This window comes from Phalacrocorax carbo, chromosome 6 (genome assembly GCF_963921805.1).
Source record: "Phalacrocorax carbo chromosome 6, bPhaCar2.1, whole genome shotgun sequence".
Classification (NCBI taxonomy): domain Eukaryota; kingdom Metazoa; phylum Chordata; class Aves; order Suliformes; family Phalacrocoracidae; genus Phalacrocorax; species Phalacrocorax carbo.
Window position 1 is genome coordinate 7,439,224 of NC_087518.1, and position 72,089 is coordinate 7,511,312.

Sequence of the window (72,089 nt, forward strand, 5' to 3'; positions counted from 1 at the left end):
CTCTTCCGACAGATTTAGCCTGATGTGAAAAATGACAAATTCATGGGCTGGGGTGTTGGTAGTGAAAAATGGCCCATTCAGAGATGACCACGGTGTGATGATGGGCAGTACCAGCATTTTGAAGTAGATCCAAACTTTGGCTCCTACAGGCAAAGTGCAAGACTCCGTCCTGTGTGTGTTTTGAGGGACAACCCCATCTTTCCCAGCATAAGATACTTCTTAGCTGCCTTTGTAGCAATAGACATATTTCCTTCTTACCCCTCCTAAAATCTTCTGGGCACCTATGCCTTAGTAGCTATGATAAAAAACAGAGCTGCATTCATCTGGCTTAAACTATATTCTGGCCCGCTGGGACTGCCTCTAACCTTTCCCACAGCACTGGCTGGGAAAAAATAATTCAGCTCAGTGCAAGTTTCTGGTGTGATTTTAATAAGCCTTTGCAGAGAAACAGATTTTGCAGTGCTTGACATGCAGTCTCTGAGGAGAGGGTCCTTTGCAGTGTTCAGTTTACAAAAAAATAGCTGACCAGAACAGCCTGGGACACTTATGGCCAAATATCTGTCACTGAGTTACCTGTGATTTCAGAGAAATCAAAATGTAAATGCATCTTTTGAACACCGGGAGGGACTGTTATATTTAGAGCGTACAGTCCTCAGTGTCTGTGCTAGATTCTCCATGAACCGCCCAGTCCAGGCTGCAAGAGGCACGGTGCTGCTCCTGTGAAGCTTTCCCTGACTGACTCGCACTGTAACAGGTTTCTTAGGCTGTCCAGAAAAAATTGCATCTTGAATTTCTGACTAAAATATTATCTACAGCTCTTAAATGACTTGATAATGTTTCAGAAACGTTGGAATAGGGGAAAACATGCTTTTTAAAAGTACAGAAACAGCACGCTATGACAGCCAAGTTCAGTGTAAAGTTAGTGTGTCTGAACAAAGTAGTTTAAAAAGATAAAAGAAAAGGAAGTCATTAGAGGAAGTATTTTCAGTCCAAATTCATCAGTAATACTAAAGTTAAAAAGACATAGAGTATGTTTCAGATAGTAGTGACATACAAACAAACAAATAAATACTAAAAAAAAGAAAAATTATTTTAAAATATTGTCCAAATTTATGCCTTTTCAGAGGGAAGGGACATGTAATTTTTCCCTTGCATAAATATCCTCTCTGTTTGCTTGATGGGCTAAGGGCTTTGGTAGCTCAAGCCATGTGGGGTTGTTTGTCTAAGCCTCTAAACACCTGCACTATTGAACATGTGGAGATTCACCCTCTGCAGACACACTGAAGATGCAGGCACAAATGTCCCAGCAGGGTCACACCTTGACAGGTGCTTGGCTCTGCAGGACAACAAGTTATAACTATTTAAAAGCAGCTTATATGATGATGTGTAACCGGTGATAGCAGGGTCTTGACCGTGCTGACACAGAAGATCCCATTTACCTATATTTGTTCATTTTTTGGGGTGTCAGAATGTAAATGAGCCTCACTCCAAACACAAACAAAAGCATAGCGATACGTTAGCGAGTGCCAAAGCAGACGGCAAATCAAGCCTTTGTTTCTGAGCTGCACTGCCATTATGGGAAGATTTGTTGACAGTTATGAATGTCACTCATCAAAACACCCTCACACGGTTGTGATAAGTCTAAACAGTACTATTTTATAGTCAATGTCACTGTCACCGCAGAGGGCACGGAAGTCATCTTTTAAATTCATTCCTCAATGTAATCTGAATGCACCTGTATTGTCTACTAGGCATTTTCTGAACGCAGCCAAATAAATTTGGTGTCAGCTGCCACAGGAACTGTCCTTCTGAATAATCTCTTGTGTTGTCTAAAATGATTGCATATTTCAAACATATAGGTTGGCACTTCATTTTTTTTGTTTGTTTGCTTGTTTGTAACACAGTTACTACCAAGTTACCTCTACTCATTTGTGGTTCCAGACTTCTCTGGTCTCCTCATCTGTTTTGCACTTTCTGGACATGGTTCATCCTTTTTATTAACAGGAGGCCAATTATATTTTGCTCAGTTGCTGCCCATATTGCCAGTGAACACCCTTCCCCTTTGCAGCCATGAGCTACTCCGTGTGCCGAATGTGGAGGACTGCCCAGAGCAGCATAAATACACACCAGTGATGGTTACAAGACTGAAAACTGCAGCCTCCTGTGCTCACTTAACAAGACAGCCCGGTTTTACACTCTGTTCCGTAAGTGCTGGGTGCTGACAACCTCTTGGCTACCACCCCACTGAAGAAGGTTTTCATTAACAGTATAAAATAGAAAGCACTAAAGCTCTTCTTTTCGATGAGCTCGAATCTCCAGATGACCTTGCAGAGCTGTGTCCCCCAGCCTTGCTCGTCAGCCCTACTCTCAGGCAGTCTGTATCTCCCCTTTCCCAGGCCAAGACAATGCTATGGGCGGCAAAGGAGCATCTGGCACAATGTGTGATGGCAGAAAATGTCTGCTTCTAGTGGTGTGGCACTCCACAGTCACTGCTTTATCATTCTGTTAAAGGAGATAGGAATTGGTATAAATTTTGCCACTTCAGAGTAAGCATTGAAATATTTTAATTCCTCCTCCATGCCTTTAAATTTGTAAAGCTAAATATAGGGAGGGGAAAAGTGAGAGGAACTATAAATAAGAAACTAAATAAGTAAGGAAAGAAATAAGAAATCTGTGGCACTTGTCACACCACCCCATCAAACTCCACTCGTGCCTCACCAGCAGGATGTGGCTGCAGGGAGTGTTGTGTTGCTGCCCAGACTGTTGGCTTCTTTTGTTGTTGTTAGGCATGATGGTTCAGCATCAAAATCAGGCTCTTGTAGAAGTTCAAGCAACCCTGGAAACAATGGGCAGTTACTTCTAATAAGATCACAAGCTAATGAAATATAAACGATGTCTAATAATTGCACTCCAGTGAGAGTGTTAGCAATCATCCTTTCATGTCTGATATCCCAAATGTGCCCCATGTGCCTGGTACATACATTTATAGTACAACACTCACACCTCTTCACTTTCCTACACAGGTGCTTTCTAGACTTAAGCATTTGTGTAAATATGAATATTGCGTTCAATTTGCCACATAAATCGCTACATTAGACACACAGGCAATTCTACTCCTTCATAAGAGCCCTTTTAATGGATATTTCATATTGCAGCAGTCATATTTAATAACTTGAAATGTTCTTAGGAAAGTTTTAGAGTTTTCCAAGCCTGGATTACAGCTTGAGCCTGCAAAGCGTTGAATTCACAGCATTTGATTCAGTGAAGCGTTTCTACGGCTATTCATGCTTAAAAGTACAGAATTATTCCGCATTGCTTTGCTGCATTCACTAGTGAGATGTTGTGGTTTGAACCCACCGTGGGGACAGGAGGCCAGGTAAGAGGAAGAGGCAGGCCACCCACTACGGACAACCAGCCATAGTCACCAAAATTGTGTTAAAATAGTCTGACTTCCTGCGTGATAGAAATAGTGCTGTAATCCATAACGTATCTGTTTCTAAGGCAGGAGGATTGAGTAGGTTAAATGAAGTAGCTGCTTAATGTTAGAAGACTTCTGAAGCCATAGAGAACTACTTATCTAATGTAGCATTTTTGGCCCTTGGGGACAGGTTAACAAAGGTGTAGCTTTTCCAGAAGGTTGTCATAGATAGCTGGAAAAAAAAGCATTTTTATTGAAAATGTTGCCTGTATTAACGAAGTTTTATGTCCTAAGAAGCTTGCTTTGGTTTTCTGCTAGACAAAAAGCCTTAGCATCAGCTCCTGCAGTAAGGACAGCTAAGGCACTGGGTCGTTCTAGAATTAATTGATAGTAACTGGTGGGAAGGTATGAAAATCATCTTGTCGGATCCTGGCCAGGGCATTCTCAGCTGCTTTCAGATGCATTATGGGCCCACGAAACTGAAAATGTCAAAGAAACCATGTGGCAAGGAGTAAAAGGCTAAGCCCAAGAGTTATACTACCATGTACATGGAGCCAGGAGTAGAAGCCCTATGAGGATAAATTCCTTACTGAGTAGAAAGGCAGCATTACCCTACAGATCATAAGAGACAAATGTAAATCTTTTCATTTTTTAAAAGAGTTTTATTAAGTATATTAAAGCTTTCCAGAAGGCAAATTGGAAAATGTTCAGGACTTTCTATCAATGCCTTTTTAACTGAAATACTGTAGATATATTTGACAGAAATAAAGAATATTAAAAATACAGCAACAAAAGCCTAAGTATATAGTATAGATTTTGTTTTTCAAAGAAAATGCAAGGTACCTCATAAGGACAAAATTTAAGTCCTACTGAAGTCAATGGCCAAAGACCATTATTTAGTGGAACAGAAGATTTCACAGAAAAGGTTTTGTACAAAAAGATATGAGTTACTTAAATTTAAGCGTATAGTGTACTTGTGGAAGTATTTTTACAAGCCATTCTTCATAGTATGTATACAACTGATAATTAAAAACAGTTCTTCATGATAAATTTATGAAAAAAACTTTATCTGATCACATAAGGGTGCCACTGAAGCAAAGAAAGAGGAGACCTAGCCTACAGACTGTTGTTAGTTTTGGATTTAGGTGATCTGCCTCAAAAGTCCTTGTTTTTATCCAGACACCTGGAGCTAAATCTACAAAAAGCTGATGATTCAACTACATAATGCCCTGCTCAGCATCCATGGCTCTTGGGGAACAGCTGCTGATTATAAAATACATCAGTGCTTGCTGCCAAGAGTCCAGATCTTCCCAACTCAGAATTATCACCACTGGATAAGAGGTTCCTATGTGGCCTCAGCTCCAGCTTTGCATCACTGACCTGGGAAAAATTTATTTCATGCAACAGGATGGCGTAAGGCCACCAGGTATTGCAGCGCTAGCAACAGGGAGGTGCCTAACCCAGCCCAGACAAGGGGGGACAGCTGTGTTTGGATTCCCTCCAGGATGGATGCAACTTCAGCAGGTTAAAAAAAATATGGCACAAGGTCGCAGCTCTAAGACAGTGTTTAAAATTGTTATCCTGAGTAGTATGAAGCACAGAGTAAGCAGGCTGCACTGCAGAGAGGGCTGTGGTTTAATGCATGACTATCATGGTATTTTATATTTTCCAGCAGGGTGATACCTGTGCTCCGCAGGGCTTTCAAGCACCTAACTCACGGCAGTGGAGCCCCTTTCAGCTATGGCATGCCTAAGCTTTGTTCACTGAAGCGATGATGTCCATAGCTCCTCTGTGCTTCAGTTTTTCATTTATACAATTAATTAACAGTAACAACACTTACTGCCTCACCAGGGTGTTGTAAAGAAAAGCATGCTAAAAATGGTATGGCACTCAGATATTGGATAATAAGGACTGTGTAACCTCCTCAGAAAAAATTTAAAGAATTTGTACTGTTCAAATCTAGATCAAAGTTTAAGCCTTTTAAGACTAAGTTTCTGCCCCCCACAAAGAACCTGGAAGAAGGACCCCTGTAGCATGTCAGCCTTGTGCTGACCCCCTTCATAATGCCACCTTTCTCACCTTCTCACCTTTCAAGGCATTTTGCTAAATGCAGAGGTCCCCAGAGAAGTCCCTGCTCAAGCCATGAGGAGCCACCCCAAGTTAGTTACTTCCTAGCATGCTCCAGCCACAAGAACAGGCTGCCTTGCTGCCACTTCACACGCAGGCATGTACTGCCCTCATTCTGTTCAAGCAGCTTGCTCATGTTCCATTTAAGACGTGTGTAAGGTCTATATTACATTTCCATCAAACAGAGGTCCAAGTCACAGCGCAGCTGCCAGTGGAAGGCAGCACCAAATCCCTGGGATGATTCTGACACTGCAGTCAAAGACAGTCAGAGTTTTGATTGCATGGTGAGAAAAGCCAGCCACCACAGTACTCAAAGCAAAGCCCGCTGAGGCTGCTGGAAGGGCTCTGCATTGACTCTCATGGCCATTGGCCTTTTCACTGAGTAGAGCTGTAGTACACAAAATAGAAGTGGGGTGGCACAGCACAGGGCAAAATTTTAAAACCTAGTGTGATTTCACAGCCAGTGTCAACTTAAGCAACCCAGAAGTAATTTCCCATTCAGCCCATGAGAACAGGTTTAAACTTCATTTGTGCCATTCACTTCCTTCTTTATTCCTTCTAGTTCCTCCTTCAAAGGTTCCAGCTCAGGCCCATCCTGTATGGTTTCTTTGTCCCAGTTATTTCTGCCTTTATTTTCTGTCCTTACAGATTTAGAGTCCTCTTCTTTTGCCTTTCTTTCCTTCTCCTCCTTGGCAAGCATACGATAATTATAATAATTCATTATGAACAGGAAGGTTCCTGCCAGGACCATCACAGCTCCACATTTAATGAACATATATTTATAGTCCCCAAAGGTATCGATAAGAGTTCCTGTAAAACATATTTTAAAAAAAAAAAAAAAAAAAGAAAGAAAATTAGAGATGAAGACAAGAATATTGTGTTTTCAGATCCTAAATATAAAGGGACACCCTTGTGTCTTTAGAATAAAATAAGACATTCTGTGGACTTACTGGTCTTTTCCACAAATACTATGATCCTGCACATACTTCACACATGTTCCACAATATAGCCTGTGGGTAGTTAATGTTGATATAGGTAATACTACCAATAATTTGTACAGTGAAGTAGAAGGGGACAGAGAACCTGCAATGCAAAGTCTGGACTTTTCAGGCACACCTATTTTTTCCATGTAGAAACCAACTCTTCTGATCACAGAGTCTGTAGAGAGTCTTTCCATTGACTCCAGTGATCACCTACAAGGATGTCCATTTGACTTGGCAGTCCTCAGGCTGCCAACAAAAGTGACAGCTTTCAGGAAGACCTTTGTGAGATGGCACGTGGACACTGGGTCTTTTCTCAGACTCCTGACAAAGACCCTCCAATTTATTCCACCATGGGTCATTCACCAGCATTAGAGGCGACTAGGCTTTTGGTCACAGCTGCCCTTTCTGCATTTATACTCATGATCTAAAGATGAAAGGGCACTGCATGGGACCGGAAAACATCAGTTCCAGGGAAAGCAAAGATGATGCTGTCAATGTCAGATAATTTCAATGCCAAGACAAATGTGACAGGTTCCTCTCAAAGGTTAATGCCTCTGCTATGGAGTTACAGAGTAATTGAAGGGAGACAGCTTAATTGAAATGTCAGTGTTCTCCATTATGTCAAAATGTAATGCAAATCTTATTGGGATTATGATCCTGAGCATTAATTCCCATTTACTGGCGCAACACAGACCATTCTTAACATCCCAAATCCTAATTAAAGACCCACTCCTAACCTGGCCTTCACTGTACAGATAGTCCTCCGTGAAACTGGCTCGTCATCCATTAGCTCTCTGACTTTTTGGAATATGTTCTCCTCCTTAAAAAAGGGGACCTTTAATTACTTCCTGACTGACCCCTAATGTTGAAAAGCTGGTGATTAATTATCCCACTGCATTACACTAACAAAGGATTTTATGGCCACCAAATAGATTTCTTGATCACAAAAGTAATAATTTTTAACTGGTTTTGGTCAATGGTTCTTCCAGAATCATTCCTAGATGTCTTGGTACACCATTTTCAATGCACTGTTTTTCACATTACTGGTGAAACATCAACCAAATGCTAATTGCAACAATTTTTCCTTTTCTGCTAATCAGGATGACCTAGAGGTCTCCTAAATAGGTTTCAATGAGAGTTTTAATGAGTAGAGTATTGGAAAATTCAACAGTAGGATAGTCTTGCCTCTTTTCCTTTGAGAATAAGATAAAGTCATAAAACACACTGGGAACAATTTACTTAGTTCATTAAAGCAGAACCCTGCAGTAGGTTATTAAAATGCCAAAGAACCAATAAATTTGCTGCTTATTAAAATGGTGGGGAAAACCCTACAAAACTAATATTACTGATTATTACAGAGAACTGTTTTAGCCTCATTAGCAGTCTCTGGTCATTAACTTAATCTTCCACACAGAAAATTATATAATTTAGAAAACGGCCATTTAAAAATTGTATTTTCTTTTGTTTGTCATTAATTAAATAATGAATCTCTAAGACAGCAAGAGGATACAGCTGTTTCTGTCACACTGTATGAGCTACATGGTAATATGAAGAATTAAACAGCTCTGCAAGATGTGTCATATGGAGTATTAGCCAGATCTCAGTTTTGAATCCAGGAAATGAGTTTAAACTACATTCTTTCTGTGCATTCTTTAAGTTTAGTATGATACTGTCACATCAAAAGAATTAGCAGAGTTTAGCTTTCACACATCCAAATACAGACAGCACACATAACCTAATCAAACTTTTTAGCATACTTAAATGTGGCCAGTTTCCAAACCAGTTACTCAAGCTTGCATACAGGTGAAAAGCACAGGACAGGGCACATAGATAGGATGGTATCTATAGGCTGGGAGGATGTCATCTATGAAGTAATTTAATTAGTAGCCAATTCAGATTTGATAAGGACTGTACTTGTCCCAGATGCCAAATTCAAATATGGTGTCTTCCAGACATGGTGTGTTCCTTGTAGGAAAAGAAGTGAGCACATGCTATAGAGGGAAAGAAGCGGAGGCTGTTAAAATCACAGCAGATCACTGCTCCCACTTATCTTCAGATGACTGTAAGCCCTGCTGGGGGTTTAATATTGTCAGCATGAGGGTCTCTGTCTTTTGATATTTCAAACCATGCCATCCAAAATAAACCTTTTTTTTATTTTTGGAACAGATCTATCAGACGCTCTAAGATGACTGAAATCCATAAGTGGAAGTACTCAGAGCCTTAGAGACAAATAGCAAATACTAGGTTTGAATCAACAGAAGGATGTCATAGAACTGTTGTGTTTTACTGTGCTTAAATTGTGGTGGACTCCAGCCTTTTGCAACAGGGAGTCTCCAGGAGGAGTCATCTGAAATGCAAGGTTCTTGACGTTGCAGGAAGTCCTGCTCTGCAAGTTCAGTTCAAGTGTTTGAAGGGGTCAGGGTCTACAAACTCTTGACTTCAACCAGAGGACTACACAGAAAGGAGTAAAGAAGAAATGCTGGAGGAGACACCTAGGACCTGCCTTCCCTGTCCAATTACTAGTGGAAAAACAGTGAGTGGGAAGCAAAGAAAACACATTTAGAATCATTTCCTACCAACTGCTTGCAAGAGGCTAAATATAAATGACAACCCAGTGGAAGCAGAGGAAAAAAATGCACTCACCTCCAATAGGTGGTCCCAGCAATATCGTGCAGCACTCTGCAATGGTGACCAGGCCAACAGCGCTTGTGAACCGGGCAGCTCCCACGAGGTCCATGAGCGTTTCAAAGAGCATGGCACAAACCATGCCGAAGGCCAAGCCAAAAAAGATGGAGTAAACGACGAGTCCCATGTAGTTGGAAGCCAGTGGGCACAGAAGGTGACAGGTGCCATTGAAAGCAATGGAGAAGCTGAAAAAGTATTGAATCCGTGGCCTCACCCACTTGCTGTTTGCAACGATGCCAGTGGTAGGTCGGGCAATCATATCCACGATAGCAAGGATCGAAAGAAGGAAAGCAGATGAATATTCATCAATGCCGATGTGCTTTGCATAGGGTGCCAGGAAAACAATGGGGGCAAAAAATCCCAGGAACATGAGCACGTTTCCGATCAGGTAGATCAAGAACCCTCTGTGCTTAAAAAGGGAAAAATCAAGGTACTGATTGATTTTTTCACAGCAGTCCTTTCCTCCTTCCTCTTCCGTTTTGATCTCCACGGGGACGTTCGTGGGACTATTCATTTCCATGGCATCCTTAGTGACCTCTTCTTTTGGTGTTTTGACCGATGCTGTGGCTGCCTTGATGGGTCTGAAGAGGGCTCCTGCCACACAGCAGTTTAATAAAATTGCCCCAAGAATTAAAAAGCTGCCCCTCCAGCCAAAATTGTCAAAAAGGAACTGGTTGAGAGGTGCCAGGGTGCAAAGCATCACGGGGCTCCCTGCCATAGCAAGGCCATTTGCAATGGGTCTTCTTTTTAAAAAGTATTTCCCTATGATTATCACTGATGGCTGGAGATTGAGAGCAAGGCCGAATCCTGGGACAGAGAAAAATCGTTGAGATACGAAAAGGAAGATTTGAGACCCATTTATTGTCGGCTCATTGTTTTAGGCAAATTCATGGACAATTGGTCCACTGGTGGCTCCTCCAATATGATAGTCTGGTTGCAAACTTTGCTCAAGATATCCCTAAGCTTCTGGCTGCTGCGTTTGGGTAATGAGACCCCAGAAACACCCTTTGGGTCAGAGAACGCCCCTTCCGTTTGCACTGTAAATCTCTTGGGTGGCAAACTTAGCGCAAAGAGTTTGCTTCAGAATAAACTGAAACTATACCCTCAGTGAATGCTGGCTGGATTTGTCCAGACACAGCAGCCTTGTTGGAGGAGAGGATGGATCTATTAAAAAAAAAAAAGACAACTCCCAGTTTGAGGAAAGTAGTTCTGTCTTGAACAGGGCTAACCACCAAATCACATCCTTCTCATGGGCAGCTGGGGCTGGCACCCCCTTTCCATGAGTGGAGGGCACCCAACAGCGCTGCCAGGCAGACAGACCTGCCCAGAAAATAACATCACCCATCTCAGCCGCTACTAATTTGGCGGTGTGAGCAATTCAGGTCTGATGCAAAAGATTAAGAGGTCTGCAAGTACACAGCAAAACAGCTACTGAGGATGCTAATTAAACAGGACCCTAGAGTGTTTCTTTTAATTAAAATTTATTTTTATTGCATTTAGAGATATAAATGGTATTATAAATCTGCATTGCTAATTCAGTTAGCCAGCTTTTCTTGCACAGGTGAAATCTGAAGGCAGAGATACCAAATGCTGTGATGGTCTCAACTTTCTGCGGTTCTGTTTGAGAGCACTAGCATATAATAATCTCTTTTTTCCAAACATTTCTATGATGTGCAGTATTTCCTTCAAAAGTTAGATTTTCAGAACGCCATCAAAATGACATTTAAAAATCATGCCACATATTGTCCATCCTATCATCCAAGAAAGAATGAGCCACATTAGAACAAAGCAGAAATATAATCCTTGAAGTGATTATACCAGAGAACATGAATCCTGAAAATAGGGTCATGCAGATTTTTTCTTGTTCATTAGTCTATATAATTAGTTTGTTTAACTGTGCAGTACATAATTAGGCATATTGCTTTACAGAAGAGAATTTAGAAAGGTCAAGGTCCTCAAAATTAATTAAGGAACACTATTATTGCTGATAGAGTAGAATCCAACTGATGCAGCAGAATTCAGCTGACATTGGATAGCTTCAGTTTGAACAGTAATACAAAATTATGATTTTTGCCAAGTATAAGATTCATTTGTTTTTAGTTACTTGGACGTTTACAACATTAAAAATAAAGTGAAATGGCAACATATTAAAATTAGACTTGATTTGAAACACATTCTCAGCATGAACTTTTCTAGATAGTCCATATATTTGGTAGGGCATGTCTTTGGGAAGTGCAGCCTGCACATAATGCATAAGGGGCCAAATTCATCCCCGTGAGAGGCCTGACCTGAGAACTATGGAGGCAAAACACAGCCTTGGTTAGAGAACACCCTTGACAGTGCTCAGATATAGGAATACACCTTCTTTCATCTGAGAATGTGCAACACAGAGGATTAGACTTTACTTTAACTCCATGTTTCCCAGGCTGGCAGGTAAGGGCAGAAATTGAACCATCATTTCCACAAGACCATTTTTGGTAGGGGCCTACCACATGCTGTGTGGAGAAGGAAAATCAGACTGGATGCCAGCTACCCACTTAACCAATAATCAACTCAAATTTTTTATTATGTGAACATTAATTTGCCAGTCAGACAAATCTAATTTAATATTACCTCATGCTCTTCCCATTAATTAAATTTGGAGAGTTTCAAATTGACTGACTGGAATTTCAATTTACTTTAAGCTTTTGGCTGACTTTAGTTGGAAATATTTATATCTATTTTATTCCAGTTTTCAGAAACTACGGCAGCTTTTCCACAGCTGAAATTGTTACTCAAACAACCGTATTTTCTCCCCAAGGATATGACAGAGAGGTCTGTTGGTGGTGCTGCATGAACAGAAGCAAGCCCATGCCAAAGGGAGCATCCTTCCCTAGATTAAATAATTCTCCCTCATATTAGAAAGGAATAAGTGGTGCTTCAGGAGTGAACTGTGTAACTATTGATCTTGTTCTTACTTTATTAGCAAGGGAAGATCCTACCAGGTATTTCAATGCTCAACACTAACAGCTGAGGGAAAGACTCCAGTCTCATTAGTTAACATGCTTCACCCTAGATCCCATTTTATTTCATGGCGGTCTAATTGGTACAGATTGAACTAAACTCTGGTCAGTCGTTATTGCCTTGTATTTAGCTTTGAAATTTGCTGCTAATACCTCAGACTTGAAGAAGAGGTTGCATGCCTAAACACCTATTTAATGCTTCCAGGCTGGCATCTGTCCAGGTCAACAGCTTGCAAACCCAATTTCATTTTCTACACGCTATAAGGAAACAAGTGAGGAAGGCAACATGGGTTTTACAGCGTATGCAAAGTGCCTCGTGCAGCCCACAGCTCAGTGCCATCAAGGACAGAGCTGCCTCCGACAGTGGAGCCCGGCCCCTGCTCTGTATGCAAATGGAAAAAGACATAATCAAGAAAGCAATTGAGATTGCCGTGTCTAATCCCTGCACCGTAAACAGATACTTTCTGCTCTGCTCCTCTGAAGAGATTTCTATTAATATGCCAAAGGCACAGGACTGTAGCAGGGACCTCCTAGTACCAACTATCTTGTTTCTATCTCCATCCCTGCAAATTACATGAACACTATCTTTTACGTCAGTCTGTTTCCTTTTCAGGCTTTTAGGAAGGAGGCTAGAAAGAGTGTGATGTTTACAGGTCTCTTTACAGTCATTGCAAATTGCCTTTACAGAAATCTCTCTCCTTGTACAGTAACGCTGTCCCAGCCACGTGATGAGCAGGCAGCTTCATAATTGCCCTTGAACGCTTCCATGTTAAGCCTGACCAGCGAAAGCACTGCAAGCATAATTAGAGGCATCAGGCATGTTAGCAGGATAACAAGCACCTTCCCTTCTCTGTCAAATTAATATTCCTTCCCCAGCACACACCTCCTGTGCCTGGAAATGATGGGTTATTAGCTAGGACCTCGTCCATACAGCTGCCCTTATTCAGCAAGCAGGACAGAAAGATGTACACAACAAAAATTTTGCTTTGCTGTGAGGCAACATCACGGCGTTAAAGATGAGGGAGACACAGGGGCAGCTTTGGCACTGGCACGAGGGTTACATGTGTGCATTGAGCGCACCTCATGCTATCAGCTCTCTGGGATGGGCAACGGACCTGATCTGAATCAAAAAAGAGCAGGGTCTTCATAAGTCCTAGGCCCGCTGGGGTTAGGCACAAAATTGCCTCCTGGCATTTTTTTAGATAAATACCTTTGAAAATAGGAGTTGGTGCCTTCCTACAGCACTGTTCCTTGTCTGACCCCTTCTGCTCACCAAAACACATATATTTTTAGCAAAGGATTTGTGGTTTTCTTGTGCTAATCCAGAATTATTCAACTTGCTAGAGGACATTTGTTTAGCAGGGAATGATGCAAGTTTGTGCATCGATAAATACTGATTTTATCCATGGGAGATGTTGGTTATTTTTGTTCCTCATCACTTTGTTTCTAGAATCCCTTTCAAGGAATCTGCAAGATTTATGCACTCAGTAATAACACAGTTCCATCTAACTACTGTAACTCTCCTTAGAAAGAGTAAGGTTTAAGAGAGGGAATCCTACATGGGGATTTATTCACTACTGTACAGATCTAATAAAGCAATATTGGTGTAGAACAGGGCAACAAACTTTCTGTTCCAATTTACTTTGCTGGTGGCTGGTTTTATTGATTTTAAATGTTGAGCTCGCACTTTTCACGTTCAGAAAGCAGCAACGCTTAATGCAGCTGCAGAGAGATACCGAACATTCATTAAAAGATACACCTTGCAACCTCAGAAGCCAATTCTGAACTCATTGTGTCATGTATTCAGGTGGATGTCCTAGCTGCACTGCAAGAAACATTGGCTGTACCTTAGCCAAAATAATCAAACAAAAATGCTTACAATTAAGCATCTCTGCTCACACAGGTGGAGAACTCAAATCCATCTACTTTTAAAAGCAATAACCCAGCACCTGCAGGCTTTAAAGACGCTCAACTAAGCCTGTGCCTTCTCCCATTTGAGGTTCCAATGTGGAAATTAATATTTCAATACAGACAATTCAAATTGTAACTTCAATAAGGAAATGTGGTTGTTTTATGGGTTTTTTTTCAATAAGGAGAATATTGCATATTTTCAATCAACTCCAGCAGTTATTATTTTCAGATAAAGGACCTCCTAACCTCACAAGCAGGCAGCAGGCAAGCAAACTAAAGCAAACCCATGAAATCTCATTTCATATATCTCACAGAGGGAAGATAATGCACAGTAATATAGGAACACAGGTGCTTTCTTCATAGTCACACTTATATCTCGAAGGGCTTGCCTTGCCCAGGGCAGAACGCAGTCAACCTGCATTTGCTTCAATGGGAGCTGAGGGCACTGATGGCAATCCTCATCGTGCACTCATCTGCAAAGCACACATCCCCTGCTAAGATCCCGCACGCGATGTTCAGCCAGGAATACAGCGCTTAGCGGGGGATATGCTTTTTGCTAAAGTTCATCTCGAGCAGTTGATAACCGAGGGCCCTTGTCCCACCAGCTTTTTATTTCACCAGCTTCCCACTGAGTTTGACTGAGGTGCCCAAGTGTGGACACCCCGAGCCATCAGAAGTGAATCTCAAGTGCAGATGGAAAGGAGATGCTTTCTTCTTACCTGTAATGAAGCCCACACAGATGTAGAGCTGCAGGATGCTGGTGCAAAAGGCGGCTGACACCATCCCAATGCCACACAGCAGGCCTCCAAATATAACCACGGGCCGGCTGCCATAGCGGTTTACTAAAATACTGCTAATGGGACCTGGGGAAAGAGTGCAAAATGGTCCTTGAGGTAGGTACCTTCTGACAGAACGGCATATTTGACACCAAGCAGGTAAAACTCTGCAATAGCAGTGCCCCTGAGGTGCTACAGACAGCTTCCAGGGTGACTTCAGGAAGAAAATGGAAAAAGAGAGAAAGATGAGCCACACCACGTGGAGATGGCATCATGTCCCATGCCACACAGTGGCTGTGTAGTTGGTGACTGCTCCCACCTCGGGTCTTTAAAGCATCATCAAAGAAGGCAAAGAGCAATAACAAATCAGACGAACACATGATCCCAACATAGGAGCTTCTTGATTTATTACAATGCTAAACCACACACACAAAGCAGCGGTTCATATTACGAGGCTGATATCATGAATACTGTTGCATTTTTAATGCCTCTATTTAATGCAATTCCAATATCGCTGACCAGGACTGAAGCTTCAGCAGAACAGTTGTTAATTAAATCTTAATAGCAGTCTATGTAGGTAGAAACAGTTTGGGATGATGGATTAGCCAGAGCTCAAAAGAACCAGTTTGAACTTGCATTTATGTAAAGAGGTGGTTGCGAAGAGTGCAAAATTATGAAAGAGAAATGGCTTAACAAAGACTGTGCACACCAAAAGGAAGCATTTAAATCTGAGGAAGTGGAACATGCCAGTAGCTTTGGGCAGAGGAGGAAAGAAGGGAGGTCTTGTGTACCGTAGTCTCAGCCAGCTGGGGGACCAGTAAAAATCAGAATCACAGACTAATACATGTCAGAGGGACTTCGAAGGTCTCAGGACCAACTCTTTGCTCAAAGTAGAAGCAACTCTGAAATTAGGTCAAGCTGAGAAGTCAGAATGACAGAAAGCAGACTGAGCGGGAAAGAGCAGTCCAGAAGACAATCTATGAGATGTGAGAAAAATTCTGTATTACTCAAAAATTGTGAATCAAAATGCTGCAGAAATGATGCTGGAAATGAGGCAGGCGGATACAGGAGGCATTTAGTATCTTACCTTACCTGACTATTTCTGGTGCTACTCAGCACACAGCAATGGTGTTTCGGAGACCAGCATGCCTGTTTGCCTTCGTTCCTGCCATTACGAACTGCCCACACTGTCCACATACATATTACTGGAAACGGGTATTTCAAGTTTACAGGCATCTCTGAAGAGTTTGACTGTGGGATCTACCTCACCGTGGAGCCCTTTGGTAGGATATTTACATTTTCTTAAATAATCTCAGCCAGAAATAGTGCCAGAGCTCTTTCCAGACCCTGCAAACCACAACACACTCGAGCACAGAAGCCGGACCCAAAAACCCCAGTATCGCCTCAGCATGGCTGACAGCATCTGAACAAGTTGTCAGCTGTTACAATGTGCAAGAATAAAAAACAGTAGGTATGACTGCTTTAAACTAGGGAATGAGGCCCATTGTTACATCTGTAGCATGTAAAATACTTCCCACTAGATGTCTAAGGTCAAAACACTCATAAATGAAACATACACAAGCACAGTCTTAACAGCAACCCTGTAACTATGTGATCTCTGAGCTGGTCCCATCGATTGCACCATTCAATTAAAATTTCAGTGAGTGTATAATTATGTGAAGAGTTTTTTCTCCTAATCCTTTAACTGGATTCACATGCACGCCTCCTTTTGCTGCACAGAGCACTACAGAATTCAATGAGAAGTTCTGGGAAAAGAGATACGTATGTCAGATCAGCACAGCAGGAAAGGGACCCCTTTCTCACTGAGCTTCCCCTGGCCAGGGCCTGTACTTGCATCATGCTTGAGCGGGTCTCAGCTTGTCCTGTAATTCAATAGATCGAGCCAGTGTTCCTCGGAAAGGTACCAACACATTCCTCTGCAGCCTAAGGGCACACTACTCTTCCATTTTTCAATTTTCCACATGTCCGCTTTTCTCCAGAATCAATCTAATTACTCGACTACGAAAATGTGGTTTCAATTATCTCTCCCACTGGAAGGGGGCTTTCACATTAGCCCTAAAACTACAGGACACTGTACCACGGAGCAGAGCATTTAAAGCCCACAAGATTTCTGCTAAGGCCCCTCTCCTGCTCTGAGTCAGGGCAGTTCCTAGGGAGAGAAGCCCCTGCCATGGGAAGTAAAACATGCTCACATATGTCCCACTCTTGCAGCATCCACCTGAGGAGAAGGGGAACATGGATCCACGTCCCTCTCACTCCCGTCCATAAGCTGTCATATTGGCTTCACCCATCAGTAAGGATGGGTTTGGACCATGACAGCAGGTGTTAAACTGGAAGGGGCTGAGGCTGGAACACATTCTGCTCTGCGTCCCAGCTATGGGGACAACCCAGGCTAGAGGCTGGAGCAGATGAAAGCAAAAGTTCATATCCCAACCACTGGCTTTACAAATGACAGCACCTTTCCTGTGTCCCTAGAGTACCCTCCATGAATGTGCAGTGTCCTCAACCACATCCCAACTTCCCAGCGATCCCTTAGGAAGCTGCAAGACCAAAATTGCTCCCTGTTCTTGTCTTGTGTGATCTCTGATCAATGCTTTACAGCAGGTGTGCATGACCTCGAGCAAACAGCTTTCATCTGCTATAATCATCATTATCAGTTTTACAGATGATCAGTCCCACTTGTTGGCCAGTCTGGGTGGGAGAGCTGTGGTCTCAAAGATGCTTTCTTCCTGGGCTGGGCCAAGCTCAGAGGGAACTGTGACGAACTTCAGAAGCAACATAAGCCTTTTTCCTTTGCAGCCTGGATCCTTAAGTCCTGGCCTTGTGACCCTTCTTTGCTAAAGAAGCACAGCATACAGGATCACAGCACACACTTGTGAGTGACAGCATTTGATCTCCCTACTCAGCCTCACCCACAATGGACTGAGGGTCAGAGACCTCTAACATACCAAGCACTGCCATTTAGAGGAAAAAACAGCGGCAGAGCACCTGGACTAAACCTTTCCAGCCACTGGAGAATCCACAGGGAAGGCCATGATGAGCACTCAACCTTCAGGGAAAGCATCAGCTAGTCCTACACCTTACAAGACACCAGAGAATCTAACCCAAGGTGCCAAACAGTTGGAAAACCAAACTTCCCTGAACTGCCGCTCATAGGCCGAAGGTTTTGTAATAGTCCTGAGCAGACCTTTCAAATGCACTGAAGCAAATGCAAAATCACATCCCCAAAATTACTTCCACTTAAGTCATTTGGACCTACGGAAACATCCATAGGCTTTAATGGAGCAGCCTTTCAAAAGCTGTCCCATCTCTTGGCAGAAACTGGTGCACGCAATGTCACATAGCTTTGCACACTTCAGCACGCAGACCCTGCAATTTGGGCAGGCGTACGAAGCACAGACACGTACACCTTCACCCTGCCCACATGTCTTCGGTGATCAGCATCACACGCAACAGATCTAAATGCGCCTCTCCTGCCCTGCTCTGCCACATGCCACCCATAGTGTATTTCTACAGCCATGTATGGCTGATTAGCCATCAAACATTAGATAACTTTAACAGCAGTGTTCTGGGGAGCTTCGGAAAACATCAAATAGCTCCAGTCAGGGCAGAGGAGTTAAGATGAGGGAACAACAAAGCCAGCACCACAGTTGTGGGAAATAGGAAACACGATTACTGCTTTGCTTGCAGCTATTGCAAAAATTAAAAGTGTGACAGCCCCTGGAAACGTGGTGGAACTGAAAAGTGGGACCTGTCATTTACCAGTTATTCAGCCTGCATGAAAAGAATAAAGATACTGTATATTACCACACAGAAACCAATTACGGTAACGTGTGCAGCTCAGGTCCCAAGGCACCTTTACTTCCTAATACCTGCCTGGTCAAACATGCAGGAACCACAGGCTCCCTGTCCTGGCATCCAAACTAAATCATCCTTCCTTCCCATAAGCTGACGGTGGGAGAAGCTAGCAGGAGTCAGGGTGACCGTTGCCTCTTAATTTACAGAGTCAGGTGAGGAGGACAGGGCAAGAGAAACAGCTGGCAAAGCTCTACGAAAGTTGCCATTTACCTGGCTTGACCTCGCAGAAGCAGCCACCCAAATGCTGTCTGAGTCCCTGAAAAGTCATGGCGAGGAGCAAAAGCCATCTCAGCTGCTGAGCGTGTCCCTGATGCATGGCTTCTCAGGGTCCAGAGCAGCCAGGGCTAGTTTCACCCAGCCAGGGCTGTCCCCACAACCCCACCACCATGGCAGCATCGCAACTTCTAATGTGGAAAGTGGAAGTAAGATTTAATCCCCGCCTTGTACCCCAATTCATTACAAGGATGAGGCTGACAACACGGGAGGGCTGGTGGTTTGCTGCGGGAAGGGATGGCATTTCCACCCACCCAGCCTTAGGAATCAAGGCAGCCCCTTCCACAACCCAGCAAGTGGCTTCCTCCCTACCGATGAACTTCCAGCCGCAATGGTCATTCATCCTCCATTGCAAGGAGATGACATAGACAGCAGAGGGCACAGGGGGATGCTGAGCCTCATCCTGCTGCTGGCTTTGCTCAGAGCTGTGCCTGTGGCTCTGCACCTCCCCTGGCTCACAGGGCACTGCTGGGGGACATGCTTTCCAGTGGAGCTACCATCACCCGCTGGGTAAGAGCAAGGAAAGCCTGCTCAGAAATGCCTCCTTTTATACCCCACGCCCTTGCAGAGCAGGGTGCATATAAAGGGGGTTCTGCCTGCAGTAAAACTCTGCAGCCTAGAGAGCAACAGTTCGTACCAAATATCCCCAAAAGATGCTGCTGGGATCATGGCACTCCTGGAAGTCTGATGTGATGTAAAGCACTATCCTCAGCCCATATAAATCATGCTGGTTTAGTGCCTGTCCTGTATAAAGCCTCTCTTTTCTCATACATGTGGCAGATTTCCATTCATTCTTAGCTGGTACATGAACGGCCATGTCAAAGAAGCTGATCTTGGTGGCAAGCAAAACACAGGAACTTGCCGGTGGGAAAAAAAGCAAGCCCTAACTCATTTGTTAGCTTGTCCAATTACTTTTCACCTTGAGGTTTCTGTTTGCAGAAGTGAAAAGGACCCTGAAGTGGAGATTGTAAAACCATAAAGAAAATGCAAAATACCCTGGTTTCTCCTCTCTTCTCCTCCACAAAGCCAGGCCACCTTGTCATTTATTCTTTTTGAGCCGCTGAACTATGATCCAGACAGGATTATAACGCAGAGTTGGCATTTAACAAGAAATATCAATCCAGACTGGCTTAAACTCCTGCAAGTATGACAGTGCTCAAAAAATAGACACCTGAATTGCCTTTCTGTTTTCCTCAACAAGCCTTATGAATTTTTCATGAGCTGCAAAACTTCCAGTGTTGGTGCAAAACACCAATGTATTTTTAACAAAGCTTAAAACATTCTTCTCTCCCATACCTCTGACCATATATATGTATCACTTATTTGTAAAGTCTGCTTTGTCACTTTTTAAACTTAACCTAATACTAACAGAAACAGTTTTCCCCCTTTTCAGTGGAACCTGGCTTGGATGATTTTGTGCTGAAGTATTTCTGTGCAGGGCTCTCAGAGAAGCAGCTAAGAGCTGAGACCCTGAAAGACAGACCCCGTGACCCAGAGGCCTCAATGCAACATGGGGTTTTTTCCAGGTTTCACAAGACTGGCCTTCTGACAGTGTAAAGTGGCACAGAGCCATTGCAAACATCAGATGTCTGCTGGTAAGACCATCTGATGACCATGCAGATGACAAAATAGCAACACTTTAAAATAGTCCACTGCATGGACCCCAGTGCTGGCAGATTTGGGACCGCCGGTGCCCCCATTGCTGGGACTGCAACATGCAACTCAGCTTTTCCCACTTCCCTGCAGTGACAAGTGGCTCTAAAGAGCTGATACTGTACAGGGACATTGGTCAGCACCAAAAGAACTGCCCAGGTAGTTAATATTTTCCAAACTGCTTTGAAATCACGGATAACACTAAGGAACTCAGCATGACATGACCGGCATTGACTATGTGGAGTCACTGGGGATGTAAGAAGGAGCAGAGCATACTCAGCCAGGAGGAAAGGGGGGGAAATCATTTATACTAATAAAACAAAATCTATTATTACACTAGTAGTAAAACAATGACAGGAGCAGGCCTGTAATTTCCTCAGTAATAATCTCATTCCCTCAGTGGAATAACACTGCCTTTGGCCTCATAATTTATCCACCAGAGTACCAGCCCGTTGTAACAGAGCAACCTCCTCATTACCCCGCAAATGAAAGCAAGTGCCCCCACATTATTAACACGCTGCCAGAATCCACCAACCTCCCGAGGAGGAGGGGATCAGCATCAGCAATCAGCACCCGGTAACAATGCATGGCCCAGAAGGGAGGTGGCCTGAGAAAACACAGGGCACGTTGCAAAGGCAGGGGGAAAGGGGTGAGAGGGTTAAAAGCTGCAGCCTTTCAGTCTTTTGCCTTGCTAGAAGTCCAAGGTCCAGGACCTGCGTGGCTCATGCTTTTAAGTGCTTGTCAGCAGGGTTTGGAGAACTGCTGCTCACCAGCTGCAATGGTTGAGGAGCCCACAAACAACTGGTTCTTCCTCTGGCAGTGCTGCTGGAGAGAGAACGGCCATGCATGCTGGTGCTGGCAGACAGGCAGCAGCGACCAGTCACCCCAGGTGACAGCCATGGTATCAAATAGCCCTCTGCCGGACCCCAGAGGGCATCTTCCAAAGACCTGTCCACCCCTAAACTGCCCTGACACCTTCTGTTAGTGTTACTTTGCACTGCACATAATCATTGTCAAACAAGGAGGCTGAAGTCCAGCATACCAACAGCCGCTCCAACAGCTAACCAGTCCCAGAAGCTGCCTCTTTCTCTGTCGTAGGTGAGGAAAATGGTCTGTACATTAAAGGGGGCAACGGCTGCAGTTTCAGCACAATCCCTGTGAGATGCATAAGCCAACAGTGGAAGAGACTGCCTGGACACGTTACTTGGTCAACAAACTGGTTGGTCCAGGCTTTGTGGTGTGGGGTCTCCTGGGCAGGGTTGGCACCGTACCCAGCTGAGAAGGCAGTGGGTGTGATGATCTGGTGCAGAAACCAAGCCAAGGCATCCCTTCCTCCCCTGTATCCACCAGGTATGTCCTTGGGAAGCCAGGGACCCTGACCTCCCATCAGAAACACATGCATTTTTCATAGCAGCATCCTGACGTTAAAAAAGAAGAAAAACAGAGCAGACGAGGCCCAAATTTCAGAAAGACAAAGCGTCCTCTTCCTTATCCAGCAATCTTATCTGATCAGTGCTTCGGCATTTCAATTTCCAGATTACACAGCTGACACACGCTGCTCCTGCGGCGCACGGAGAAGCCACAGGCCAACAGCTCCAAAACTGGGGCTGGAGCCAAGGTCCTTTGTGTCACTTCGTATTTAGGCAATTAAGTAACCACTCTGCAAGGGGACGGCGTCGCAGGTGCCAAGCATGCAGCTGCCTGCACTCAGTGGTTTCCCCGGGCTGCTGGTTTGGATCTCACCCATACAGCAGATCACAGCCGCTGACCTTCAGAAGGTCACGACTTCACATTTTTTGAATTTCTTTCCCATGATTTTTTTAGCTAACCTTTTGCTTTGGCAGGACTGCAGACTTTTATCCTTTCCGTCATTTGGAGCCCAGCTGCAGAACACGAGTTCCCTATGCAGCTGAAACACCTACTCCCTGAGATCAGCGGCCCTTCGTTACCAGTCTTAACACACTGCTCTACGAGCAAATTGGCCCCTACCTGGCCATGCTCCCCAATGGGCTTTGTCCACCTCCTGGAGACCAGTTGCACTGGAGAGCCATCCAGGGGCAGAAAAGCAGCAAGGCTGTGTGACAGGCTGGCATCAAAGCTCTCACGTTTCTTCCTACAGCAGCACACAAAATCCAGGCTGTATTGACCGGGAGAAGAAACTTTCACATGCCTGAACTTCACTTGGGAGAGTGGATTCTAACTTACGCTTGGGCTTAACACCTGAGAAGCATTAACAACCCCCCAACCAAAACTCTTCGCTTTCTTCTTCCTAGTTCTTATTAATCTCAGTTTTTCTTAAGTCTATCACATCTCTATTACTGCTGCTTGGTGACCTTGCTAGCTCCAATGAAGGGCAAAATGATAAAGCTTTGTGACCAAGACCACGAACACAGAAATATTTCACCTAAACCTATAGTGCTATTATCGCTCTTAAGTAGAACAGGGCTATTTAAAAAAATAAAAAATATAAGCACGTACGTGGTGACCTTGCAGGGCTTGAGTGCTCTCCGAGAGTCAGGAGAGGTATATGAATCTGCAGCGCCATCCATTACAGAAATCAAATCATTCCTCACTTGGCTTTCTTAACAAAATCCATGATCGTAATGGTGCTGTTACCTCGGGGATTGCCCCAGCGTGGGAAGACATCTTGTTGCAATGACACGGGGAGGCTGACTGACTCTTGGTGGAACTCCAAGAGGTGGTGACAACAAGCAAAAGGATGATGCCCAGCACTGGGCAGCTGAGACGCAGGTACATGGGGAGAACCCGAATGGGCTTGGGCCACGATGGCAGGATGCTGGATATCCACTGCGGATAGTGGATATTCCTTTTGTTTCAGCCTACATAAAATACCCAGGTGGAAAAGCACATACCTAGGGAAAATCTAGCAAAAGCCCTACTTGAGACTTTTTCTTGAACCAATGCTGTAAGCACATAAGTACAGAGAGCTGACACATGGTACAGTACTGCAAATGTCACCTGTCCTCCCGTCCGCTCCCTCTCCTCTCTTGTAACCCTCACTCAGCACTAAGGGCTGATGAGGAGGTGCTCCAGTCGTCTCAGACACCCACAGACAACTGAAGCATCCCACAGGGTGGCCAGGCACAACACAGGACCCAGAGGACGCAGGTGCTGGGCTTCTGGAACGACCAGCACACAGCCAGCTGTGCACAGCAGAGCTGCCCTGCATCGGCATGGGCTGAGTGTCTCCGAATGCAAACTGTGTCTAGGTACTGACCCTTTTAGTTCTCTGCTAAGCCCAAGTTATAGAAAATGATGGGAAGCCCATAGTGCAACCACCTAAGCATAATGCACAAGGATAGCCCCTTTGCTTTTTAGGAGTGAACCCACTCATGTGGGAACTTGCAGGCCTGGGGCTCTGGGTTCCTTAAAGAACAAGAAGAAGCCCCAGCACATGCTGCGGCAGCTTATTTCTCATCAGAAAGGGATGAAAACAGTAGCAACAGTAGGTGAGCTCAGTAGCTGCAAAATGACACACCCCGCAGAGATTATTTCTTAAACCAGACAACAGCCCTGTAGGATGCTGCACACAGGCAGCCTGCTCTCATGCACACAGCTCTCTTCCCCAGACCAGCCATTTGGGACTCCACACACAGAAAATCTATTGCGAAATGCTGGGCAATGCACAATTTTGCCAGGCAGCCCCATCACCGAGCTTTTAGCAGGTGACTCCATCAGTCAGGGCACATCTTGCCCTGGTGGGTGGGGTCCATCGGGCAACGTCTGAGCCAAAACCGGCTCGCAGAGAGCTTGCAACTCCTGAGGCCTGGCCTGGACTCTGTTACCCACTTGCTGCTCGTCCTTCAAAATAACCCACACCTCCCTTCCCGTGCCTCATTTCCCCCTTCTAGTGCTGTGGGACTTCACAACTATTTCCAAGCACTCGGGATGGGTGGAGAGCCCTGGATGAGGTCTTCTGGAGCCAGAGAATGTTTTGATGAAATTTGGACTAGACCAGAAGAGAACATTGGCAGTTTTGATTAAGTTAAAAACTGCAGAATCAAACTCATTATTAATATAGCTTTACGCCACTGCATGTTGTAAGGTGCTTTCTAAACCTGTCACTGCAATTTATCATGCTAGCAGTGTAATAAAATACAGCTATAAAATTTTGGATTAAATGTTCAAGGTCAATGGTCGACTTTCAACTTCCCAGTCTCTTCCTTGCTGCTTTAGCAGATGCTCTATTAAGCAGTTACAAGCTTTAGGAGAAAGTTTCTTTGGAGAAAAGACTCAGTTGTGGAGCATCTCCAGAACTAAATCATCAGACATTTCATCTAATTAGAAAATAATAAATAATAAATAATAGGAGTAATAAACACTGGCTGGCTTCAGGATAAGGCTTTAACTTCAGAAATGGTCTCATTAGTCTTGTGATTGCAAAAGGTGGCTCTCTGCTCCTGGCTTCGCAAAACAGAAAGAAGGTGATTCCTTAATTTTATAGAAATTTTCATCTGTAAGAACAGCGCCCTGGGGATTTTGGGGGGAATATTACAGCAGCGTATGCGAGACTGAGACCAAGACTCCACTGCACTACATACTGAAAAAAACTATCATATGGTCCTAATACAACTTGGCTTTTTATGTATTAAGGGGCAACAGAAGCAGCACGTATTTGCATCTACGAACTGTGTAAAAGCATGCACAGGGCTTAGCTGCACAGCAATTGCAAAAGAAAGAGCGAGATTCTTCAAAATGAGGGAAGAAAAAGTCAGATGTCTCCTGCTCTAGCCCCAGCTATTCAAGCTGAAATGACTCTGTGTCAGGATCCGGTCTCTGAGTTTCACTTGGATGACTTCTGTTCTTCCATTACAATGATGAAAGGAGCATTTTGGCGACACAGTCACCATTAAAAAAAAAAAACAAAACTGAAAATGCAGATACTGTCCTAGGTATTAAATTATTCTCCCTATTCTGGCACACATACCAGAAAGCCAGCTCGTTGTGCAAACTCCAACAGTTGGCTATAATAAAAGACATTACTTCTTCCCACGATCCTTAACCCTCTTGCAGCCCTAGAGGAGACCATAACAGCTACAAGAACATTGCTGCTATTAAATTAGTAGCATCACTGTTTTTTATTTTTAGAATGTTTGGCTGCTTCCTCCAATGCTGAATAGGGCAACTGAATTACTAGCAAATTAATATTGCTTATCTTTTCTTTCCTGGGAGCTTAATTGCCTCTTGCTTTCCCTGGGTAACAGTTATCTCTGGGGACTCATCTGTGGCCTAGCTTGAAATGTGTCACCCTTAAAAGTAGGAAAAGGGCAGCTCCGTTTGGTATTGTGATCACGATGCAGGCACATGGCCCAGGTCAGGAGGCGGGCAGGCCAAAGACTTTCGTTTTTGCAATTATATTATTTAAGATTGTCTCCTTGAACAAAACCCATCCCTGCCCACGAAGCAAGACCTTGGGAGCCTTGGCCTTGTGTTAGCATAGCGAAGTCCAAGGAGGCAATTTGCAAAAGGAATCCCTGCCAAGGACATGCAGCAGCACGACGGGTGCCCTGCGAGGCTCCACATTTTGACAATGTTGGTGTGTCCTTGTCACCCCCAGAGCCTGATATCTGGGAGCTGAGCTGCGGCTGAAGAAACCTTCAGGGAAGGATGGTGGCATCTCCCCTTGTCCCTTATGGACAGACCCTGGTTCCTCTTCTTTACAACCAGCAAAGACTCTGCTCCATAATACTTTTCTCATTTGTGATATGGAATGAGCTCTTCGCCCATGACCAGAAAAAAAAAAAAGTAGAAACATTACGAAACAGAAATCCTTCTTTATCAAATTGACAGGGTTTCACCCTTCAGGGTTTGGTCAGAGAAAAGCAACATTCCCTTGTGCTCCTCACTCACCAACCTCTCGGTTTGCCCTCCACAAGTGGAAACGTGGAATGGCTGAACATGAACGCTGGCGAGAACTACAAGTACCCTATCATAAAGTCCTATCCACTTTACTGCATGCTAATCTGTTTTACTACTTGTATTACAGTGACAGAATTGTTTTCTGCAACCTAGTTCAGATTAAGAAAATGGGGGATAAGACACACTAAAGCTTCAGCAATATTTATTGTCAGAGCCTTGGCTGGTATAAAACAGCTTCCTAGGGGAATTAAGCAAAAAGTGAAGGGCAGACACAGTCTCGGCTGCTGGTTTTTCAGCCTTAGTTTGAAAAACTGGCACTGCTCTGGTGCTACAAGCCAAAGCCTCAGGTGGTCACTGTAAATCTGCATCCATGCTGTCAAAGTCAACAGAGCTACTCCAGTGGAGATTGGGGTTAGTCCATGTGACCGTTTTCAGAAAATACACTTCATTTGCATTATTTACAAAATGCAAACATAAGCTCTGTTACACAGTAAGCAGCACAGCCTAAAAACAAGTCCCCACATCAATGAGCACGCCAAGGAAACAAGGGACTGTCTCCCGAGGATGTTTGCAAACAAAAGCTGTTGTCAGTGAGAGCATCGGACCCTGCCAAGGTGCCGGGCAGCACGGCTGCCCTGAGCTCCCAGGGACAGAGGGAGCCAAGCAGGGTGGCCGGGTCAGTCGTCGTGGGGGACATCCCTGTGCTCAGACGCCAGCCTTGCTGCCCTGAGTGCTGGCTCCAAGAGCCATAGCACAGCCCAGAGATGTGGCTGAACACCAGGGAGGGGACAGCAACACTACAGCCTTTCCCTGAAGCCAACCGAGCAAACAGCAGAGCCGGTGCATTCTTGAGGAAAGCTCTTTATCTACATGGCCACCTTCCAAATCATGACCATTTACTGCTGCTGGGGCAGGGGTGGAGGTGAAGCAAGTCTGGGGCTTTCCTTTCGTGGCTGTGATGCTCCCACACGACACCAGCAAATGCACCACTTGGCCCCTCCAGCCTCCCAGGACGCAGGGCCTGATGCCTCACGTAGGAGATGCTTAGTGCACCCAGCACAGCTCCTGCATGGTTGTAACCCACCCACCCCTTCACCTCCACGCAGGCTGTGACTGTTCTGCCTCACCACTGAGTTGGGAGAGGAAGGGAAGGAATGGACAAGCCATGGCAATAATTACCTGGTTTAGTAACTCTACTAGTTACTCAGGGCTATGTTGAAAGCTTCCTTTGGCATTTTTAGAATTTTGGGGTTTTTTTCAGAAAAGATTAGCAAAAATCCAGTGTTAAACTATTTTCTAGTTTTTCAGCAAAGTAAATCAAGCTTTGCTGCACAGGCATCCTAACAGCTCTATCAGGCACCGCAGCAGAGCAAGACTTTGGCAGCCCACATGAACCAGTGCCCCATTCCTTTAATGAGAATTTCCAAATCACTGAAGTCGTTCATAAGTCAAACCCACTCTGGCGTTAAATGCCCAGTCAATCAAATTAGATACATTAAATACGCTCTTGGGCACATATGTTTCATTTGCTCCGTGTTCTGCAAACTCCCACCGCAGCCCTGTCTGCAGCCACTGAGCGACTTGGCATCTCAGCCTGGATCACTGCGGAGAGAGGGACGATCAAACAAGCACAAATCGTATTCAAAGGCAGAGCAGAGGAGGGGAGGACTATTAAATGGACATAACTCTGAGCAACTGCACGGCAAGTGGGAAGGTACAAAGGTACAATCACCTGCAATTGAGTCTAACAGTGCCCAGTTGTATCATCTCCCATATTACTGTAAAATAGCATAAGGGAGGGTAAAGTCAAAGCTCCTTGCAAAAAGGCAGGAGACAGTTAATTGGGATAAAAGTCCACTACAACATCCCAGGTACAGAGCACATGGCACTGGATTGAACTCTTGGAGAGAAAGAGATGAAAGTGGGTTGGAAAGTCTGCAGGCAGGAGAAGGCAGAGGTGATCAGAGCAGCATTTTACCCGCTCCAGAGCCAGCTCATCAGCCATGACCTGCACCCCAAGAGGCTCAAGCACCCCAACTACACCCCTGCAAGCAACTTCAGGCACTGCCAGGTGCGGGGTTAATCTATAGAGCATGTTCCTTACTCGGTCATAGTCAGGTACAAAGCATCTCTTCCGTACCAGAGGGTGGGGGAACATGATTTTATTGGAAGACAAAGTGGAGCTGGCAACAACCCACAGAGGCAGCCAGGGAGCCGCCAACCTACAGGCAACTACTTTGGCGCATTTATTGCAGCATTATGGGACAGACCATGGGATATCGCTTCAGCACATTGCAGTCTGCAGAAGGGACATGGTTTTGAACCATCAAGGTCTCCTCCCACCTCATGGCAGAGCAGGGTTTCCCACTGTTTCACTGTGGATGATGGTGGTTGAAATCATAAGATCATCATCATGGTGCCTTGAGCCCCAGCTAACATCTAGCCAAGACTGAGTGCAAAGGAAGAAGCAGCATTTCCCCAGGAAGACTTGCACTGTATGAGCCCTGAGCTACTGGGAAGACAGTGGGAAACATGTTAGGGACCCAGCCATCAGTGAGAGCAGGGGACGTATTAAGCACACTCACCTCTATTAAAACCCCAAGCACAGCCTTCCCAAAAAGTGATGTCCTAATTTTAGTATCAGACCACAACATTTACAGCAGCCTCCACTCCTTTGCATACTTTTGGTACCAAATATTAGCCCTCTCTCTTTGACTTCCAAACCAGGCAGCTTCCTAGACACTCCTCTGTAGGCAACTGAACACACCAAAGGCATGGGCTGCCTACTTTTATTTTTTTTCCCACCTGACTGCTTCAGAGACATTCCACGTAATTTTCCCCAGCCCTTTAAAACAGCATTTAAGTAGCATCCCCATGGCAGTGTTTCCCTCCCGCAGAGCAACCCACTTGCTCCTGTTCAGCCTGTACAGAGCCCGACTGTTTCCTTTTCACTGCAGACTGCTTATTTATATTCTGGGGGCTGAGGAAAAAGTGCTTACCTCTGCATTTAATAACAAGCCCCAGTGGAAATCTATCCCAAAACCTCAACACTCTCCAGGGCCCGGGCTCCACATCCCATCAGGGAGGGCAAGGGGGTGGCCTGGGACAACGGCACTGGTTTAAGTGAAGGATTTCTCTTTCTAAATCACTGCTTGGGTTTTGCCCTTGAAGTTCTCCATTTGTAGGTTCTCAAACAGGAACTCAGCCCTCGCAGAGCTACTCTCCGTGGGACCAAGCCTTTGCAGTGGGTTACAATAGAGTGGATTACAATAGGCTCTGATTCAAGCATCACTTCCACTTTACAAACCTTTACAAAGCATCTTTACTTTCATTACTAACTGTGTGCTCCAAAAATCACTACAGTGCATTACTAAAAAAAAAAATCCCTTTTTAAAAACAAATAATATTTTCAGAATTGCTTTAATAGCCAGGATAAATATTGATGAAGTTTCCTGCAATTACGGAGCATGGTTCCTGTCTGCCTCCCACTGCAGATTTAATCAGCCAGCCCAAGTTTTTTATTGAGTCATGAAAGTAGTATCAAAATTATAAAAAAAGTGCAAAGTTATATGCACTGCTTTGCACTGATAAGAATGATTGACTCTGGCAATTTCATTGCTGTAATTATAAGCTGCCACAATAAACAAGCAGCTACTTCATTTAATGCTCTACTCCACGCTCACCCTTGGCTGAAACCCAGGTGAAGCTATTTCACACCAGCCTGTTCTCAGGGCTTTTTCACTGATGCCCACAGAAAGCTTTCATAGCTAATTTCCTGATTTCTGGGTAGGGGACCACCGCCGCTGCCATCAACAACATGCCAGGTCCGGCCCACGCTGGCACTTCACAGCCTCTTGGGTGCAAAGTTACCAACTTGTGTCCAAGCAAGACGGGAGGATGCCAGTGTCTCTTTGAAACCGCTCGCCCGTCCCCTCACCACTTGGATACAGGGAGCAGAGCTGGTGCTGCCCGCCTTTGGGGGAACAGTGGTGCTGTGTGACAGGGCCAAGGCCACGTTTTGTTTGTGGTGTCAGAGAACTCTGCCTGCGGCTGGCAGTGTGGCTGGGGAAGGAGATGCAGCAATGGGACGCACTGAGCAGCTCAGCCTCTGGTGCACAGGGGATACTGCACCCCTTTATAAAGGCTTCTGCGTAACACCTCGCCTGTATTAGTGAAATGAGCCCTGTTTTGAAAAGCAGTAAAGATGCTGCAAACCCAGCTAGAAATAAAGGGGATGTCAGCACCAAACTGGTCACAGACCATGTTTTCAAAGGCATTTGGAGTCCCCCACAGGCACCCAGAGGGGTCAAAAAATGCCTGTACCCGCTGAACCCAGTGACAAATTCCAAAGGCACCAGGGCTGTTTGAAAACCCCAACCAACACCATTTTACCTCTGAAAAACTGCCCCTTTAGGCTGTACATATGACTTGTTTCCCTAAACAACATTGGAATCATGCTCAGAAAATAAACCTGTTGACAGTGCCCGTGCAGATGGACACTGCTGCTTTCCCTGTACGCTGGCCCAAAGCAGAGATTTCTGTCTTATTTCTGCTTTTACAACACACTGCGCCACAGGGGCTGGTGCAGGTTTACTCACCTGCACCGTACGTCGTGGCCAACATGATGGAAGAGACCCACGCGATCTCGCTATAGGACGTGCCAAAGAAATCCTGGATTTCTTTGTAGAAGATGGCTATGCCTTTGGGGAAGGCGTACGCGAAGCCGATCGAAACGAAAGCGCCGAAGACCACCACCCAGCCCCAGCCGCCGTCCGGCGGGCCGGGGGCTCGCCCCGCATTAGCGGGGGGTGGCATGGCTGGGCTCTGTGAGCGGCCGCCCAGCGCTCCTCGGGACACCCTGAAAAACAAAGTGCAAAGGTGCGGGGTCAGTTCCGGAGATGCTGCTCCCCCAGACCCGCTGCCCAGTGCGCAGCGACAGCATCGCCCCAACGCAGCATCAGTCTGGTCGGTTATTTCTCACGTCGCACCCCACCCCTGCCACTTTGGGTTGCCATTTGATGCGGAGAATATCGGCTAGATTAACAGTGGTTCCTGGCAGCCGTACTGGGGGGGAGGCCCCGCCCCGGACCCCCTCCGCACGGCCGCAGCCCCCGGACACGCGTGGGACCCCGCGCCCGCCAAGCGGCAGCACCCACCTGCGGGAGCGCGGCACCGGCGCGGCCACGGACGGGGACGGGGACGGGGACAGGGACAGGACAGGGACCGGACAGAACGGGACGGGAGCAGGACGGGGCGGGAGCCGCCCGCACCGCCCCACGCGGGACCGGCCCGCCTCGGCCCGGCTCCCACCCCGCCCCGGCAGACGGGGACACAGACCAAACGTCCTCCGGGTTTCATACGCCTTTCTGCTTTTCCCTTTTTCCCTTTCCCCCTTGTTTCTCCTTCTCTCCCCCCCCACCCCCGCAGCAGCCCCTAGCCACGCCGCGGGCGTTAATTAAACCATACTCGGGTATTCAAATGGAATTATTCCCCCCCCCCCCGTTTCCACCAGCATCCCAGCTCTTTTCACCTTACAAAGTCGCAGGGTGCTCTCCTGTCCCCATACCACTACACCATTGCAGATTCGTGCAGCTGCCCGCCCGCCGTTTATGTTCACCAATTCGCTGTATATTCTAGTTTATACATTGGACTCCGCTTGGGAAAACATTAGCAGTGTTTGCTCTTGCTGGGAAGTTGCAGTTGCGCTACCAGATGTGCATCTTGCCCAACCTTGCCTCCCCCTGGCTTAAGTAACAGCCCCACGGGTTTTGGAGAAATTCAGCCACATGCCCTCCCAGCCCCAGTTTTGGGGAAATTCATACGGAGATGGCAAGTGTCAGCACCCTGTCACCTCCCGCTCTGCCTCCAGCCCCCCGGGAGAGGGACATCTTCTTCCCTCCATGTGTAACCATGAAGACTGGGGGGATGATTTGGGCAGATTGCAGACATTTTGCCTGCAAATCGGTTACATGCCCTGCATTGCAAATGTGGCCCTTTCTTCCCGGGTCCCCTAAGCAAAGCTTCCATTCCCCCTTGGCTTCTCTGCATTTTAAGGCTCAGACCAACTCTTCCCTAACATCCTATAAGGCTGTATTCAGCCTGTTTTCAGAAAAGACACCCTAACACACTAAAACCAAGCCACGCTAGTTAAGCGTGTGGAAATCAGCTGGTTTTTAAATCTGCATTTAAACACTGCTGCTGTTCACATTTTTCTTCTCTTCTTTTTAAGCCAAGTGCCACCCACGTGGCAATGTCACAGGGGGCACTGGGGTCTCCCCCTCCTGCTCTGCCAGAGACAGCAGGTCCCTCTGCCTGCCCACACCCCCTGCATGGGGATGCCCAGAGTCCGTCCCAGATAGTCTGGGAAAGAGCAAATCCCTGTGCTCATGGGGGGCTCTGTAAGGCTTTGTGCTGTCCCGCCTGACACGCTTCTGGACCCATACACAGCTCTTCCCTCCCCAAAGGCTTGGGGCGACAAACCTTGCTGTTCAGGCTGGTGTTTCTTCTCTAATTTTGGATTAGGTTTTAACAGCGGTACTGCTTTCGGTTCTGGTACAAACACGTCAATCTAATGAAACGAGAAGGAGCCCCCTGCCACCCTGTTTCCACCCTCCCTCCGATGTTCCCAAAAGAGAGTCTGTTACTGTAAATCCCATTTTTTCTGAATATGCAATTAAGCAATAATGGGGGGGGGGGGGGGTGTATATGGAAATCAGTGCCTTGCTCAGTAATTTTCCTGGCACAGTTAATCTAGAACTTTAAAGATCTCTTTACAACACTCTGTAAGATGTTTTATTACTACTATTTCTTTCTTCCTATAAAACTGAGTAAACTTATCCAGAGACCTTTACTCTCTGGTGCAGGGTCACAGTGTGATGACCTGGGGAATTTTGTTTTGGTACAGCCCAGACCCACTTTATGGGCCATAAGGATACCCGCTTTTACTGTATCGCCTGTACGACGTACAGCCCTGCGTGCACGAAGGCACAGGGTGCAGAGGCGGGCAGTCTGCCATCGCAGGAGACAATTAAAGTCTCTCTGGTATGAAAACCCTGTCTGCAGCTGAACAAGGGGATGGCCAAGGGGACGGGGCTGTTTTCTTCTATTTTGCTGCAGAGGGATGAGGGTTTGGATTAGTGTTTTTCTAATAAATGGGAATTAATTTTGTTTCAGCAGCTGGTTTCTGTGTTTTTGCCGAAAATAAGAAAATGAACCAGATCTAAATAAACACACCTGAGGTTGAACTTGGGCACATTCTTAGCATCAGCGCAGAGGCTGGGAAGGGCAGATGGAAGCTCCTGGGAGCAGAGGGATGAAGAAGCAGCCAAAACTCCAGCCATGACCTCAGCTGGAAGATGGGACAGTTTCCTTCTGCAGAAATGCTAAATTTGGTATAATGTTGAAGAATTTCCCCTGCAGCAAACCCTGGCATGACACCTCCTGGGTAAAAGTTCACACAAACTGGTGGCAAAACTAAATCAGGAAATCAGTTGCAGCAGGAGATATGGAGGGAACAAATTATCTCTAAAGATGTCTGAAATTGATTAGTCTTTGCCCTCCTGCCTGTCGCTGCTCTGAAGATATGCTTGCAAACTAAGCACGACAGCCTGAGGGCAGAGGGAGGGACTGACAGCAGAAATCCTGGGCTCACGAGGTCAAAAAGGACTTCCTAGCGATTTGGGGAGACTTGGGCTCATCTCTTGGTAGCTGCCTATGTGAGTGCTCCCCATCCATTTCGGGAGCACAGCCCCCCCCACGAGCCGGGCTCAGCTTACTCATCCACAGACAGCAGATGCTTCCTGGAGGGCAGGTTTTTTAATTTGTTGGCAAGCGGCAACAAAATTGATTAAAATTGCAAAATACCTTTTCAATTTACTAATTTCCCTATCGCAGTCCTCCATGTAAATAAGTGACTGCTATTGTATTCCCAGCACTCCACTCCAGAGCTGTTGAAAGAAGAGGGGCAAGGGGGGAAAAGAGGCTGGGAGCAAGGTAGAATCTGAACCTCTTCCTCTCTCCCTAAAAGGGCCCATTTTCCAATATTTGCAAAGCTTTCTGTGACAGTTCCTATATTTTATGTTAAAATTTTTAAATCAAATTAACTAATCTCCTTCACTTATTGAAGTCCAAGGCTGGATAAAAAATATTTAAAATACCAGGTCACGAAAAAAAGTGAGTAGTGTTGACAACTTGAATGTTTTTCTTTTCCTGGGGGGGGGGGAACCCACAGAAAAAAAACAACCCTGGGCTCCCCTGGGAATGGAAAGCATTTCTATTCATTCTCAGTGGTCCACTTTGGTATTTGGAAAGAATTTTGTTCGAAGCCTTTCATGCAAGGCATTTTATTGCAGCCAAAGGTAGGAGCTACAACTCTATAACCCCAACAGTGTTTTTCCTTATTTGAGTCTTTGAAAGTCAATTAAAGGCTTTAGAAATTGCTTCCACATTAAAGAAAAAAAATCCATTCCTATCTCTGCTGCATCAAAACAGCATCAGGTAAGTAAGCACCTAAAGAGGTTACTCTGCACTTCTTTAAAGTGTCTTGATTCTCACTTCCGTGGCACACCCACATTTCTCAAAACTATTCTATTGGCATTTTCCATTTGCTCATAAAATGCATCAGCAGTGAAATCCAATCCATAACCACAGCTTAAATGGAGCTTCTGAACTTAAGCATGAGATTATAAGCAGCAATAGTCCACAAAACTGAAGGGATGACCCCCATGGCCCAGGATGCGATACTATTGCTTTCCTCAGTGCCATCTGTCTTAGGAGACAGATATCCCAGTCCTTCAAAAATAGGTCTACATGTTTGTCTTCCTAATAATATTCTTAACTTTTTCCAAGGGATCAACCCATACTAATATAGATTATTATAGAATTATAGAATCGTAGAAAGGTTTGGGTTGGAAGGAACCTTTAAAGATCATCTGGTTTCAACCCCCCTCCCATGGGCAGGGACACCAGGTTGCTCAAAGCCCCATCCAGCCTGGCCTTGAACACTTCCAGGGATGGGGCATCCACAGCTTCTCTGGGCAACCTGTGCCAGTGCCTCACAGCCCTCATAGTGAAGAACTTAGGAAAAGGTTTGAATTCAGCAAAAATCTTGGCTCTGGACCCCAACCAGATGCAATCATGAAATGCAAGCCTGTGGGGAGATCAATAGTTCCCTCCCTCCATGGCGAGTGCAGAACTACTCTTATCCCCCTGCACTCTCCTCACCACTGAGCATGACTGGGTTGGTACAACACATTCCTCAGTGTTCAGCCACAAGACCTCCAGCATTCAGGGATTTACCACTAATATTTTCATGCTTGAGGTTTTAATTAAAGGGAACCTAAACTTGCCCAGCAGCTCCTGGGGCACCGAGCAGCGGGAGGGATGCAGGCAGCACCCCACCAACACAGCACCCACGCATGGTCCAAACAGGGCACGTGGGTCAAGCACAGCCAATCTGCAACCCTTGACATCCCTATGGCTATTTTATAGAGACCTCTCATTTCCACACAGCCTCCCCATGGCTGTGTGAGATGTTCTGTTGCAGGCAGAACCACCAGCCCCACGCGTCCCTGCGCTTGGCAGTGGGGTGACACCACATGGAGCCAAGGGATGTTGGTGCTGGTGCGGCTCAGAACCACCCAGGACGCTGGCAGAGCCTCATGGCTCTGCTTTCCACTGAGTAAAGTTTTACAAGAGGGTCAAGGAGAGGTCAAAACAGAAAGTTATGAAATGTCAAACTTGCTTTTTGCTAAGCCCCAGTATTAATGGCACAGAGGCCAGGCAGGCAGAAGGATTCATACGGCATGAAATAACTCTCTCCAGAGCCAGCAAACCTCTTAGATGGCTCCAGCCCTAAGTCCATGCGATCAAACCAGCCAGGTGCATGAAGCATCGCTGCTAGATGTGCTGATTTCCTGGAGATCATAAAATAAACCAAGCAGTGACATCACTTCTGTTTTTTCCCTGTTGCAGGGCTTTAATCAGCAGCCCAAACCAAAACATTTGTGTTGGTAAAAAGATGGCTACAATTAATCTAAATCTAATAACTGCAATGTTTTCACTGGGGAATTAAAACAAATTATTCCTTTGCTATTGCATCTTCTTCTCATTTACATTTAAATCCTAGTAGGATCTCTCTCTGTTATATTTGGAAAATGACTGTAGAGAAAGGGAAAAACAACATGGTTGAAGTACTCAAAGATACATCAAGAATTTGGCTATTAACTTTAATGGCAGAAGTCTGGCAATGCCAAGCCTTGAATGATTGAAAATTAGCACAAATACTGTGGTTTTTTTCCCAAACATGGCTGAACGCTGAGCCTGGTGACATTTTAGATTGTGCACACAAACACGGGCAAGCAAACAACTGGGGCAGAAGGTTGTGTTGAAGGTGCAATTACACATTAGCCAGAGCAGAGCAGGTCACTCTTTCATTTGTACCGAAAGAAAAGGGGACTCCTTACCGCAAGACACAGTGTGCAGAGAGAAACATCTGTGCTCCCACCCTGTGGCTCTCAACTCCCAGACTCAAGCCCTGTTCTTCCTTGCTGTGAGGTTTTACCACAGGATAATGAGTTCATCCTTTTTTGCTTAAGGTAAACGCATGGCTAAGAAAGGCACTTCAGTGTTGTCAATGTACAATTACTACTGTACCCCAACTTATTCCAATTTGCCTTACCTACTTTATCTACCTGTTCTTATTTTGAAGCAAAAGCACACCAAAAAAAAAAACAACCCAGCACTGGTAAACACAACCTGTGTCGCACAGGTCCCACCCTGCAGATCCCCAATGCCTGCTATGGACTACCTGACCCCACTGGGGACACCTGGTTACACCAGCAACAGAGGCAGCAGCTTCCTCCACCCTGGAGCACCTTCTGTCACTTTCAGCCAAATCAGAGTCACTGCAAAATGCCAGTTTTACTTAAAATAATTCATTAATAATTAATTAATTAATATTTAATTTCCTATGACCCTGTGCATCCCTTCACTTACAAAATTGTGAAATGATGGTAATATACTAAAAAGGCAGTGACAAAGGATTTATCCTTGAAGTTGTTTCCAAGTGCACTGTTTACCCCTGCCTTGAGTTACCCCAACACATATTCCACGCGATGCATGCTAGGTACCTTAGATCTGTTTGCTTATGATGCTAATTCACTACATTTTTCACCCTGAATGAATTTAGCTGATCTTCACAAGGTCACAGCTTGCAAACACAGAGGGAGTTTCTGGGTGGCAGATGTACCCACCGGGTACTGAAGCCCGCACGTGTGGGCTCCAGCTCGCCTCCACTGAGCCCACAGGTCTCCCGTGGCTTCTGATGGAAATGTTCTTGTGAAAGTTTCCTTACTCATTTCAGTGAAAAGGAACCAGGTTAGCAAAGATCTGCAGCTTAGACTTGCAAAACTAATCCAAAGATTTGTGACTGCAGGGTCCGAACGCACCCAGCCCCTTCAGAGCACCAAGGCACAGCCCTAAGCAGCAGTGACACAGCCGGGTCCAGCAGACCACTGCTGTCTCCAGCCCAACTCCAGAGCTGTCCTGCCACACATAGACTCTCAAGTGGCTGTCAACAGGACAGAAAGAGGATCACCTGCCTCAGGGCTGCCTGAGTAACACTTCAACAAGGTGGAGAACTTTAGATCTCATTAAACCCTCCTGATGTTTGAGAGAGGAAGGATTTTACAGGGATGCCATGAAAAGTGTGTCCTGCTCCAAAACAACAGAAAGCTGCCACTGCATGCTGCGGGCTGAGTCTGAATTGAGGGTCAGCAGGTCCTTGGCTTGGGGACAGGGGAATGTCACGCAGGTTTGCAAGTAGTCTCCGGACACCGTTGTTTGCAGATCATAGTACTCTGAGCCATTACATAATGCAGGTATTTTCCAAAAAAATTAACCCCACCTCACCCAACTTTTCAAGGTATTAGAGGGATAGTCAATTAAAACTACAGAAAACTATCATAAAGAGGCAGCTGGGGCTTTGTTGTCTTTTTTTCCCATCAAATAAAACTGTTGTGACAAGTGATCGTAACTCCACTAAGGTTTCTGCTCTTGCTGTGAGTTCCCCAAGAAACCTTCCTCTAGGACTGTGCTGTTCCAGGAGCAGTTACTGCTGTTTGCTGCATATATGTAGGGCACCTTTTATTTGCTCCAAGGACAAGGATGCACCTAGCAGAAGCCAGTTTTGGCTGATACAGCACAGCTCTGGTCGCCAGCGAAGCTGCTAGACACTGCAAGAGAGAGGGTGGGAAGCAGGACTGCAGGATCAAGTCTGCAGCCACTTTGCACATAACCAGATTCATGGGATGGAGGAAACCCAGCAAGCTCCTTCATTCCCTTTCAAATGCAGTTTAGTGCTTGGGTACAGAAACAAGAAACAGAATCAAAGATGGGAAGAGATTAGTTCATCAACCATGCAGTGTGCCTAGCTGTGTCTGACCCTCTGTGCCTTTAACACAGGGTGATGCAATACACAATATTACTGTAGGTAAACTCAGCCAGGCTCTTGTGCCTGCATTTTCTGCATTGTTTTGCACTTCTGGCTGACCGTTGTCCAGCACATCAAGCACAATGCTTTAGTATTAACTTTCAAGGTCTTATACAGATTGTTCTTTGGGAGCTTGTTGAACTTTTGACACTATACATCCATGTTACCCCACAAGATCAAAAACAGGAGCATTTTGGTCCAAGCGTAGTATTTGCTCAAGCTTGCTATAATCCCACGTTTACAGACTGACCTTCCCAAGAGCACCCTAAGTGCACAGAAATTACTCCATAAGACCGGCTTCAAAGATGCACCTATTATTATCTAAGTCGTGTTTATAGGGCACTCCACCACTTAACATTCCTGGAGACCTTTGTGAAACTGAGTGTGTACAGACACAGACTTAATTTCTAAAACTTCATTCAGTTCTCAGCCCCCTTTCCTAAATACCATGCTTGGGGCTGAAATTTTCCAGGCTCCTAGCACTACAGATCAGCAGATCAGACTTTGCAGCTGAGGGATGAAATCCTGGTTCCACCGAAGGTGATGGCAAGGTGCCTGCTGACTTCGGTGCAGCCAAACTTTCAGCCAGAAACAATATTCAATGTTAATGTTTGTTGCAGCTTTTTTTTTTTTTTTTTTTAATTACTCTAGGGCAAAGAAACACATACTGTCTTAAAAGTCTACTGTGTAAACAGTTAGCTGTAGCACTTCTGAATATTGTAAAACTAAAATTTGTGTTTAAAGGCATAATTGTCCCTGAAGGATCCCCTGCATGCCCGCAACCACCCTGGGCAAACTTTGCTGATGCCTTCGTCCTCTCTCAAACACAGCATGCAGCTACACTGGAAGCTACAGAATTTTTCGAGATTTATGTTGGTGTAGCTGAAAGAAAGATCAAACTGAGTATTCAATTACTTATGCACTAAAAGATATTTATTCCCCAAGAAGAAACTCCTAAATCTGTTGTTATTGCCATTCCCTCTTCTATTACAATTAGCATGCTGCTGCTTTCAGATCTATGGAGATGTCAACACCATTTACTGGAAACAGCAACCGAAAGATGAGAACATGACAGGGAAATGTTTAGAATTATTAATCATTGGCAAGAACAGAGGAGATAATTGATCTCCTTTAATTCTAGAAGAGTCTATAACAATTACACAGGGATTCTTCCTAAGACTTTTTTCCCAAGATCTATTTCTTTCATAGTTTTTTGTTGGTTTGTTGTTTGGGGTTTTTTTAACCCAGATGCTACAGTGATTTAAAAACTGACTGAGGTGAAGAGCAACAGCTACCACACCACGGGACAGAACCCCAGAGAGGAAATGAGCTCATGCAGCAGTAAACACAAGTGTTTGTGAAAACGCCAGGAAAGGTGGGAGAGGCAGGACCCCCCTGCCAGCACTGAGTTCTTAGCCCAAAGTCTGTGTAAAGGTAAATGAAATGCTGAGAAGGAAAAGTCATCTTGCTTCACAGCGTCTCGTATTTTCCTGCTTATGCAGACACCCTCCTGTTGTTACATGCAACACCTGGGAAAGGCACTTGCATGCGTGGCTGTAGCTTATAATGATAGTTCTGCAGCAATAAGATTTCATAAAAGTCTGTATTTAAAGATGGGAAGATCAATGATAAAACCCACAAGTTTTACACTGAAACAGCTTCTTCCCCCATCAAGATCACTGGCAGCAGTTTCCTTGCTGAACTCCCTGCATCTTCGCGCGGGTGTCGAGGGCCGCTCAGGGAACATGGAAAACAAAAAGCCAGAAATATCAATCAATCTGAGTTATCTCTAACGTTCAGTGCTCAGTGTCAGACACCCAGTTTTCAGAGGGCCTGAACAACCACGCTGGGGAAACAAGCCCTCTAGCAGCCCCACACAGCCTGAGTCGCTTTTCAGTCTCTTGCTCAGACTGTTGGCCCTTCTCAGCTCCTGAGGTGAAACCACCAGAGCCAAACAGCGGCCACAGGATACACGTTCATTGTTTTAAGGGGAAATAGGTGCTCACTAGAGCTGCTGATTTAATAACCCTGAAAGTGAGCCTTTCTGTCCATCTGCAGCAGAGACTGTAGCCCAAACAGCCCAATGCAGCCTCCTTGCTGCCCAGCCGATCAATTCCAACCAGACCTGAAAAGGCTCTTTCTGCAAGCAGGGAAGCAACTCATGTCTCACACCTCTCTGGTCACGTACATCCCGAACCCCAAGCGTGCCAACCCGCCCCAGCGGGTTAGGAACATCGGTACCTGCCCGCTGGGAATGGGCTGAGACCAGCTGCTGGCTCGGTGGCAGTAGGAGCCTTCAGTCTCGCTTGACGAGGGCTGGATTTGAATCAGTAAGTAAAAAGTCACTTGCTCCCATGCCCAGCTTTCCAAGGCAAGCAATCATCTTAGGAATCGCATGCTCAATAACACTAGGCATGAGTTGTCAAAAGAGTAAAAACACAGGTTGTCCACGGAGCCACAGGCATTGCTCAGGGCACTGGCAGAGTGACCGTGTACCACTGCCCCGAGTGCCACGTGAGCCTTACAGAAACTTTCTCCTTTCACCTTAATCCATCCCATATCAGATGACAAAACAGGTCTTTTTTTTTATTGCCATGCAAAACCAGTTCCTAAAGTACATGAGATGAGTATGTGCAACGTCTGTACCCAGGGTGTACCCTCACGTTTGTAGCGTGTGACCCAGGAAGCCTCCAAACTGCACTGTCCCGAGGGCGAGGGGCTACTGAGAGGATCCCTGCTTCTACAACTTCTTTGCAATAGTCTTTCCTAAAATGTGTGTCGCTGACCTTGTTTGGAGGAATACAGGCTTGGGTAGATGTAGACAGTGTGGCTATTCTTGTGTTCTCAAGTGTTAATCCTTTTACATTTCACCCTTGCAAAACAAGCTAAGCAGAGCCAAGAGTCTGCTAAGAGCCCAGCAATAACCTCCAGCAGCCACACCTCACAGGCATCAGCAACCTAAAAGCAAGATGGTCCTCTACTAACCATTAACAAGAAGATAGGCACCAGCTACTCAGATCAAAGCAGCAGACTGGTATCTGGCATCAGTATCTGAGGCAAACATCCCCCTGAGAATATCCACTGGGTGATTTCATTATGAGGACAAGCAATACCTTCCCACAACCTTTGCACAACAGCAACTTTTGCAGCTGAGATGCAAGTACTCAGTGAATGTTTTCACTTGAAGTAACCAGTGGACACATTTGTCCTTTCATAAAGATTCTGCAGAGAGAAATCTAAAACATCATCCCTTAATAAATGACTTGCAGCAAGATTTTAGCAACAGAATTAGGGAATATTAAAAAACCTATTTACATACTATCTCAAGATTTACATGCATGTATTCCATGACTGTTCACCATCAAAACTTCAGGTTCTGAGTTTCCAGCACCTTCTGTACAATCATGAGTGCAAGAAATACATTTTTTAGTTCAAAAAGAAAGCCAAGAATATGAACAGAAGAAAAGATGCAACACTAAATATGCTGAAATATCTGTCCAAAACTCAAATAATTCCACCATGGCCAAGCCTCCATCCACATTTTTCTGATGAAATAAGCATTGGTGACATCACGTATGTCGTCAATAAAGTACTCAGCAGTACTGGTTTTCTCTGTTTTGCCAATGTACAACATCAGAAAACACAACACCAAACTTGCAGTTAGAGCTTTCCAAGAACTTTCTCAGAGGAATGTATTCTCCCCTCCCCTTTTAGTGTAGAGATCCAAACTCCTCTTTTCCAAAGAAAGATACGGTCTTGCCTCACTTACCTCCTCCGTAGGTGGTTGCACACATGATGGATGTTATCCAGGCAATCTGGCTGTAGGAGACACTGTAAACAGCCTGGAGCTCTTTAAAGTAGATTGTGAAAGCTTTAGGGAAGGTATATGCAAACCCAACTGAGATGGAGGCTCCAAACACCACTGCCCACCCCCATCCGCCGTCAGGGGGAATGTAGCCCAGGTCTGAAGGGGCTGGAGGAGACATGGTCAATCCAGATTTCAGAGCAAAAACCACTTCCTGGTGTCCTGCAGAGCAAAGGATATGCGTGTTTTGCAGAATATGCATAACATGTAACCAGGCATTGTTTTAAAGTCTAGCAAAATAATTTAGAGGTACAGAGGATCACCCACTCTTGAAACCTTGATCTTTTGCTGGCTACTAACAGTTTTATTGTTCAATTCCAACACAACCAAAATCACCCTGCCCTCTCCAATAGCACTGTCCAGCCCTTCCTCCTGCATTTTAAGTACACACCCTCAAAATACTCTCACAGCTTCCATGTTCAGGGATGGACCTCGTGCAGAACTGAATTTAATGCCTCCATTTTCTCTTCCACATCTGTCCAGTAGCTTGGTGTCTCACCTCAGGCTTCCGTAGGTTGCCCCTGTCACTGTTGCTCGGCCTGTCCCTCCGGAGAGAAGCAAATGCCACAGTTGTACTGGTTTTAGGGTAAACACTTCATTGCTTATTTTTCAGATGTGGGTGGAAAACCTTACGATTTCAGGTTATCCCTGCTTAAAAGAATAATTCCCACTACGCAAGCAGTGGGCGATAGGCCCCACAGAGCATCCAGCACCCCTGTTCTGCAGGGGGATGAGGCTTTCTTGGCTACTCGCTCCCCCGAGCCAACAAGAAAACTGCAAGCAACTGCTTGTAAAGAGGCTGAAGTTTCTTCCTACTTAGGGGCAGCAACTCCGCTTGTGCCTGGTGCCTGCCAGGTTAGCAGATTATGCTCAGGAGCAACACAGATCAAAGAGGGCATTCACTCATTTGCATTCTTCCCATTTTCCCTGGCCATTAAAATAAAATGAGGGTAAAAAGAAAAAAAGTAAAACCTATGTACCTCTCAGGAGTTAATCCACAAGTCTCCTCTCAAGGTCAAGACATTAAATCAAAGGGGAAAGGAAAAGGTCCCACAGCAAAGGGCGCCAGGTAGGTACACTTGCATCTTTGCAGATAAAAGGTGCTTTATTGCCTTTATATATTGCAAACTCAGAAGCAGGGGAAGCTGATAGGAAAGGGCATTGTCAGAGCTAATGGAAAGGAGCAGACCCAGGTATCAGCTGGACACATTTTGCTGAACCTCAGAGGCAGCAGTCAGTTACCCAGGCAGAGAGGGACCTTTGCTTATCTTGAAAAAATAAAAACCACTGTAGGGAAAGTACAGTGTAATTTGCATCTATTTGAGAGTCCACTGCCTCTTCAGAGATGCACTTTGGATTCAGACTGTAAGTAGGAGAACACTGCTGGAACAGCAGAGAAAAACCTGTTATTTTAAGCTAGTGGTGCATCTACAGATACACTCAAATTCATGCTTTCTTTCATCTACTTTCACAGCTGTTAAGTGATAACACTAACACGGGGCCCTTACACTACAGGCTTCAAGCTCCCCCTATGTCTGGACAACTGTTGCACACAGTAGACAGAGACCCATTTCCTCTTCTCCAACCTCAGCAGCATGCTGGGGCACTCCCAGATTGGGAATTGAACATACAGGCATTAAGACAAGGAGCTGAAAGCCAGTTCAAGAGCACGGTATAAATACAATGAGATCTGGCCCATAAACTCTCAAACTGCCATAAGCATTTATTCCCTGCTCTTCTCATGAAGACGTCGTCCCAGCGCCTCCCAATCCTCATTGTTAATAAGATACGATCTAACTCAAGTTTATCTATATTTTATAATGTTTTTGTGCTGATGGCATTATAAAGCTCAAAGGCATTCTCCTCTTCCCTGGTGTTATCCTCTGATGGTTTTACTGAGAGTAATCATATCCCTTTTACCCTTTACTTCATCTAGGTAAAGAAGCTGTATTACCCCCCCTCCCCCCCTTAACAAGGACCGTGGGAACAGAAAAGCTACCTTCCCCTGGTTACCCATTGTCATGATTTAACCCCAGCCAGCAACTGCGCCCCACACAGCCGCTCACTCGCTCTCCCCCGGTGGGATAGGGGAAAGAATCGGAAGAGGAAAAGTGAGAAAACTCATGGGCTGAGATAAAAACAGTTTAATAGATAAAGCAAAAGCTGCACACACAGGCAAAGCAAAACAAGGAATTCATTCACTCCTTCACCTGGGCAGGCAGGTGTTCAGCCATCTCCAGGAAAGCAGGGCTCCATCACACCTAATGGTTACTTGGGAAGACAAACACCATCACACCGAGCATGACATTGTACGGTGTGGAATATCCCTTGGGTCACTTGAGGTCAGCTGTCCCTACCACATCCCCTCCCAACTCCTTGTGCACCCCCAGCCCACCCACTGGTGGGGTGGGGTGAAAGGCAGAAAAGACCTTGACTCCATGTAAACGCTGCTCAGCAGGAACTAAAACATCCCTGTGTTATCAGCACTGTTTACAGCACAAACCCAAAACACAGCCCCATGCTAGCCTCTGTGAAGAAAATTATCCCAGCCAAAACCAGCACACCTCTGGCCACACTGCCAATCATTTTGGTGGCAAGTAAAAGTGGTGAAAGGGAAAACAGCCCCAACCAAGGGAACACCACATCACTTTTGGACAAGATTTCCAGATACAACAGGAAATACAGGGATGAGTTTAGGAAGTCCTCTGCAAAACACTCAGACCTCCACTGAAAGTTTTCAAGTGCCTCTGAAGATAATTGTTGCTTTTTCTCTACCATAACATTTCTTTCTTTTTTTTTTTTTTTAATCAGAGACTGAGACTGTTCACCTCCTTTTACACTTTATTTAAAGGAATTTATGTAAGCCCACGCTCAGTGTTGCAAAGGCATCACCACTGGTTCTGGAGGCCCTTAAACATTATGCTGGAGAAAGATCGCCACATGGCAGTCTCATGCTCATCCTTCTCCCTCGGCATCCACCACCAGCCACTGTAAACAAGAAGGACTTGTGGTCAGATCCAGCCTAACAGCACAAAGCGACAGCATTGCACACGTGGCTGCAAGCTTTGCTCTGCTGAGACCCACGTGAGGATTCATTACAATTAATAGCCCAGGATCCTCGCTGGAAGATGAGAGGAAGGTGTGGTGGAAGAAGTCCTTTTGCCTAATCACCCTTCAAATTAGAGTCAGTTTATTCCACTGCTTGTCCAGGATTATCACAGGTACATCTACACAGGCAAGTCCAAGCAGGCACAACTACTGCTCATCTTTTGATGTGACCACGTGCCTGCAAGGCTGGGGTAGGAGCTGTGCAGCCGCATGAGAGCCGTGTTGTGCTCCAGCAAGCAAGCCAGTCTGGTGTGTGTGGAAATGGGCAGGTAGAGAAACCCACAGTCTGTTCCCTTACTCAAAAGCACTCTTTAAATGGGCCAGGAGCTGCTGCACTCTTCTATTAGTTGCTCCAAGGGCCACCTGGCAAATGCACACATAAGAACTACTCAGCTCTTAACATAAAACTCCTCTGTCCAGAGCAGATGAGTAAAACCCAGTTTTAACTGGAGGAAACATTAGTCCAAAATACTAATATTTAATAATCCAGTCTTGAAGAACTCCAATTTCTACCTGGATAGCATCCAGCATGGCAAGAGAAGACCAACTAAGAAGTCTCTTACAACAACAAAAGAATAAATAAAAAAAATGTCCTGTTACACTATGAGAGATGCTATGGTATAATTTCAGCAGCAAGGAAGATCACACTCGCAAAGTTTGTCCTGTTCTGATATTAAGTAATAAAATGGTCTGACAGAAATTCACGGAACATTATTTTTCTATTACAGGCACCCAGAATATATGGAACAAGTTATTCTAATGCAGAATCTATTATCTCCCATCATCTAAGTTTTTCCATAGAAAAAAAATAATTGTCTTTTAGAATTACATTAACTATATTTCATTACTCTAAGGTGGGATTTTAAAAGAAAACCCAAGTTAAAGAGTAATAGTGGTGACGTTGGGATGACTGTCCATTGACAAGATGTTTAAGAGCTTTATGATTTATCAAATATGCATTTCAATTCACTGTCTCCATCTACGATAAGTCTACCCATTTTAGGCCATTCAAACATTATGGCAAATACCAACCTCCAAAAAATATTGACTTATCCTAGAGGTTCTGAAATGAGACAAAATAAAATTGATTAAGGGGTGACCATAGTGAGGACACATTTCCTTATTTAACTAATTATGTTTGGTATTCACAGTCTACCAAAGCTTAGGATATGCAAAAATTCTCAGGCCCCTCAAATTAAATTTTTTTTGGCAGTCCTTTAAAAAGGTTGAGCCTGAACTTTAAATATATTTTCAGGGATTAACAAGAAAGGTTATTTTTTATTACCACCAGTTCACTCTGCTTGTAAAACTGTGACTAATTGGACACCACCTTTAAAAGTCTTACATTATTAATACATTTGTTCATTTAATTTCATTTTCTGTTTAATAGGAGATTTATTGAGAAGACATTAGCATAAAATCAGATTATGGTATCAGCTTCATTGTCCATCTTTTCTATATCAAGGCTATTTCTTAACCAAAGAGAGGAACTGAAGTTAAATGAAAATGTAGTGTACACTAAAAAATAAAAATCAGATCAGTTGACTCTTACTTACCTGACTGTAAAACAAGGCTTCTAGAGGCTAACGTGGAGAAACTGAACTTTAGGGATTATTTTAACAGAGTTGAATGGCCCAAGCAATGAAGAGACAGGAATGTGACACATTCACATTCTCCCCTCATTTCTCCTGTGGCACCCCCATGGTTTGTGGTGATATCAGCACTAAGGAGGGTCCAGGACCATTCTCTCATGGGGCATTGTCCTTTCCATTACCACCCTCCTAGCCATGTCTCATCACCTTAAAGTTTCTCTGCACCAGCCCCCCACCTTCTACAGGTCTGCTCTTAATTTCCATATGGCACCATTGCAGCTCCTTCTCCAATATCCTCTTCAAGGAAGTCTTTTATGTTTTGACTCTCCTTTTTAATACCTGCTCTCTAAGCTGTTTGATGTCCTCTGGGAAGCCCTTGTTTTCTTATGTCAGTGTTCATTTACCTCCAGGACCACACCTGATCTTTCCCCTCAATATTGTTCAGGCCCTGCCACACTACTGAAGTAGAATTACAGACCTATAATTTCCGAGGTCATATTTAAATGAATGGAGACATTACATTTTCTTTTATGTTCTCCAGTTGCATTGTGCATTTGTCAGGTCTTTGACATCATCCCACCTCACCCTGTCCTTGACAGGTTTTATCTTTGCTTTACCCAGAGAGTGTTGAAACCCCCACCTCTTTATCCCCCTTTTATTGTAGCAGGAAAATCCTGAGAGTTGCCTTTGCATAGCCATGGTCTGACTCAAATTCACCTGTAGGCTCTCTCATTTTACCCCTATTTCCTTTTTGTAAAGTTATACATGCCTGGACTTCCCATTTCTCCACCCACCATTCCCAATAGGCTTCCTGCTTTATTCCTGTTACTTTTTTTCAGAATTAGTTATTCATTGGTCACATCTGGATCTTCTTTATCCACTATTCTTCCCTTCTCTTTAGGAAACTTGCTGAGGCTACTATCAGCAACTTCAAAATAAAGGAATTCCAGGTCTCTAGCACTATTAAGGCCCTTACATCTCAATCCAGTTGATACTACCAGCTTCTTTCCTTAATTTATTGAACTTCTGTCTTTTGGAGTAACATATACAGTCAGAGTCCTCCATTCTGTAAGCCAACTCGACTGGGGACTACTATTGGACTATACAATTATTTTCTACGATATCTTTCTTATTTTGTTGGGGTTTGTTGTTGTTGTTGTTGTTAAATGAGAGCACCATGATAAATCAAAACCAAGCTAATACAGCTTCACCTGTTGATCCAGGGACCCGCTGGTGCCAAGTTACCCTCAACCCAAGCAAGCCACCACACACCAGACATACAAACTCACTAACCGCCATTCAGTGGGACTGCTCTCTCTTCGGCAGAGGTGGGTACCACTCGGACTCCCCGCCCTGTGTCACTCTGGTTGCTGGCTCCCCTAGCAGTGACTTGCTCAGCTTTTAAAGCCACGTGCTGAACTCTTCCCCCACCCCAGATGCAGCCAAGATCAAAGGTTGAGATCAGAGGCTGTATCCTCAGATGCAAAACCTTTCTGTAACTTGCAACACCCTCTGCCACCCGACCCCTCAAGTTACATCCAAAGGCAACTGCATCCCCCATTAACTAACCTTTCATGAACAGGGATGGCCCTTCACCCACCAGGGACAAATTCAGGCCAAACTCCCCATCTGCAGTGCTCAGAGCGCTGGCCTCTCAAATCTCTGTGGATGTTAAATTATTTGTCAGATATCCCCTTCCCTTCCTACTTCTCTTCCCTGAACATACTCACTTACTCGTTCTTCACAACACATTTCTGCAGGCTCTACTCCCACTCTCCTCTGGGGGGATTTGCATATGGACAGCCCCTACCTTTGCCCATCCTGCTATAGCAATTTTAACTTTTTGGCTGAAATTCTCTTGCATGACCTCTGGGTCACCTAAAATCCTGCGTCAGACTTATTTTGATCACTCAAGAACAAATGAAGGAATTCACAGGTCACAGCAACACCTATTGAGGGGTAAATTTCACCCTTCAGTGAGGGTAGAGGGTACAGAAAGTTCCTGAACGAGTAACCAAGCAGTTGGCTTGGACTAGTGAGTGAGCAATGTCCACAACATTAGCCCACGCTTTGCGGAGGTTTATATATAACCCAATTTCAGTAGGAATGTTTCCACAAGACTTACATTGCAAATCCCCATTTGGGGGATTTAAAACATTCCCCTGCCGTGTTTATAATCCAGAAGCTGCAACGCACTAGAAAAAACAGGAAAAGAGCTGACTGTAGGTGGACCACAGTAATGTTCTCATCCAACCTGAGTAGAAAACTCAGCAAAAAGGTAAACAGAGACCAAGAGAAAAATGATTAATCCAAGCTAACTTTGCAAGTCAGCATCTACTGTAGCCCATATTTCCTGCCTTGTAGCCACACACAGTCATCCATGCCCCCCAGCAAAAATATCTTCCTTGCAAAGACACAATGAATGCTTAGAACCACGCAGTAGTTCCCACTTTACTTTAATAAGAAAGGCTGCTACCAGTGATATCACATCCAGCTCAGATGTTCTTCTCACAAACACAGGACACACAGTGCACGCCACCCAATTAAAAGGGTTTTTTACTAGCCCATAGTACCAGCATGCTTAAAGAGTCTCCAACGGTCAAAAGACAGATAAATCCATCAAGGGCCATTAAATACGAAAGGTGCCACCTCTGGCATTGCAGATTGTAAACTGCTGGAGACTGGGGAGTATTGACAACTAGCTCTGCTCGTCTCCCCAGGTACCCACCATTAATTCACTGTCACAGAGAAAATACCAATTGGACATACCTTGGTCTGATCGATCTTATGGTCCAGCTCTTTCTACCTTACTGATCACGGCTTCTACCAGCTTTTCTTTCTAAAAGTGTTTTACAACCTGAAATATAACAGGCATATCTGGGTTTTTTTCTGTCTTCTAAAAGGAATAAATCCTTAAAAGTAGTTAGAAGTGCTATGAGAATTCATTGCAGATTGTTCAAGATGCACGTGGTCCTCTGTGCCCTGTCCCATAGAAGGCCATCAGAAGCTGCAATCAAAACAGACCTTGGGTTCATGGGAGTAATTTCTTTCAACATTATACATTTAGGAATAATGTTATTGTAAAAACTTAATAACATTGCAAAAGGTGAAATTCCCTTAGACTTTTAGAATTAAGTAGCCTCTACACTGCTGATCTTTTTCTTCCAAAAATGTGCTTTCTCCTTTGCTTGCAGACACTTGGTAGTTCCCTTGGCTCTGAGCCATTTTAGACTAGTGCTTTACCAAATCAAAAAATGAATTTGCCTTTGTTAAGTTATATTGTCCCTCCTTCCACTTCTGTGTTAACAGCAATTGCCTAAGTTACAAAGGCTTTCTGCTGATACTTATTGGGCTTTCACCATTCGTATGCACTTCAGAAGCAATAGCAATTCAAACTATTGAAACTGCTTTTCAAAATCACTTTGGAAAACCTTGGTCATATCCACCAGTGGTTGAGGTTAGGGTTTTATCAAAACTATACTAGTTTTGGTGCAAAATGTGGTACATCTTTTATTTCTTTTGTTTAAGAAAACCAAAATGCTAATTTGCAGAGTAAATATAATGTAAGCACTTCATTTATTACCTGTGGGAGAAGATTAGTTTGATGTTCACCAAATATTCCTGCCCTGAACTTTTCAGAATGTTTGAAGAAATCTGTTACTGAAGGAATATGAACAGAATCAAACTGGAAGGTAATAAAGGAATTCAACATTTCTGTGCAAATATTCTTCTGCAGCTGATGTATCATATACCCTCTTGACTTCAAATTAATGAAATTTAGATTTGAGTTTACAGATAATAAACTGTATATCATATATATCACAAAAAACCACAAAAGTCGGCACAAACCAAGCAGACAGTTCATACTGCTTACATTTGGACTGGATGTTGCCAGCTTTCTGTGACCATAAGAGGTGAAAAACCAAGGTCACATGCAGGTCTAAGGAGACACGGGAACACAGAGAGCATTCCTTTAAATGGATTAATTTGATACCAGTTTGGTTGTTTTACAGGTATGTTATCATTGCTAGTACTCAGTGACACTTAGAGATCCAAATCAGCACACACTGCCTTAACAGGTCAGACTCCACACTTCTAGGCAGTAACAGAGGCTGTCAGGGCACACAACCTCCTGTCCTGTAACCTGCTCTGGCTGTGGGGCCAGGCTATATCTTGGTCCACAGATGCAGAAAGCGGTAGGACGTAGGGGAACACCCACACCCACACACAGTTACAGAATTGCATGCAGGAATGGTCCTTCCACACTGGGAAGGCCTCGCCATCACTCAGGTACTATAAGGAGTCAGACATCATGCTTGATTTATTTCCCTTTTGTCCTTCAGGTAGATCTTTGCCTTCTTTACTCAAAGCTTAATACATACAGCCCTTCAAAACCAGTCAAACCCAGCCAAATGTTCTCTGAGCTGGGTTTAGCATTTTTTCCACGAGGAAACACAGTATTTAGGGTTTTATGCATTTGCTCGATCACTTTACCTGCTACCACACACACCTCAGCTTCTGAGATGAAAGTTTAGGTTACATTTTGTGGGGGGCCAAAGCTTTCAAAGATGTAAAGAGACTGTATAGGTACATGGGACCTTAACTAGATGTTAAGAAAAGAGGAGTTTCAAGTTTTGTCAAACTCTTCTCCCTTTGAGAGGCAGAGAGGGGAGCATATGTTGCAAAGAGATAAGGAGAAAGCGATGGCTGGGTGGTTATTTCTCCATCTATGGACTGCACGAGTACCCAACTGTGAGATATTCACTCACAGGCAGCATACACGAGTGTAATTCCAGACACTGAACAGAACACTTCAGGACTATGAAGAACCACAGCATGGATTCATGAAAGCAGACTGCTGGAACAAAGTGACACATGTCATAATGCAAGGTAACATGCAAAGTTATCTCATCCATTGCTGTGCATTACTTCACATTATAATGCATGCCAAGCATTAAGAGGATTTCACAGGAGCTACTAGGATATTTGGGGCTCTGGGGGCCAATTCATTTATCTATTTTTGTCATGAGAGGAGCGAAATTTGAGAAGCAAAGAACATGGTTCAACTATTCCTGCCCCAGTTTTGGCTCCAGTCCCTCTCCCTGGCCATTACAAACCTAGAGTGCCTTCCAGATGTGACTTTTATGACTTAGCCGAAAGTTTGCAGACATCTCCATAAACGTATTTTATAAATTAGATTACAACTACTACTTAACTCATAAATACACTGACATCTTTTTGGAGGAGACAGGAGTACTACAGCAAAGCACAAGAACCATTCTGACGTACCTGGAGCGAGGTACTCAGTGAGGCTTCTGCTACAACTGCTCAGTTCAGTTTCTTTTCCCCTTCTAGCTAAAAAAAAAGGACCAGAGAAGGAGATAACCAAATTCAGAAGCTAACTGGAATTATCTTTTTCTTGCAGTGTCTTGTTATCTTGCTTTGAAATAACTTCTTCCCTTGAGGATCACAGGAGGTGTCTCTGTTCTTGTCAGCTTCAGCTCCTTGGTTTCTTCAAGTCCCAACAGGTCATTACACACTAGCATGTTCCAAACCCACAGCAGGGCACTAGAGGATCTTCCATCATAAGTTCTTATTGTTTTGGACAGAGCAATAGTGCTCCAAACAAAGCAGAGAGCAGACAGGGAGACTTGGGTTATGATGCTTTTACCATTCAAGTATTTGGTGACTGCAACTCCAGACTCCATGCTGGAGATGGACAATTTGGACTCTCAGCCACTATTTTATTAGCGAAGTCCAGAGACAGCATGAAAGTACAGCCAAATCTAGTTAGACCTCTCTGCCTAACAGGAGTCATTACTATTTCATGGCCTCAGCTGAGCACTTGGATGTGGAAGCAAGTAGAGAATGCACATAGTTTAGTATGTGTTGTTGATTTATTCAGCTCACTAAAATAAGTTAAACACCAAGCCTACCTCCTCTGTGCTGGCTTCGTCACTTTTTCTGCTAGGTCTTCAAGAGGACCCATCCCTGGCTTTTAACAGGGCAACTGCAGATCTGACAGGAACACAGGAAGGCAAGCAGTGCCTTTGCTCTGCTGGCTAATCTCCCCACAGCAGTCTTCCCAGCAACAGAAGGCTGCAAACAGAAAAGAGGTCAAGATTGTCCAGTACATGTTGTCATAGGTTGGAGGAAAGGAGCTCAACTAGATAAGGAACAATGCTGTGATAACACAAAATAGACCAGTGATTATGCAAAGAGGCCAGGACCCTTGAGCACTGTAACTGGAGAGCTGCAGACTGCTATAGTGGCTGACCAGAGGGAGTGTACCGTTTTGAACTGGTGACCAGGAGTGTGGATCTGTCAGCACAAACTCACTCGAGGTTAGGGTAATCATGCAGCAGTCTCCAGAAAGGTGGGTACCGCACTGCATAGCTCACAAGCAGTCTGCCAAGTCAGCCTAGGCAGCCAACCCATTCTGATTGACCGATCACAAGTGGCAGAGTTCACCTGAACATACACAACTGCCACTAGCCCAGACTCATGACTAAAATGCCAAGTGAACAATCTTCAAATCACACCCAGGCAAGTTTACAGGCTGGGGGTGAGGGGGTGAGAGGGTGGAAATAATGCCTGCGGGAACCTGACCGTAGGAGTGCCTTCCCAAACAAGAGAACACCATGTTGTTTTCCTAGGCCGCGATGACTTAGCATTGCCACTTAAGTCATGAGACAATCTCTGAAAGGGAACAAAGGTTCTCAAATAAAAAGTAGCATTGACAAGCACATATGCTAAGCACCATCACTGCATCAGAAGCCACACAGAATGCTGGAGTTTTGCTTAAATAACTAAAGGAGACGAGGCCCCTCATTCCCAGCTCTGCAGCAGACTCCTTTGCAACCAACATCACTGTGCTCTCTCCATCCGTTCTACCGCCCGGGAAGTCACTTCCCCGCTAAGACACTGGGAAATTCAGTACAAAGCATTTCAGGGTTTTCCGACATACAGTATTATCAGGCTGGAAAGCCCTACTTGACATTCCTGCTGGGATGTCAGCTCCAGCCAAAGGTGGGGAGGAAGGGAAAGCGGAAGACGACATCACCTGTGCTTAAGCAGATGAGAAGTTAGACCCGAAGAGCCACAAGGAATGAGACAAAAAACAGAACAAAGCACCTTCCACCTCAAGCAACAGCGCAGTGCTGCCTCAAAAAAAAAAAAATCTAAAACCCCAAACATGTGACATCACATACACAAGTGTAGAAATAGAAAAACTGAACAAGCGTCAAAAAGTTATCATTGGGTTAATTCTGAGAAATTTACTGAAACACATGCAAGAGATTTATCACAAAAGCAGCTGAACTCCATTGTATTTCAACAATAGGTTTATTTTAAGAAACATAACATGACATTAAGTAAAAATGCAAAATTGTGCAATTATGGCAAAATGTTTAAAAATCCACACATTTGCCCTCATAGGACTACAGTACTTCTTACTAACATACCTGAGCACTGAATGTTGGATGCCATTTCTAACCAGCCTGACGAACAGGGAGCTCTTCGATTTCTTGTAGAACATACACACGCTGCATGTTTGGTGCACCAAAACTGCTTTCAGTTATTCTAAGTTTTACTGATGGAATCAAGTGGAAATTACAAAATGTTTTATTCTAAAGTAACTAATAATTCTGGAAAAGAGATTAACACTCACATAAGTCCTTACAATGCTAGAAATTCATTTAATAAAGGGAAACAAATGCAGAAAAAATACCAAGTGGGGAAAACATACAGATTACTGTTAAATATTATCAGTACCTTTGGTGCAATTATTTCTTTTTTTGTGCTGTGCAAGTTTACTTAAGCCTGACTCTACAGCAAAACTTTACCAGGAATCTGACTTTCAGCAAAACATAGAAGCATTTAAGAATTGGCAAAATGTCACAGCTACATTACTGTCTCAACAAACTCCTCATGCACAAGATTTAGTATATTCTACTCCCACGGCAAGTTCCAGGATTTAGCTTTTAAACACATTACAGACTTGGATCACACCCTCAGTTTGAATGGTTAAACAGAATGGAGATCTTCGTACTTTAGTGCAGATAAACAAAATTAACAAACCTACTGCAGAATTAACCACAGCATATTGTACTTCTATACATCACATGACCAGTCAATTGCTAACTCAATTCTATTTCATAGTTTCAAGTAATATATTGAAATTTGTTCTACTAAATAAATATAGAAGATTGTCAAAAAGCAGCAAGAAGTCTTGTAAATATCCAACCAAGCTTAAAAAAAAAAAACAACAAAAAAAACAAGAAAAAGTTACATAACACTTTGCAAAAAAAAATGGTTTTACACACAAATGCAACACTGTTAGGGAGGGTGCTTCAGAAAGCTTGCAGCTAGAGGCCTACAACAGCGCAAAGAGAGCTAGCCAAGGACTAAGGAGAGTTTTAAAAATGAAATTAGTTGTACTTTTTTTTAAAAAAAAACACTCTTATTCTTGGCTATAGATATATTAAAAAAAAAAAAGAGTATCCAGAAGAAAACTAAACGAAGAAACAACACACCTCAACACTGTTGGAAAATGCAGCCTTAGCAAGAATTGTCCACTTCAACTTCAGAAAAAAATTCAGGTGCTCGCATTTGAAAGAAGCGGTTTGGTGAGTCTCTGGAAGATGAGGTATGTAATGCAAAGAGGCTTTTTTTTTCTTTTAATTTCACAGTTTTTTGTTTGTTTTTGCCTTTTAAACATTTTGTGCAAGAATTAAGAAATAGAACCAGGCGAGTATTTTCATGTACTAGAATGATTCCATTTGGGAACAGTAAGACCACATAGTAAACAAACATTATCCAAATCCTCAGCCATGCCAGAGGGATAAACAATGAGCTAAATATTTGGCTTACTGAAATATCAGCTGTTAAGCCAGATAATGGTAAGCACTTACAGCCCAAGATGGCCACTGCCATTTCAAGTTAACTGGTTTACTTAGGTCAGTTTGAGAAAACAGGGAAGCGTAAGATAACATTCGCAGCTCTGCAAAAGTTAGAGCTGTCATGAATTAAATCTGGCAAGTTACAGCTGATACAAGTTTTAGGCTTCATCTTTTCCCTTTTAAATCCAGTTTTCACTACTGAAGTAGAGGCTGAACTTCGAACTTATTTACTTCTTAAAAATAAGCTAAATGTTAAATACATAGAGAAAAGTGTTGCAATGTATCAGATCCCTATTCTATATTTGCATCTCTGATTATTTAAGCCACGGGCACTTATCGTCAATTTTACTTTAATACACTAGATAGTGAAGACAGGTCAGTAGTGCAAATTTTCACATTATAGATCAGAATGAAATCGAAGGTATTTGAGGGCTTGACTGCAGGGAGAAAAGAAAAACAACTTGTAAAGTTGAGCCACACTTTTCCAAATTACTGGAGCACATGCCAACTCTGCACATAGCACTGTACTTTAGTGGAGACAGAATGAACACTCCACACACACACACAAAAAAATAAATCAGTATTATTAAGGCCATATCCTGTCACCATTCTGTGCAAGAACACCACTGCAGTAAAAATGTTAAAAAAGACAATATGATGACAGGACAGAGCCTGAAGACAGACACACACTCCATGAAAAACAACAGGCTGTCTTAAACAGTAGCATAAGGCTAGCCCATTTCAGACAAAGGAGTATTAAAAACGTACTAGCACCGTCAACTTTTGGGTTAAAGCCCTTTATGGGATGAAAAAAAAGGTTTAAGCAGTGTTGAAAAAAAATGTTCTTACAGCACTACATTTATGTGGCAGAAAACAGGTGTCGGGATTTTTTCTCTCCCATCATTAAGCTCAATTTTAACAAAAGTCCACAGACAGGAAGTGGTACGGTGCCTCCGTCTGGGGCAAAGGTTCTTTGTTCTCCTTGTTCCAATTCTGACTTGAGTTTTTCTCCCAAACTGTAGTGCACAAATAGCATCACAAACATGATAGCAGACTTCAAAAACAGTATAAAAAAAGAGATCATTATGAATCAGGATCTACCATTCCTCTATGTACTTTCAATCTAAAATAATAAAAAAAAAACCTAAACAACTTAGTGATATTGCCTCAAACTTTACCCGTATTTAAAAAAAAGAGAAAAAAAGAAAAGTCACTTCAGAAGATCTTGGACATCCTTTGCTATTAATGCTAGATTTTCTTTCACTGTAGTGCATAGTTATCCTGGCTCTTCCACTTAATTTGTTCTTACCACAAAAACACCCCTCTAGTATGACATGATTAAGTGTTTACCAGAAAAAAAATGCTGATAATTGCACTTTGTAACCTCCTTCTCATTTCCCAGGAAAATATCAGTAAATATGAAACTGAACCAGTAATTCCCTCCCCAGACTGCAACCTTTAAAGAGCACCCATCCCCATATACAAAAAAACTGCCTGTTTCAGCTTACAATAAATACTGACAGAATTTCTTTGTTTTCTCTTAAGACATGTTTTTCTCTAGCATCAGATCACCACTGAAATCACTAAGGCCTGTTACTGAGGAAAAAAAAAGAAAAATTAAATAACTTTCTGAAGACACTGCGGATACAATTTAGCAACAACACATTCAAAATGCCGGCCTAAATCCCAGAGCCTATCTGGAGTCTCATACACTTTTTGCCATTGGTCAGTAACCTCATCATACTGGTAGAGTGAATTCTTCCTGCTGGTTCTGAAAACATGTTCTTCAACAGTGACTTGAGTAGCTCTGACAAACAGATGGAGTTTATTTTTGAGGAGTACGAGTTTTATATATGGATTAATGGACTGATCACAGGGAAAGTCTTTTTTCCGAGTCCACTTGTTTTGTTCAATGTCATAGGCCTCTACGGTAAACATACGTTGATGGTTTCCACAGGTTCCAGCTATGTAGTAGATGGAGTCATTGTATACAGTTGCCAAGCCTTGGATTCTAGGCACAGTCATTGGGGTCAAAAATCCCCAGTAATCCTTCTGAGGATCATAGCAGAGAAAAAATTCCCCTGAAAGAGAGGAAAAAACAAAACATAACTTATGCTTCATTTCCAGAACAGTAACTCTGCAGCTACTAAGCTTTCAGGTATGTTCTTCCACAGACAGAAACGGTCTACCCATTTTTAAAAGTCTTGATCCCACAACTAAAAACCTAGCCCCATCACCTGCTTTCTTCCAAATGCATGACAAAATATTAATAGCAGAAATAAAGACTATTTTGAGTTTCTATTCTGGCTGAAGAAGAGGGAGTTTGAATCGTATCATAAATACAATGCTTTAGTTATTTCCCAGCTATCCTTTACTACTTCTAAACCATGTTCAATAATTTGGGACAAAACCTTTCAAGATTCCAGTCCTGAATTGTCTGAAGTATTTGTTTCATTCTTTAACATCTTCACACCATGTCATCTACAGACCGTGGTGTCTGAGAATTCAGTGCTTGAAAGTTGTTAAATCTGAGCAAATAATTGTGTCTTGTGCTACACACAGATTTTTAAGCTACTTGTATGAGGTGGCTGGGTTACACATTTAGGCTGATTTGCTTAAAAGGATGCCATGCATGACGCTACTACTTCATCGTTAGTTTTGTGATTAGATTATCAACCACCTCTTCTGTTGACTGCACAGTGTAGCGTCTACAGACTGTAGATAATGGAAGTTCAGGTGACTGACAGCTCATGCTCTGCAAATTTGATGAAAAGAACATGGAGAAAGACCACCTTGTCTTTTGTAAAGCGCAGGGGAAGAAATGCCTAACATTTGCCAAATATTAGCATAATTTCACGTGGCTATTTGAAGAATTTTAACCAAGCTGCTGTGTAACCGAGCACCTCAAGCACAACAAAGAATACAGAAATAATACAGTAAAATGGGTGGAACACAGCTTAAGAGATTAAGTCTTACAGAAAATACATTTTTTTGATTATTCATTTTTGTTCCACGGTGTAATCTCCTATGACGCTTGCGTTCTGTTGGCATTTTGACTCTCTCAATCAATCCTTATTAATTACTTTAAACTTATGAGCTTTCTGTAGAAACATTATTAGAAGTTAACTTTTTTTATACTACTTCACTGCAACTCATTCAAGGTTTTGTCTACCACACTCACACAGAAAAGCTGCCTATTGCCCGTAACATGAACCTTTATAACTCACTGGTTAGCACAGTGAAGTAGCTTGCTTATTTACGTGAGCATTGAGTTGTCATTTAAACCACTGAAGCACAGAATTACTGCAGCTAAAATTTGCAAGCAAGATGCTCTTATTCTACAGGTTATAATAATATCCACTTTTTAGCAGTTCTCAGAAACATTTAAAGGATGAACAAATACTCTACCTAGTCAAATATTCTTCAGCATTCCTTTCTAACCGTCTAAAGCAGATGTCTGACCCAATAGAAGAAAGAGACAGAACTTGCTAGTGTAACAGAATTATTTAAAGCCACAACCAACAAGAGTCAAACCTGCTACAGAAACAATGAAAGAAGAAAACCCTGCAAATCGTGTGGAAGCCCACCAACGTTACCAAGTGGCAGGAACGCAAAGTCAAGAAATCAGATTGACTTCTTCCAGTAAATAACAACAACCTTGCAGTATTCTCTAACTTATTTCTTCCCTGTGGTCCAGCTCCGTATGGAGAGTGACCCAAAGAGGGAGCTGGTGTGGATATAAGACCCCAGCTTCTGCAGGTGTTTACATAGAGGGGGCCCTTAGCAACTTATAACCAAGACTCCCCCTTCTCCTTCCTCTCCACTTCTTGGGGCTCTTACTACAGCCTCATAGACCAGTCTCAGCACTCTTAAGTGTAGACTGCTATATGGGTCAAGCACACATACAAATACATACATCATGTAAGATCTCCATAAATAAAATAAAGGGAAGAATAAATTATTTGATCCATTCCCACAACAATCCTTTTTATTCATTTAAGAATCAATATCTAATACACCAATAAGTCTGATCATTTACCGGAAGAATGGATGTAAAGGCAGTACTATTTTTATTGAGCAAAGAAACAGAGCTTCCTAGAAAGAGAGAAATCTTATTTCTTAGTTACCAGGATGACTTCAAGAAACAGGGCAGGCAGGAAACAAAGGCCTGCAGTGGTTAATTGACTTTTACCAGTCACCAAGAATACAGACACCAGGAGTTTTCACAGGTTTAGCTAAATAAAATACAAAGTGCTTTTTCATAGGACAATATCTTTTCTTCAATATTAGTTCATTTCACTGAGATAAAGATTTAATAAAGAATTTTCAGAGTAAAATTTAATACTATACTGTTGACTTAGAACACCACCAAAACCTCCATTTGTGCAATAACTCAATGCTACAACTTAGTGACACATTCCCAGGCATGAGAACTCAAGCAGCAACCTCACTCTTCCTCACCCACCATTCTCCCTGGCTTTCCTCCCACCCCATTGTCCCAGGGCATTCCTTAAACCTCCAGCAAACTCCGGTTCTCTAAGGTGCTTGAGAGCGCGCAGACAGTCAGAACGAACAATCCCCACTTCCAGTAGAACACCATATAGTCAGTCAAACCACCTTACCCTGTAAAACATAGATGTTATCCTTATATTCCACAGCACTATGAAACTCCATTGCTACCGGCATTGGACAGACAGCTGTCCAACAGTTCTCTCGGCTGTCATAACACTCCACAGACTTGAGTGAGTTTCGCCCATCTCCTTCATAAACGCGACCACCTATTGCATACAGTTTACCACAGCAATGAACCAATTTGCAGCCTATTCTGGCTCGCAACAAAGGAGCTTTCGGAATCCACCTATTGCCAGAGTGATCATACATCCAAAAATCACTCTCTGCTCTGTGGTCAATGGAGACCTCGCTGCTGCTTGGCCTGTAACCACCCGCAATATAAATATCATTATCAGGAGACACAAGAATTCCAACCTCCCTCAAGTCATTTGGTGGCTTGCATAGTTTAAACACTCTCCCTGTGACCGAATCTAAACAAGGCACTGTTTGCTTCTTTCCTGAGTGTTTGTGGGCAGCATCAAAGCATATGATCATTTCAGAAGCGGTCATTCCAAGCCGTTGTGTATAGCCATTGGCACTAGGTTGTCCCTTTTGTACACAGCTTTTGGCCATAGCCTGTGCAAACATGGGAGGGATTTTCTCTAAAAATGTCTCTTCCAACAGAGGCATACGGATGCATTTGGCAAATATTTCTGGAAGGTGCACTTCTCTCTTATTTTGTTCATGCTCAAACCACCTTATAATGCTGTCATAAACATGTTCTTCTTTGTCTACATTTAAATCATCACTGTCGAGTATACTTATCAGTTGGTCTTTTCTCAACTGAAGAAATTCTTGCTCTTTGGTGACACTCAGAAACTTTTTACGAATGTAGTCCTGTGATCTGTCTTTGAGTTCCTGATGACCATAGTGATCAGCAAAGATAAACACCCCAATGGAGTTCTGTGGGTCCAAATGGCTGATCATATATTTAGCACACTGGTCTTGTATGGAAGGGATCTGGAAGATACTAGCTGCAGTGAACAAAGCTTGAACGTTGGCCTCTGTCAGCATTACTCTGGAGGTATATGCATAGTTCAATACTAAATGCATTGACTCTGCTTCAACACCAACTATACGAACTTCTTTCTGGGTACTTTCTGTAAGGCCGCTAGTGAACATAGATCTACAAAAGAAAAATATTTAGCAGTTTATTTGTAATTACCTTCTAACTACAGGTGTAAGAAATGAAATTATATTATACAGCTAATCCCAACGTGTTTGCCCTTATATCAGCACAAATATATTTATCACTGATGTTACACTGTTCTGTTTGGGTACCTAAATTTAAGATCAGTTCTAGACTTACTGAAACAAAAGTGGCAAGCTGGAATTTCTTGCTTAATTATCTCACTAACCCCACATTAAAATTCACTCAGCTCCTGACATATCCAAGTCTTTGCACTCAACTTTCAACATGTTCTTTCACATGCATATTCTAGTGTGCTAGAATGTATAACTTTAAAAGTAAACAAGCAGTTTAACTATGCTGTTACTGTATCCAAGACACCCTCAATGAGGTATGGGGACATTTTTTCCTTTTTTTTTTTTTTAATCATGAAATTTTTGCCAATGAAACTCTCCTTTGATAAATAGACACTGCTAACTCATTGACATCAAGAGAAAAATAATCTTTACTTACTAGGTGCACTATATTATCAATAGTTACACGGAGTATTAGTATAGGTGTGATTTTTTTTTCTAATTTTCATTTAATGAAAATAAGTTATAATTCTGCTTTGATCACCACTAGAACAATGGGCTATTGTACCTGAAATAAGGACTGATTGCAGCAAGAACATTCCTATGACAGGAGAATGTTTTCCCATGATCCACTTCCACTACGATATCTGTCAGTTGTCCTTCATCATACATGGTTTTAAGCTGTTGAAGAATACTACAAGCATGGAAGGGGTCCATTCCACTGCTGACTGTGTTTGAAGAAGGAATTCCGTTCAGTGTTTGCGAAAACTTACTTGGTTCTACAAAGCAAAATTGAAACTGTTTAACAAAAAACCACCAAACAAACCCCGCCAAAAAATCCCACACAAACTCACACATGAAAAAGTATTAGCACAAATATTCTATACTTCCTGACTGTCACCATCCATCAACAGCAAGTCTTAAGTTTTCAAGGGTGAATAAAGATGTAAAGATATAAAGATACCTCAAATTTATTTTTTCCTTTTCCCAATGTACATGTAAGTTATCATTAACCTACAAAATTCTATCTATTAACACTAAGAAAAAAAGTCATATGTAATAAATATGAACTATTTATATCACTGGGGAGGAGGGAAATTAAGTCAAGAATCACAATACTTACTGACTTATAAAATGGGAAGAAAAGGCAGAATAAAATAAGCCTCTATCCTACATCACCATTACGCAAGTCTATATGCACATACTTAACTTCACACTGAAACAGGAACTGGCTACTAACTTACACAAGTGATGGTTAATAGTGTAGACTCATGAAGAAACAGCCCCACAGTAAGTATGTTAGGCAACAAACAGATTCAGATAAATTTGTATATACTGTTACGTGTTTTCCTTTACAAATAAAATACAATTACCATTTGAAATTACCTAGGTATGAAGGTGTTCATATGTTTTCACAATGATACATGAAGTGGAGCGTATACTTTTAAGTAACATGTGATATGCCTCATGAAGTAAATCCGAAAGTGAAAATTGAGCAATGTCTCAAGCACAAAAATCTGTTTCGTAATAGCAACATATTTTTTACGCAACAACACCGAAGGAGAGCTCAAAAGAAAAACATTAGGTGGCAAGAGCTGCAAATCAGGTAAAGCTGCTGACTGCAGAGAATGCTTCCAACAAATTTTAGGCAACACAAAGGGGCAAAAACAATAGCGAACAACAATTGTTGATGATGAATAGGAGATTTAAAGTCTAACTCATGGTGATACACAGCAGTTACAATTTCTCTTACTCAGAACTCAGACACAGCTTTGAGCACAGTCACAATTAAATCAGTAGGCATCTGCTGTCGGGCATGCATTTCCCATGGCAGGCTGGGGGCCAAATATCAGTGTGTGTTCAAAGTACTGTTGGAAAAAGTCTTCAAAACACTTTTTTTACCTTTCCCAAATATAATAGTAAATACTTAAAGGTGAGATCTACAATAGGGGAGTTTACTTTATCACAGTAACTGAGCTCCAATATTCAAAACTAACCAATCATTAGGGAGAGGGAGAATTTGTACTTGTACTTGTTCAGAAACAACGTTAATCACTAACGATCAAATTCCAAGTAAATAATGCTTTGCCTTATCAGTTCCAAGGCTTCCTACCTAGCAAAGCTTTGATGTACAAGAAAACTCTGATGTAGCTACCATTGCAGAAGAGTTTCATTTACTACCTAAGAGTGAAAAAGTTGCAAAATAGTTCTTTGACCCTGCCAATTACTGGGGCAATGAAAACGTGTGATCAAGGCAGCTTCCAGCGCTGGTGGACTCAGCCAGGAACCAATACTCATCCCTGTATTCCAGTTTTTCTGTTTAATCCTTGACACTACCCACATTATGGTTTTCACCCCATAAAACCTTCCCAGTCACTTTCATCACCTTCATTTTCTCCCTCCCACCCCAAGCATCTTTTTTTCTCTATTAACATTCTTCTCGCACCTCAAAATTCTCTGTTCCTCCCAGACCCACCCCAAAATACTACCCACATCAATTTCTCTGACACCTCTCCTTTCTCTACTCCCCACATACCCACCTTCATAGAAGCCTTTCACCACGGCCAACCCCACCCCTCCCTCTCGGCTCAGCTCCCCTCACACGGACCACAGTTAGGGGGTCTCCCTTACAGCAAGCCCCCCTCCCTCCATAAACCGCCCACCTTAACAAAGCGCAACGCCACACAGCCCCCCTCCCCCACCGCCGCTCTCTCCCCACACACAGGCCCTCACTTTGGCGACCTCTTACCCCAAAACCCGAACCCCACAGACAACCCCGAGGCTCCCCTCTCTCCTACCGCCCTCCCCATACTGCAAGACCCCTCACTCCTGCCCCCCCCCCCCCCCCCAGGCCCCGGAGAGCCTACACACACACACAGAGCCACTCCCAGCCCAGGGCCCCAAGCACCCCTCCCTCAAACGACGCTCCCCACAGACACCCTCCAAGGAGCGCCCTCCCCAACCCCCTCCCCACGGAGGCCCCGCCACTCCTCTTCTTCGCCTCCCCCACAGAGCCGCCCCTCAGCCCGCAGGCCCCGGCACCCCTCAGCGGCGGTCCCCCCCAGGCCCCCCACCCCGCAGGCCGCTCCCCCCCCTCCGCCTGCACCGACCTCCTAACGCTGCCATCCTCGGGGCCCCGCTCCGGCAGCGGGAGAAGGGGCGGCCCGAAGGGAAATGTCACCGGCACCGCTTCCCCTGCGCCGCTTTCCTCTCGGCGGCCCGCTTACTCCTGCGGAAGCCAACCCAACTCCTCGCACACATCAACATGGGGCGCGCGGATTGGCCGCCGCCCCCGCCGCCTGCCGGGAAATGTAGTGCGGGGTGCGCGCGGGGCGTGCTGGGAGTTGTAGTTTCCAGGAGGCGGCCGAGGGGCGGGCGGGCTCTGCCCGTAGCCTAGCAACGAGGAGGCGGGCGCCTCAGGGCGTGGCCGCCATTTTGGGGCCCTCGGGCAGGGGCGTGCGGGCAGCCCTTAGTGCCTCATCCACGAGCTCTCACCTCTCCAGGGACACCCAGCAGAAATGGCCTCCCTGCATAAATAAATACACCCTCCCCCAGTTCCTGCTTTATCAGGCCTTGCACTGCCTCTCTTCTGTCCTCACCGACCTGCACCTCCTGGGGCAAATGCTCCTGAAGGGGATCTGCGGTGTCACCCTGAAGCTGTCTGCCTAGCAGACACCGTGTCTGCTGCCGGAAAACCAGTAGAAAAGGGGAAAAGAAAATGCCTGTTGCTATCCTAATGCTGCAAGGACATGGTCAGGGCAGGGCAGTGTCCGGAGGCAAGACCCAGAGCTGCGCAAGCCTGAATTGACCTTTAATGAAAAACATACAATCAGCTACTTAGTCTGAAAGCCCATCACAGTGGGAGTCTGTCTTATTTCTTCTGTGTTCGTACCCACCAGCACAGTGTGGCCAGCCAGAGCAGCCCTACCAGTCCTACCCAGGGAACAGCTGAATGACTCCAGCAGACAAGCAACCATTTTGTTGCTGATGACCTTTAATATCACAAAGCATGTTTTTTCTCTCTCCATCCCAGAGATGAAGTGGCTGATAGCCACTGGCTTTTCCAGTTTTCTGCAGCAACTAGCCACCGGTTTCATTCTTGGTAACTGAGTCATCATTAGAAGTTTGGCTGTGGAAGAGTTGGGTTTTTTTTTTTTGTTTGTGAAACCCAATTAATGAAAGAATTAACAAATAAAGGAAACATTCCAAAGTCCAGTATATTTTTCTGGTTTTAATCAAAATAAATTTAATGCAACTTTGCAGCTTTTAGCTGGTAAGTTTTGTTAAGACAAGCAGACAAAACCAATTCAAATAATATTTTTAATGTACATTTCCTTTAAACTCTCAGAAATAATGTAGCATGGGTTCATTACCAATGCTCTAAAGCACATTAATTTAAAGGCAAAAATAGTACCACTCAGTGTCATCTGACCGCTGCTTGTGTGGTTTTCCTTTCACTTGCGAGACACAGCTTTTCCCTAGTTTAGCAATTATCAGTGGTGTCCAGGCTGCTGTCGATAATAATGCTACACAACACAGGAATGATAGAAACTCTGATGAAGGAGGTGTAAAAGAAAATAGAACTTCACGTCTGCAAATCGATTCTGCAGTTTTCCAATTTCCCCATTCAGCAATGGCACAGCCTGTGAAATTGTCCCTAGAAATATAAAGCGAAGGGAAGGAGAATACCTCCACTCTTACCTTTTAGCAAATGACATTGCCTGATACAGTTCATTTCCTTTGGTGTGGACACTTAGGCCGGGCTGGATTAGTGTTCAAAATGCAGAAGCAAAATGGAGAATTTTTTTTTTCAATATAGATACCACATTGAACCTGTACTTTGGAGTGCAAGCTTTTCTTGAAATAGCTTACCTTTGTAAGTTTTTTGGCGAAGCAAATAAATTGCCATACAAACAGGTTTAAATATTCTTTAAGAGGCATTGATATCAGCAATTTCACTTAGTCTGAAGTCTCTCAAGTGTAATACTCCATCACCCACTCCCCTCTCTGGAAACCTTCATTAGCACTCCCCAGCACTCAGATTTAGCACAGATTTAGCACTCCCATGGAAGTCCAGGGACTTGGCTTTTCCACCCAGCTCTGCATATTATTTGCCGCATCTCTCAGGTGCAAAATGAGAAGTTGCCCATGCAAGTTGCACTGAAATCTGTGGTGGTCACCTAGCATGTTAAAACTAGGTATTATAAATAGCATTTGCATTATGCACAAATAGAACCGGTTCTTTCAGAAATTGCAAGATGCATAATGAGTTGCAGCTCTCTCTCCTGCTGCTGCATCCTTTTTTTCTTCTGTCATTGTTTTGCCTGGGAAGCGATGGAGGCCCAGTATTTGAGTGTAGAACTAGAAGTCAGAAAATTCAGTTCTTGGTTTGCTGGTGACATTAATTTACTGCATGTAGTTGATAATGTTATTTGATTTCAAGGATTTTGGCTTCCCAGGAGACAATGGGGAGCTGTGAAGCCCTTAGAGATATGCTGATGTAAATTCCCTTATCAATATTATAATAATTTTCGGTAGGGTGGTTTTGTTGGTTGGGGTTTTTTTGTGTTTTTGTTTAATTCTTCTGGTCAGCAATGCACTGAAACTGATGATACCATTTTAAGATTTTGCAGTAATCCAAAATGTCCTGATTATTGAGGGACTGGGATGCTTTCACTTATGCTTTAGATACACACCTAATTTATCATTCCTGCAGATACAGCTTGAAAACATACAGGTGAAAACACTCAGTGGAGAACGTATTTTTTTCCTGTTTGATATTCCAAAGGTTCAAAAATAAAAATGAAATAATATCAACTGAGAAGGAACACAGAGTCCATGTCTGTCTTTTATAAGTGATTAGAAGCATTGCCCCCCTTATGAACTCAGAACTGGCACTGCTTGTTCTGGGATGCTTGCCTTCAGAATAAAGAATGTCTTTGTCATGAGCCCAAGCAAGAAAAGAGGGGAAGGAAAAAGTTTCAGGAGAAAAAAAAAATATACACTTTTTCAGATAATTAGGAACTTAGAAGATACCAGGAAAAAAAAAAGTTTGAACAAACAGTGAAGTTATTGTAAACGTTTCCCTTCTTCCTTACACCTACAGAACAAGTTAATTAGAAAACAGTGGTTCATCTACCTTCAATGCAAAAGGGCATCATATCTTTGGCAAGTTGTTTGTTCAGGTCATCTGGTAGGGAACTGCCCAAACCATCCCCTGTGCTCCTGCCACACAAGAGATGATGAGCAGAGCACTTTTGGAGGATCCAGTCCTTGCTACACATTATTAGGTAAGACTTTTCATGTTTTCTCCTGAAACAAAGGAAAGTAAGGTTTGCAGAAGCTTGACAAAGCTTCCTAATTTTTCACAGGAAAATTTTGAGTGGTCACTTTTTTATGAATGCCTTGAGTTATTAAAAAAAAAAAGCATTAATTCCAGCAAAATTGTTTAACTACAAAATTTAAATACAATACTACTAAAAATATTAATATTACTCCCAAATATGTCTCAATTACTAATATTTACAATTCTTCAGTTATTTGTATGTGTGAATTCGTACTGTGAATCTGTGAGAAGCAATGCAGCTGATACACATGCACTCTGAAAACCCCTCGTATTTTAATTGGAAAAATCTTGATATTCACTGTGGAGCAATCTAACCTTGAAAAACAATCTTTTACCCGTTTGTCTTTAATGCATAAAACACTGCTCATTTTCTGCAATTCTGTCACCAAGGGGCACATTAATTTAGTTGCACAATAATTTAATACATCGATACATTGATTGAAGCAGAGAGGTTTTTGTTTCGTGGTTCCAAGAAATCAGGCATTTCTTGCAGAATCCTTAAAAAGACAGTTCTTGCTGCAGTTTAAGTAGGGGGAATTGCAGATCATTAGGGAAAGTTGCCCTTCAAAGCCGATCGATCCTGCCATACTGAGCACAGTGGGCATTACATCAGAAGAGACAGAAGACTGGCAGGGGGCAATTAATGGGGCAGATATTGGAGTGCCTTTTCTGATTACCCCATACTGTACAGTGGATTTGGCCTTGCTGAGACAGACTGGTAGAAACAAGAACCCTGATGAGATATGGCTCTGCTAATGTCAAGAAGTGCCACTTTCTAGCAGCAGGAGCAACTTTATTGAAACCATCTGTTGTTTTGGAAGACACATGTGTGCACACACACACGTACTTCCTCCTCCCAAAGTGTTTAACCTTTCTCTTAAGGCTGACTGAAATCGCACAGCTAATCCCTCTTTAATCTCAGAATGACAGGCTCTACTGTTTTCAGCAAGTCCCAGCAGCTACCGAAAATCTGGGTGGCTGATGTTGTTTAGGTGATGTGACAGTGATGTATTCTGGAGCAGTCACTTTAGAACAAAATACCCATTCATCCACCGTCAACAGAGTTTCACAAGAGCGGTCTCCGATTACTAGGAGCCTGACAGAGACAGCTTGGGCACCTGCGAAGAGACAAGAAATCTGTACTCCGCTGCATCTGCTCTACACAAGGAACAGAAAGAGGAGTTTCAGTGAGTTTGGTCCCAGTGAAACCTCATTTTTCAGCAGATACAACCCAACAGCGACCTCAGAGGAAACAGCCCTGCTTGGGTTACAGCGGACTCAGAATAGGAGCCCTGTTCCAATTTCTCAAGTCTCTAATTGTATTTTTATGATGATCCCTCCTTAACACACCAAGACCCTTAAGCTTCTTGTGACTGTGTTAGAGGTGTGCAGCAGAGCCCCAGTTGTCAACAGGTCATGTAGCACTACGAGAGCATTCACTGACACTGAATTAACTCCAACCTCTTTGCAGGTAAAGTATTTCTGTCAGTATTTCATGCACATCTGTGCATGTTTAATTTCTTATTCCTAAAAACTGTGTTTAAAAGCACCGCTTAAAAAAGAACTGGCTTCCCAGCTACTTAGAACAAACGCTGTATATCAGACCTGGAGTCTCCAAAATCCCTCTTGCCAGCAAATGTGACCCATATGCCCGAGGCTTCTTGGCCACTCTGTAACACAAACCACACAGAAAGGGGAGATATGCCCCTTCCAGAGCAGGAAGGGGTGTGTTTCTGACCTTGTCTCCAGAACCAGATTTCAGCAAGTAGCTTAATCTCATCTCCAAACCCACCTGGCTACCTCCTCTCTACTTCCAGAGGGCCCAGATCGAACAGACCCTTGCAGTGGTGGAAGGGGTAACAACAGAGAAGAGCAATGAATTCTTGCTGCCCCTTCTCTCCTCCATCCATTTTTGCTTCTACCTATGTGTGTGCCTTAAGACTGCAGCTTGCATAGAAAACCCCATACAGACCTCCAAAGAAACAGGTCACTGATGGCCTGGGCAGCTCCAACAATGAAGAGCTGGTACTTTAATGCACTAACGTGGATATAAACTGATCCAGCTGCTCATCAGAATGTGATTCAGCCATGGGAAAGGTGCAGACACTTCCCAAAGCCAGATGGCTAGAGAAAGGGGAGAGCAAACAATAAAGTGCCTCTTCTGCCTGGAACAAGCCAAGAAGGTTAAGAGCAAACTAGTTTTTCTTCTTAATTGGGAGAGCTGGCATAGCTGCAACCACATTTGTTTCTTTTTAGGGAGAGTACAGTAAACTTCAATCACTCAACACCATTCTATATCCCTGGGCCATTCTGAAGCCATCACTCAGAGCTGCCATGTTTTTCACTTCTTTCTCTCTTCAGTAACTTCTTTGTATTTTAAAGAATTTGCATATGGAAAAGACAATGCCTGGAGCTGCAACAGGAAGGAAAGTATCTCTCCCCTTCGTACTTTCAGCCTGAAGAAGACTGGAAGCTTAATACACTGGAGTTATGAGAATAACTCAAAAGCCCGTTGTTTTAAAAAAAAAAAAAAAAGGTTTCAGCCATCTAACTTTTAATGGCTATTTTTAAGTTGGTACTATCTGACAACAATATGGGGCAGTGTGGTGTTACAGACCTATTTGCTGAATGCAGAAAAGTAACAACCATAAACAGTTTTAACACCCTTGAAAGAGTAATGGATAGTGTGAATATTTTTGTAAGTGCCCCTGTATTTGCCTTTTTTAATAGAGGAAAGCCCAATGTGTCAGCTTACATAAGGAAATAAGTTTAATTCACGGTATTAGGATTTTTTAAGTAATGGGCTGTGGTACAGATGTCTCATTACCTGCCCTTATTTACTTGACCCACCCAAATTCAGTTGTGTAATTTATATTCTGTGGATTCAATTTGCAATATTTGCCTGTTTGTGAATACTTCAGTTTACATATTTCTGGGCACTGGCAATTTTTACTTTCTCTTTGTGGCTTTAGATACTTTTCTCATCGTGGTCAATAGCTTCAGTATTGAATGGAGGGACACTGAGCTGAGGTCCAGGGAGAATGCCTAGTTGTTATTGACTGTAAAAGTGTATTTAATGGTTATGTATTAAAAAGAATGAAAGGTTATTTCCTCTAAAAACCTCTGTGCAACAGAATAAATCAGACAACTGGAAGTCAGACAATGGGTGAATTCCTAGAAATTATTTGCAAATACTGTGTTAGAATATACAAAAAGGAAGATGACTCATTCTGCAATCTAAAGCAGTAAAATGGACAACAGGGTTTTCCCCCATTTGTCCCCCACCCTCCTCCAAATAAGATCATACATGTTTTGCTCACTAATTCTTTTGCCAAGACTGCATCTAACTGCAGTCACGCAGCTTTATTCTGCCCCAAGGAGATCTTA

General features: G+C 43.8%; 2 protein-coding genes across 4 annotated transcripts; both read right to left on the reverse strand.

The window, feature by feature from the left end:
- Positions 1–4,059: 4,059 nt before the first annotated feature.
- On the reverse strand, positions 4,060–32,307 carry LOC104050704 (monocarboxylate transporter 2). Of its 3 annotated transcripts, XM_064453509.1 has the most exons (5): positions 32,118–32,307; positions 31,186–31,445; positions 14,846–14,989; positions 9,172–10,020; positions 4,060–6,355 (listed from the first exon to the last, which is right to left on the reverse strand). In XM_064453509.1, exons 2-5 carry the CDS (start codon positions 31,400–31,402, stop codon positions 6,063–6,065), a joined length of 1,503 nt encoding a protein of 500 aa, XP_064309579.1. In that variant the 5' UTR covers positions 31,403–31,445; positions 32,118–32,307; the 3' UTR covers positions 4,060–6,062. The 3 variants fall into 3 exon arrangements, with proteins under 3 accessions (XP_064309579.1, XP_064309581.1, XP_064309582.1); XM_064453511.1 differs by lacking the exon at positions 14,846–14,989; XM_064453512.1 differs by lacking the exon at positions 31,186–31,445 and having other exon boundaries at positions 32,118–32,305.
- A 22,660-nt stretch (positions 32,308–54,967) lies between these two features.
- On the reverse strand, positions 54,968–65,613 carry KBTBD8 (kelch repeat and BTB domain containing 8). The gene is made up of 4 exons (XM_064453513.1): positions 65,467–65,613; positions 62,925–63,135; positions 61,165–62,279; positions 54,968–58,623 (listed from the first exon to the last, which is right to left on the reverse strand). The coding sequence occupies exons 1-4, from the start codon at positions 65,480–65,482 to the stop codon at positions 58,160–58,162; spliced, it is 1,806 nt and encodes a 601-aa protein (XP_064309583.1). The 5' UTR covers positions 65,483–65,613; the 3' UTR covers positions 54,968–58,159.
- Between the last annotated feature and the right edge of the window lie 6,476 nt (positions 65,614–72,089).

Bases quoted from the DNA above. Each gene is read 5' to 3' on its own strand.
- LOC104050704 (XM_064453509.1), bottom strand. From the start codon at position 31,402: ATGCCACCCCCCGCTAATGCGGGGCGAGCCCCCGGCCCGCCGGACGGC. The intron at 10,021-14,845 runs GTAAGAAGAAAG...TCTCTGTCCCAG, and splicing joins CTGTGTGGGCTTCATTACAG to GATTCGGCCTTGCTCTCAAT. The intron at 6,356-9,171 runs GTGAGTGCATTT...TATGTTTTACAG, and splicing joins GCTGGGACCACCTATTGGAG to GAACTCTTATCGATACCTTT.
- KBTBD8 (XM_064453513.1), bottom strand. The intron at 62,280-62,924 runs GTACAATAGCCC...TTTCTTTTGTAG, and splicing joins GCAATCAGTCCTTATTTCAG to ATCTATGTTCACTAGCGGCC. The intron at 58,624-61,164 runs GTAAGGTGGTTT...CCTCTCTTTCAG, and splicing joins TAACATCTATGTTTTACAGG to GGGAATTTTTTCTCTGCTAT.